General features: G+C 37.4%; 1 protein-coding gene and 1 long non-coding RNA gene across 2 annotated transcripts; both read right to left on the minus strand.

Moving 5' to 3' along the window:
* Window positions 1-17,813: 17,813 nt before the first annotated feature.
* On the minus strand, window positions 17,814-19,558 carry LOC127084921 (uncharacterized). The gene is made up of 2 exons (XR_007788840.1): window positions 19,102-19,558; window positions 17,814-18,127 (listed from the first exon to the last, which is right to left on the minus strand). It is a non-coding gene; the product is annotated as an uncharacterized LOC127084921 (long non-coding RNA).
* Window positions 19,559-25,836: 6,278 nt separating this feature from the next.
* LOC127084922 (calcium-dependent protein kinase 2) lies at window positions 25,837-30,044 on the minus strand. Its single transcript, XM_051025447.1, has 8 exons — window positions 28,997-30,044; window positions 27,873-28,016; window positions 27,622-27,774; window positions 27,425-27,537; window positions 27,181-27,348; window positions 26,965-27,092; window positions 26,250-26,370; window positions 25,837-26,169 (listed from the first exon to the last, which is right to left on the minus strand). The coding sequence occupies exons 1-8, from the start codon at window positions 29,742-29,744 to the stop codon at window positions 26,095-26,097; spliced, it is 1,650 nt and encodes a 549-aa protein (XP_050881404.1). The 5' UTR covers window positions 29,745-30,044; the 3' UTR covers window positions 25,837-26,094.
* Window positions 30,045-72,089: the final 42,045 nt, after the last annotated feature.

The following is a 72,089-nucleotide window of genomic DNA, read 5'->3' on the forward strand; positions in this document are numbered from 1 at the left end:
AAGCGATACAATTCTTCGGACCAAGCTCTTTCCTTCCCTTCCTATGGATCTTGCGCCAAACGCGAACCATCCTGCCCTTCAAGCCTTGGGGATCTTTACCCTCTTGAAAGAATACACCCTTTAATAGAATGTTTTTAGGTTTATCCTTTAAGGGGAACCGAAGCTGACGATGTGCCAAAATAGGGTTGTAGTTAATCCCACCACATGTACCAAGAAGAGGCACATTGGAGAATTCACCATAAGAGTCGATAATCTGCACACCATCATATACACGGTTGTACCAAAATATATCGTCATTAGTGAGAGACATAAGTCTCGTGGACCATCGTAGACATCCTTTGTTCTCCTTGAAGGCGACCATCTGTGGCAAGTGCGAAATAAACCACTTGTACAACATAGGCAAATAGCACACAATGGTACCACCACCCTTTGCATTCCTCATATGCAAAGAGAAATAAGTGTCACCCAACAGAGTCGGAACGGGATTAAGAGTAGAGAAAATCCTAATGGCGTTCACATCCACATACTTGTCGATGTTGGGGAATAACACTAGCCCATAGATGAGAAGTACAAATATGGCCTCAAAGGCGTCCTCACTCATGGCCTTCCCATACAAAGTAGCTAGAGCAATGAGGAACTCAGAAGGGAGACCTTGAATTCCACCTTTGGTAGTCATATGAGCACCAACCAGAGATTCATCTATATGCAACATATCAGCAATCTCTTGAGAAGTAGGAACCCTCTCTAAGCCACTGAACGACAACTGATCTAGGATAGGTATACCCACAAGATAGGCATACTCCTCAAGCGTAGGAAAAAGCTGGAAATCTGGGAATGTGAAGCAACGGTACAAGGGATCATAGAACTGCACCAATACACTCATCAGACCTTCGTCCACCTGAGTAGCCAGAATAGATAGAAGCTTCCCATAACGAGTCTTGAACTCCAAGGGATCTAATACATAGGATGTCAAACTCCTTAACTCTTTCAAGTCAGGTTGTCTGAAACTGTACTTCTTCGTATTCTTTCTTTGTCTTTCCATGTTTGAAAATTTGCAAATAGACCTCTTAAGTTCCTTTAAAATTTTCTCATTATTGATGACATGGATGCAAATGGGTGCATGAATGCATGGGTGCAACAATCACACTCAAGATCAAGCAAAGCACATCACACAAAGGTCATGGGATGGCTCAGGTCATCCTTAATATCAATCATCCATTTTGGTGGATTATGGTTTACACCTTATCAACACCCAAGTTCCATTGATATTAAGGATATACAAGAACGGATCAACCATGAATCAAGGGTTTGTGGCAAGGCACGAGCATGGAGTCTTGGTTAAGAACCACCCAAAGGGATTGTACTAGGGTTTAAACCTGCCAAACATGTTCTACAAGAGGTTTCCATAGTCATCATCCCATCTTTCGGATATTATCGGATAAACGACTACTCGTATTCCAAAAATATTCTCAAGAGAGACTCTTATGAGTGTAGTATCGCGTAACAATCGTATCAAATCTTACACTTGAATGACCTTCGCACTACGCCTTAAAAATAGGCCAAGATAGGCTTGGTAAACTAAGATCCTTGGTTTCTAAGGTCTATATTGGAAAGAGTAATGCCTAACCACGACTACTCGTGTGACATTATTGATCCCAACATGACCTCCACCAAGTGAATGGGCTTGCAAGTCAACTTGCTAAGGAATAACTCCACACAAGTTCACAAGACTATGCCATTCTCCTATCCTAAGTGCACTCGAGTTCGGGTATAGAACTCATCTCACAAAGATCACCAAGCATACAAGCAATTAATATATCAAGCAATTCAATCATTACATACAATACAGTAATCCCAAATTGCACAAAAATATGTCACAAAATAATATACAATACAATACAACAAAAATGTTAAAAGTAGGCAAAACCCACTAGGCAAATGTTCCCCAGCAGAGTCGCCACTTTTCTGTAGCGGGGTATTCGTTATCTTTAGATTTATTGACTAAATCAAAAGTAAATCATACAATTCGAGTCGCCACCGCACTTCTATTTATCCAAAGGAAATGTTAGAAAGCGAACAAAAACCGAGAAGTTTTATCGAATCAAAAACTAATAAAAATGTCAGAGATCGAGGTAAGGGGTTGGTTATGCAATGGGAAGGTTTTAAGCACCCAAAACATCCTAGGTACTCCTAGGGAGCCCTTTTCATAATTTGTTGTAAGGTAGGTTGATATTTATGAAAATTATTTGTGCAAACATGATTGGGGAGATGAGAGAAGAATGTATAAATTATTTATGATTTTGTGTTTGAATGGATAAACTCACTGCCTACGTACCATCTTAAAGAAGATTAGGATCAAAACCTCGTAGTTCGGGGTAAAAATCTCAAAATAAGTAGGTGAATTGATTGGTCCAAAAGCCTTAAGGTCTTTTGTTATCCAAGGGAGAAAACTCAACCTAAAACCACAAATCCACCATATGAGGATAGCTTCGACATGCTAGTGATGGGTTAACCCTATAATAAGCATGGAAGACTCATTGTCCATCACTAAGGATATATATGAGCATTATATCAACCTCAAGGATAACTCAAACCTAATAGCTAATGGTTATGAAAAGTTTTGATAAGAAAGTGGCCATTGAAACCACAAAACATTTGAATGAATTATATTTACCAATGAAAAGTATTTACAAAATATGGTCAAAGTTGACTTAAAGATTCAATTCAAAATAAGTGTTATGAAAAGAAGTTTGGAAAATCAAAAGCATAATGCTTAAGTTTTCTAATTTTGAAAACAATGTTAATGTTTGCACAAAAGTTTTGGCTTGGGTTAGAGTGGAGGGAAGAAGAAGAATGGCTAAGTCCTAATCATACAAAGATGAAGGAAGAGAAATAAAACCACAATGGAGTTCCCTTCTTGAGATCCTAGTGAGGATCCAAGTTGTTCCCTTTCCTTTGGATTAACAAGCAAATAAGTGTATACTCAAGCAATCAATCAATCAAATAAGCTCTTAGGAATCTTCCAATGGCTCTTGTGTCTCTCACTTTAGGTGCACATGACAATGATTCTTCAATTTGGCTCAAATGGGAATCCCTAGCACAAAAGGACACACATCAAAAAAAATTATAATGCAAACAAAGAATGGACAAGAGTGAGTTTAGAAATTTGCTTGATCTATGATCAAGATGAATTAGATTTGAATCAAGAAAGGTTAAACCTCCCATATATCAAGGCTAACCACCAATCTTTAACTCATTGATCAAAAAGAAAAAAGAGATGAAGAATGAGATGAATAAGAATGAACATGGAAATTCAAATGAAGTAATCAACATACATTGACCAAAGATAGATGGAATCAAGGTCAAACATTAGTAAACAGAAGCAAAATGAAACTTAGAAGTAAAGAAACAAATAAAATATTTTTGGTATTTTTCAAAATTAAAATAATACTTGAATTAAAATAAACAATTAAAGGTCAAACTTAAAATCCATTTCAAATCAACTTTGAAAAGTCCAAATGGATCATCTTGAGTTCAACAAGGTCAAACAAAGTTTGACAAAAAAATTCAGCATTTTTAGAAACCAAAAACTATTTTTAATCAATTAAAACTGCATAAAAATAACCTAATTGAATTAAAATCTCAAATAAATCGATGAGAATATTTTTCATAGATCCATCATCATTCAAAGAGGTTGAGAAAATATTTTTGTATTTTTTGAATATAAAAAACTATTTAAAATGAATTAAAAATAACCAGAAAAGAGAAAATTCATAAAAAATATCAAATGATAAAATAAAAACTATTAAAAATCATTTTTAGAAAGAAGAAATTAAAAGAGAAATAATGCAATTGGTCTCACATTTTTTGGAATTAAAATGAATGAGATATGATTTTTTTGAAATGAAATGGAATAAAAGAAATAAAATGAAAATTAAATCAGAAATAAAAAATGAGAAAAAACGTGAGGCGTTGGATTCAGGCTCATTAATTGAGCTGGCGCATCAAACGATTCTCAAGCGCGCGTCCACCAAACACGCTGGTCCATGAGAAACATGTGGACATTAAAAAAGTCATAACAAAGGAAGGTCCATATTAGATCTGGAAATTAAATCCAACGGCCATGGTTTGATCTGGCAAACAGACGGTGGTGTACACCACCGTCTTCTCCGGCGAGGCCAGAGATTCTGGCGAGAGTTGCAGAGGAAAAACCTTCACCAAATGAAGCGATCTATACAGCAATGGAAAGCTGGGGTGATGTACATCACCCCTGTGCCATCTATTTTCACTCTAGACTTCCATGGAGAGAGAAATCAGAGGTTGAAATGATGGTGTTCATCTTGAACTTAGTGGAATTTCAAAATTAAAAGCATAAATGAATTGCCTCTGATGAGAGGACTTCAGCCAACCCAATAAATGCAAGAAACAAGCTATAAACAATGAGTTTCGAAGAAGATAAGTTTGGATATCCACCTTAGAAAAGTGGATCTATGGAGTACAATTCCTCTTAGCTATTGCTTGCAGCGTGATCTAGAGATGATGAAGCAAGGTCAAGGAATTATGAGTTTGAAAATCAACCAATGTAGTTGAAATTCAGATCTGAAATTTTGAAAAACAAGTGAAAATTCCTTTAGGTATGGCTATGGAGGGAGTTGTGCAGTATAACAGACGCCTTCAGGTTGTTGAATTATGAAGCCTAGCACTCTTATTTATAGCAAATGGAAGCTGCAAGCATGAGCAAAGTGTGTGCATGAATGATAAGGGCCTCCATGCATGGGCATGTACAGGCGCATGGAGGGCCCAAATCTTTATGGAATAGCAAGCTTAACATCAGCAAATAGGTTTTGGGCATGCATATGAGGTGTATTTGGCTCATGCATAAAGTTTGAATCAAGTTTCCAAAAATGTACCAAAATGTCCTCTTCTTCGAAAATGCCTTCTCCAAAAATAGAACATGGCCTTATGGGTAATGGTTGGAAAGCTCTTGATATGAGTATCAATTGTTATGTTGAACAAAACTTCATTTGGAATTGGGAAATTGATGAAAATTGATCATAAAGTGCAAGGTGCAAAACATGTGTATGTGAAAATTTCCAAAATGGGCCAACTTCAAGCCCTTTTACATCATTTGGATTTTTTATGAGAAGGTTATGGGCACTTGAAGTTGGACTTTTTCACATTTCAATGCCTTTGTTCCAAAGTGACCTATAATGTTTTGCATTATCACATGTATTTCTTTTAGGATTATGAAAATTTGTTCAACATAACAAATGAAGTATACATCTTAAACTTTCCAATTCATTTGATCCCACCTCAAAATCAAGAAAAATGAATGAGTTATGTTCTTGGGAAGTTGACCCAAAATTAGGGTTTCAGTCAAAATGACCTATAATGTTTTGAAATGGATGACGACCTTCCAAGCTTCAAATGGATTTTTGATGAACAAGAAAGTTGTTCATATGGTTATTAAGAACATGTTTGATCTTGGGGTCATCTCCATTTGACAAATACATTAAAATTTTGGTCTCAGTGTATTTCAAAATAGTCAGATGAATTTGACTGATCAACTTCTCAAGTCCATGCCTCAAATCTTGATGAATCGATGATTGAGGACACTCAAATAAGCTCAAATATGCATGAAATGATGAATGGAATAACTTCCCTTGATTGTATTTTGATCATGGGTTGAGGTTGCTTCATGAGCAAGGCACAGTCAATGCACATTTGAATTAGGGTTTCCTTGGAATACAATCCTCAAGCCCTTTGGTTTGCTTTGATCAAAATGATGAATTGAGATACTTGGGAGGCATATGTGATGATTTAGAGAGTTGTGAACCATTGTCATGCTTGCTTTCACATTCACCTGGCCATTCTTTGAGCATAAGGGCCTCCTAGGAGCCTTAAATCACATGATTGCTCAAGCTACAAAACAAAAGATGTTAGTGACATATTTTTGTGCTTTTGGTTAGTAAACAAAATGAGAAAAGCAATAATATACAATTCAAGCATGCTTGGTGGTCTCAAACCAACTCACAAATGTTCCCACCCAAAGGTTAGGATCCAAGATGCTATGATCCTTGAGGCAAGATGCAAATGCAATGTTATGATGCCATGAAGGATCTTAAGGTCAAAATTGGGGTCTTAAAAGGGGCACATTAGAGAATTCACCACAACTATCAATGATATCCAAGCTACTCAATATAGAATCATACCAAACGATATCATCATTAGTGAGAGACATAAGTCTCCTAGACCACCATTGACATTGTTTGTTCTCCATAAAAGCAGGCGTCTGAGGCAAGTGCGAAATAAACCACTTGTAAAGAAGAGGAACACAGCATACAATAGTCCTACCACCTTTATAATTCCTCAAATGCAAAGAGAAATACACATCACCCAACAGAGTAGGAACATGATTCCCAATCAAGAAGATTCTAATGGCATTAACATCAACAAAACCGTCAATGTTAGGGAACAAAACCAAACCATAGATGAGCAATACATAGATGGCTTTAAAAGCATCCACACTACCGGCTTTAGCAAAGACAATAGCTTTCCCTATGAGAAACTCAGAAGTCAACCCAAACATTCCTCCTTTCTTCACCCAATGAGCCTCAATCTCATACTTCTTAAGATGAACAACTTCAGATGAAGAGCTTCAACTATGATATGAAATCTGGGAATCTCCTCCAATCCACTAAAACGCACCTTGTCAGATATAATTATTCCCAAGAGATGGGTATACTCCTCTAACGTAGGCGTAAGCTGATAATCGGGAAAAGTGAAGCAACGGTAGAGAGGGTCATAAAACTGAACCAACACATTCAAGAGTCCTTCAACCACATCAGTAGATAACATATATAGAAGCTTCCCATGACGTTGCTTGAAGTCCAAGGGATCTAATACAAAGGATGACAACTTCCTTAGCTCTTTCAATTTAGGACATCTGAAACTATACTTCTTAGTCTTCCTTCGTCCACAATCCTTGGTCTGAAATTTTTTGCAAGTAAGACCTTAGTTCCTTGAAATTATTTTTGTATGATGAATGTCATGATGCGCATGAATGCATAGATGCAACAATCACAAAAAAGGGATCACACACAAGGCAAACACAAACAAAGGTCAGGGGATGAATCAAGTCATTGTCAAGATCAATCATCCATTTTGGTGGATTATGGTTTTCACCTTATCAACACCCATGTTCCATTTATATTGACAAGACTTGATTGGATCAACCAAGAATCAAAGGGTTTGTTGTGAGTCACGAGCATGGAGTCAGGTTAAGAACCATCCTAAAGGAGTGTACTAAGGATAAAAACATATGGATCATGTTCTAAAAAGATCCCAGAGTCTTGATTCCATCTATCGGATATTATAGGTTAGGATGACTGACTCATCAACCCATAATATTCTCAAGAGAAACTCGTTTGAGTGTAGTATCGTGTAACAACTGTTATCAAGTCTACACCTGAACAGTCTCCGCACTATGTCCTAAATAAGCCAAGTTAGGTTAAATGTTCTACGACCCTCAGCTTCTCGGACCCCAAATCAAAGAAAGTAATGCCTAATCACAAATAACTTGTGTAACATTAGTAACTCCAAAAGGGTTTCCACTGAGTAGATGGGTATCAATCCAACTTGCTAAGGATTACTCCACACAAGTCGAACATGACTATACCATCTTCCTATCTTAATTGCACTCAAGTTCGGGTTAGAACTTATATCACCACTTAGAGATTACCAAGCACAATAAGCAGATCATATCACACAAATAAGTATACAAACATCAAATATACAATTATATACACATAAAAAAAGTAGGCTAAACCCACTGAGGACTACTTCCCAGCAGATTCGCCACTTAATTTCTGTAGCGGTATATTCATGACCATCAAGCTATGGATAAACTTAATGTCAATAAAACCAGATTCGCCACCGTGCTTTTATTGTTTCCAAAGGGAAAGGGAAAAGTACTAACAAAATCCAAAGATAAGAAGTTTTCAAATCAAAACTAATAAAATGCCAAAGATTACAGGTAAGGGGGTTGGTTACACAGAGGGAAGGTGTTAGCATCCAAAGTTTCCTAGGTACTCCTAGGGAGCCCTTTTTTATATGTGTATGTGTTTTTGGTATAAAAGATGTTTGAAACAAATAGAGTGTGTGTGTGTGGGGGGGGGGGGGGTGAGAAAAGAATTCATTGATTATATTTTTGTGTTTGACAAGACCTTCGGACTTGTGCCTAAGTACCAACATAAAAATGAGGGATCAAAACCTCGTAGTTCGTGGTATCAATTTCAAAATGAGTGGATTGCTTTTAATCAAAAATTTAAGTTAAAAGAGGCACAAAGGGCCCAAAAGTTTGAATGAGTGTTAGTTCTTTTTGTATTTTGAAATTTTAAGTCAATATTGTTAAGTTTATTTACAATTTTTGATTAAGAAAAGAGTTTAAAAATGCAATGGCATAAGGCCAAAGTTTCTAATTTGCAATAAATTCTAAGTTTTAAAATCACAAGCAAAGAAAGTTTTTGAAAAGGGGGAGAGATTTTGAAATTTAAGAAGTGGGAGGAGATGAAGAGACTAATCCTAAGCATAAAATTAAAAGTTAAGAGTTGAAAAGATCTGACCAATGGGATGCAATTCAACAGACAAGAATGTCATATAGAAAACCCACTTTCCCTTTGGACTTTGAATCAAGCAATAGTCAGCAAGAAATTAGCTATATCATACATCATGAAGATCAAGGCATCAAATAAAGATAGTCACATCCAAGCAAGAAATTCCTACAGCTAACAGTCTTCTTTGTCTTCTCATGTATCAGATGAAATACTCCTTGATTAACTCAGAATAAGGCATTAGACACAAGATCAAAATAATAGTTACATCAAGACCATGTGGCAGATGAACTCAAGTGGATCCAAATACTTGCATCAGATGAAAACCCAAATCACAATAACCTGGTATCAGAAATGTTGACATTGGCCAAATCCTTTTTGCATATGGAATGTTGCCTAATCTTAAGTCCAAAAGTTCAGATCAAACCCAACAGTCCACACAAATATTTTTTAGGGTTCTTTTGTTATTTATTAAGTATTTTAAGGTCCTAAGACCACAAACACAAACAAAATACACAAACAAATATATATAATCTCAATATATGGCTCAAATGAGCAAAGTGAAAATGACATAAACATAAACAAGTTAAATGATATGTAAATGACAATAAATGGTAAATGACTTGAAATTAAATTGCAAAATAAATGACTTGAAAGTAAAGCAATATTAATAAGAATTAGTCAAATGTTAGTCAAGGTTAATTATATGTTAGTGGTGTTTTGCTTTTCAATTGATTAAGTCATTCTTTGGAGAATACTCAACCATCTATTCACAAGCATGAATCCTTGAACCAATAAATCTTCCAAAGGAAGAAAAAAAGGCCAAGTTTCCACACAATACCATGAAAGATGGGAGACTTACAATCTCACTTACTAGAATGTTATGCCTTTAGGGTCAAATTTAACTCTATGTTAAACAATCGTAATTGAACTTATGTAGAAGTCACAACTATCAGAGGTCGGGCAATAAAAATTTAGGTGTTAATGCATGTTAGATATTTGGTATAATGAACCAAACTCCTAAAACATACCACACACTAAAAGAAAAAGATCAAAGGATGAACCTATCTCATCCATACTTATATTGGTTCATCTAACACAAGGTTATTGATGAACCAATTAGCCGTAGGATATGGAGATTTCATTGGTCAATGGAAGGGATGGGAAATAATGGGATTGAAGATGAAGAGGAAAGGGAGATGAGAGAAACACAAATTGGTCATGGGAGAAATTTTATCAAATTAAAATCATTCATTCATTTTGGGAGATGAATTGTACATTTCATCAATCCCCTAAATCCAATGATTTTAACTCAACAAAAGTCAAATCAACTTTGACCAAGGCCCAAACACATAGTCAAACATCACAAGTCAATGAAACTGGCTCAACATAATTTCTATACAATGAATCAATTAAAAATCAAATTAAAAATACATTTAAATTCAATTTAATTTGGTCAAAACCTAAAATTTCTTCAAAACACCAAATAAATGGCCAAGAGATTTATCCTAGGTCAAACAAGGTCAAATGACCTTAGACAAAAAATTTCAGATTTTTGAAAAGTCAGAAGTATTTTTATACAATTAAAAATATGCATAAAAATAATTAATTCATGAAAAATATCAAAAATAATCCAAAAAATGATTTTAATTCAGAAAATGAAAGAGGAAAATATTTAAAGATTTTTGGTGAAAGTTCCATATTTTTTGGATTAAAAATAAAATTAATATGAATTAAACAAAATAAAGGGATTAAATGAAAAATCAGAAAATAAAATAAAATTGGCCATCAGATCTCCCTCATTAATTGAGGTGGCAGATTTGATGGTCACACGCGTGCTATCCACGATAGACCAAGTCAAACGTGTCACACCAATGGTAATCAGAACCAAGGGCCAAGATAAAAACATTTTGAATGGATCTGATGGTTGAGAGACGTGACACCACACCACCAGAGCTAGGGCTCCAATCTTCTTCGGTGGACCTCACCGGACTGGTCCACCATCAACCATCACCAAAATGAAAAACAAGGACATGGATTTAAATAAAAATGCTTAGGAGCTCGAATCTGACCTCAATTTTCTCCAATTCCAAGTATATACAAAGATATAATGATTTGAATTTTGAGGATCATGAACTGAGTTGCTTCGATTTAACCTCAAAGAAACTCTATCTTCTTGCCTACATTGGTAGGACTTCAGCCAACCAAAAATCATAAAAAATAGTGAAGAATTGAGGGAGAATCGAAGAGATGAAAATTCTGGAAAATCACCTTCGAGGGAGCTTCAACCTTGCTTGATCTTGATTCCAATTGTGCTTGGCTTTGTTTTAAAAGTTTGTAGGAAGTGATTAAGATCAGAAAATGGCCTGGACTCTTGGAGTTTCAATCTCAAAACAGAATGGGATTTGAAGCTCGATTTTCAAATGAAAACCTTCAAGATTATCCTTTAATGGTGAGGGGTTAGATTGCAGGTTCTAATCTTGGGCATGAGGTCCTTAATTCTGAGCAATGGGGGTCTTATTTATAGGCCATGAGATTCATTTCCACACACTTCCAAAAATTGCCAATTTTAGCAATTCACCTTGCATGCTTCCATGGGCGTGTGATAGGCCTATTAAGTGATATATTCAGGTCCAAAAATGAGTGAGAGTCATGCTGAAATCATGTCATGTGACCATGCACTTGTGTTTGAAATGTGGAAGTGAAAATCATCCAAATGGTACCTTACATTGCACCCATGCGCAAGTCCTTCATTCTTTAGCCAAATGAGGTGATATTGGAATTTTTAGAAAGGTGTGATCAAGGGTAACAACTTTCATGTTGAACACCTTTTAATTTGAAGCTTGTATCATGATAAATTTTGAGGTGTAAGTTTGGGAAATCAACCATATTTGAAAATTTTCTAAGTACCAAGTCAAATGTTCACCTCTTCCACCTTGAATAACATTTTCTATGGACTTCAAATGAAAAAAGTTCCTTCATAAAAGTAGTATATATTTCAAACCTATTCAATTTGGTCACAAATTTTACCTCATTTGGATTTGTCATGAAGGAGTTATGCATTTTAGAAGTTGAGGAAAATCACTTGTTCAATGGTAATGGTCCAAAGTGACCTATAATGTTTCCTCTTAGCACGTGCATTTTCAAGTTGAATTTGAACTTCATACAGACATAAAAGTTGAATTAGAAATATTTAATTTGATCATGGAATTTAAATTGCTTTAATATCATAAAAATTGAGAAAGTTATGGTCTTGGGAAGTTGATCTCCAAACTAGGGTTCAAACAAAATGACATATAATCGTTTACCATATACAATGCCTTTCCAAGAAAAATTAGATCTTGACTTCAACATGAAAGTTGTTTGTAATGTCATTTTGAGTAAATTTTATCTTAGAATAATTTTCATATGAAAAACATTGTAGGAGACAAGGTCTAGGGAACCCCTGTTTGACTAGTTGACTTTCTCTGGTCAACCACCATGAACCATCTTGCTATTTTGATATTATCTTGACTTTTGGGACTCGTGGAGGATCATATATGTGTAATATGATGTAATATGAAGTACCCATTGAAATATTTGATCAAATGTTAAAGAAACTTGTTGAGGAAGTCACACAAGATACCCAGATGAATTAGGGTTTCAAAGGCAAACAAGCTTCAAACTCTTGATGATTTATTGATCAAAATGACATGTGAAGATCATGGGGATCCATTTATGATGCCTAGAGCCAATGTGAACCATTTCTTGATTGAACTCATTGCATTGAGGGTCTCAAACCCTATATGTGAGCTCAATATATCATGGGTGAGCACACACACTACCTACAAAGGTAATAAACTATACATTGACATGTTTTTGATATTTTGGTTAGTAAATGATGGAGAAAAAAAGTATGATACAATCAAAAGTTCTTGGGGATCTCTCCTAATGCAAACCCTATGAATGAGGGGTAAGGAAAATGCCAAGGTGTGATCCCAATGCTAATGCATATAATGAGATAACATGAGGGATCTTAGGGTCAAAATTGGGGTCTTACACATCCCAAGAAAATCTTGGCCTAAATCCTTGACTTATATTGAAGATTCTTGATGCCTGAATTTGATCATCCTTGGAAGGTGGTGGTCACAACTTCATTCATTTTTGCCCCCTTTTTAAACATTTGATAACATCTCTTTCTAGAATCGTCATGGTTCAGTGGCTTGGCTATGGATTTCATAGAAATTTGAAGTTTCTAACCCAGAACACTAGAGAAAACCTGAACGCCTACAGATTCTGCATGAAACCAAAAATCTGTTACCAGTGCAGGATACACCGGTCCTTTCAGCGTATTGAAGTAAACTTCCCATCCCTAAGATGCAACATGTCCTGTGAGATCAAATCCATTTTTCTTTAAGTTTTCAAAATCTATAATTGACTCATAGAGAACCTCTAACTCATCCACTGGATTGGATAGAGAAACACCAAGAATGTCTTCCATCATAACAACTTCATATTAAGATTGGTGTTGTTGACATTGTTGTTCTAGTAGATCTTGTTGATGAAGTGTTGATTAGCCATGGTTAGGTTTTTAGATTTTGAGAGAGAGAGAGAGAGAGAGAGAGAGAGAGAGAGAGAGGGTGTGAAAGATGAAAACTTTCAAGTATGGGTTGTGAAAAGAAGTTGTGAAGTGTATGAGAAGTGATTGCATCGTGGGTTTAAATAGAGAATGTAATAATTTAAAAAAAGTTGAAAACACACAATTTGATAAGGGAGGCAAAGTGAAATGATTTTTCTCTTTGATCAAGAAATATTATCCCAATAGGGCACCTCAACCGTTAATATGGCTAAATGTATGACAATTGTCTTACATTAGAGCAACGCATGTAACTTTTGATTTCCACTAAATTTTAAAATAGATACATTTAGAAAAAAGAAAGTCCAAGAGGGATTCTGAGTGAGACACTCTGACTTACGTATGCTTACCTTATCTTATTCCAGAAAAAAATTATTGGTGCTTCTGAGATTTGAAGAGCTTCAGAGGTTCTGACGAGTTGCTTTCTTATTGAATACATCAGAAGCTATGTCCTACGAGTCATAATAACTTTTATTCAGAACAATAGATTTTGAGCCAATGATGTTACTCTTTTGGCCTTCTTCAGAACCTAAAGAGCCATTGGGCTTACGTTCCAGATCTTGAAACATATGCCTTTTTTTCCTTAATATGTTGAGAGCATCCATATTTCAGGAACCATGATTGGTGTCTCAACTTTTCTTCTTAGAATATATGCAACATAAATTATTTTATCTTTTGGTACCCACATCTTTTTGGGTCCTAAGAAATTAGTTTTCCAAATTCTTTTTATCAACCCAGGGTTGATGAGCAGAATATAAATAATGAGAATGACCATAGGTTGAGTGGGAACGCATCTCCCTTGGCATTTTCACATTCTTTTTGGATTTAGGTTTCAACAAGGAGTTCTTTGGTGTATGATAACTAATACCTATTTTCCCTTTCCCACTAATACCATATATCTTAAAGAGGTATTGGTTAACATGCTTCTTTTGAAGGCTTCATCCTTCTGAATTGAATCCAAGATCTTAGTTTCCTTAACATGCTTATTTTTTTCATGAGTCATTTTTAAAGAATAAAATATAGATTTAACATACTATTTATTTGTAATCTTCTCATATTCGGAATAGGAAATAGTGTAAAGCAAAATATTTCTAGATTAATGATAATTTTTGTGATCCTTCTCTTGTTGTTCATTCATCTTACTTCTTTTGAGCCTTACACCATTAGCATCCAAAGGATGTGTGTAGCCATTTAAAATTATTTCCCATAAATTTGCATCTTTACCAAGAAGGAAACTTTTGATTCTGTCTTTCTAGTAATCAAATTTATCTCCGTAAAAATGTGGAGGTTTGATAAAGTAATGGCTTTCACCATTGTTTGAGTGAGTCATTTGTGTTTCTAGAAAATGGATCTTTATTTGGCATGGTTAAGTTATGAAATAAAGAGTCAATGCCAGAACTGGAGCCCTGATACCAATTGAAGGTGCAAGAAACACAAGAAATGGGGGGTTTGAATTGAGTTTCTTTATTTAAAAATGGTTACAACCCAAATTCTCAAACAACAAAGATAATGATAACGAAAAGAACATAGGTATTTTTGTCATGGTTCACTGATAATGAAGTTACTTCTAGTCCACCCTCCTAAGTGACTTTTCCTTCTCAATAAGGACTTAATTCAATATTCAAGCTGATTATACATCTCAAAGACGAATTTTCTAAGACTTCTTGATAGTTTTGATAATACCCTACTCTCTCAAGGCAATACAACTCAAAAACTATTCGTCAATGACTTCTTGAGAATTCTGACTAAACTTAGTCTCTCAAGGAAATTTACAACTATTAATCAAATTAAATATGTTTACAAAGATGCTCAGAATACACACAATGAAATCCAAGTTTACATCAAAAATATTTGAAATGAAGCTTGATGTGATTCTTCAATCTTTTCTTTCTTGAAGATGATTTACTTTAAAGAGTTTTCTTCATCATGAAGTTTATTCACTCTTATATGTGAAAGCCTTCTATATGTATATTTTCTTCCTTTTAGTTGACCATCCTCCTTTCATTTCAGAAATCCTTTGACATCTTTATAGATAAAAACTAAGACCGTTGGAGGATAGGACTGGAACAAACTTCAAGGTATACTACAAATGTATAGTAGGTAGGTTCAGCTGTAAATCTTGAGTAGTAGGTAAAAAATATTTTATAGCTGTTTGAAGTACAGTATTATTGATTTGATGCTTAATTTGTACTATACATAAGAACTATTCACCCATTTTAATACTTTAGAACATTGTCTTTGCATACGAGAGATTTAACACATGTTCAGAGTTCATAACCATGAGAATAAACATCAGAGTCTAATGAGATAAAGAAGCTTGAATGACTCAGAGTCCAACAAAGACGTCTACTTCAGAAGTGTTGACTAGTGACCACCAGAGTTGACTATAACTTCATAACTTCTTCAAGGATTGCTTTGTTTCAGATTCTAATGAAGTCCAATATTCAAAATCTCTTAAAATTATAGTCCAAAGTTTCAATATCCAGAGTCTTCTTAGGATTATAGTTCAAAGTATGATTTGATCAGCTTTGACCAACATCTTGATTTGTTTAGTTGCAAAATGTGATGCACATCTAGAGTAAGGAATTTCCTAGATAGAGTGTGGCTTAGAGAGAATTTTCATAGTCAAGGCCAAGATGAGGATCCAAATCCCATACATCGACTTCACATCCATCCATCTCGATGGTAATCCATCATGTAATGTGTGAATTAGGTAAATATCCATAACTCTATGAAAGATAGACTTATTAAATACCTCAAGGGCAATATAAATTTGTTTGCATGCTCCTCCAATAAGTTGTTACGCATCGACCCCATTGTAGCATGCCATCAGCTGAACATATATCATTTTTCAAGTACATCACATAGAGAAGACGACGCCAATCCCCATATAAATATGAATCCACCATGAGTATCATGGACAAGCTTCTGCAAGCAAACTTTTATCATAATTGTACTACACAAAATGGATATCCAATCAGTGTTGATCAAGAAGACGAGTGGTAAGTAGAGCATGTGCATCGATTATACATACCTAAATATAGCATTCCCTAAATTTCATATCCCCTAACCAACATATGCACATTGGTGGGAAATTCATTTTGATACATGCTCTTGTTCTTCATGGACACCTAATTATAGTATAAGTTGGTCCTAAATTATGAGAATGGTTATAATAAGACAATTTTTATGGCATAACATACTAAATAAATGTACAACGACATGCCATTTGGTTTAAACAATGCAAGTGCAACACATTGGAAGTCTACATGGATGGCATGATAGTAAATTTTGGGGAGGAGAAGTTACATGAAATCAACTTTACCACCAAGTACGTGTCATACACCAAAATTTCCCCACCCCTTTTCATTTTTTCATCCAACCTATGACTTGAGATTCATTCATGCTTCATCCATGTACACCATTCATTCACGTTGACACTTGTTAATCTATAAATTCAAAGCTCAGCGGTTTACAAGGCTAGGGTTTGTGCATGGATCAAACTCCTTGGATATGATTTGGTTATTCATCTGGTCATATTGGTTGTGAAACCCTAATTTGATTGATCTTTAAGATATGGATTCAAGGAGACCTTATCATGGCATTCCTCTGGGGAGCAAAACCCTAATCCTTGATGGTGTGGTTATGGGACCTTGTGGATACTCTTTGGCGCTTATCTTGGCTATCTAAACCCTAGTTGGGAGCTCATACATTGAGACTTTCTTGTGGAGTATCATGCTTGATTCAGAGCCCTTGATTAATGGACATACCTCATGGAACCCTAATCAGGGGAGATTTGGTTCTAATGCACCTATTGGCTTGACTTTTTACCTTGTGCTTGGTGAAAACCCTAATTCATGGGGGAGAAGTATTTGACTATCATATCATGTATCTTCCCATCAAATCTACATGCCTACATGGTTGATATTTCACTTGATCCAGATCTTGGTTCAAGCATCCATATATGCATCATATTTAACTTTGCCTAAGGTCTATTGGCATGTGCAAGTGCATAGGCCCATGTTTCCAGATTCACCTCAATCATATGGTGCAGATGATCAAGGATGATTGGTCCATTCAAGTATTGGTTTCATAGATTCGTGCATTATTTCTTAGACATTAATCATTATTTCATTTGGATCATGTCTCGTTTACATTACATGTGAAAAGCCTAATTCATGCCTCACAATTGACTTTGGTCAGTTGTTGACTTTTTGGTCAACCAGTTGGCCAAACTCAACCATCCATTTCATTAGCTCATTTCATTAGTCCATTTGACATTAATCGATCACATTTGGTTTGATCTTACATTAAGATTCATTAAACATTGATCTTTATCTTTCTTTCCATTTATCTGAAAATTCGATCAACTTTCAAATGTTAATTTAATCATTTAAATTAATATTTAAAATTCCAAATCATTCATCAATATTCAAGTCCATTTCAAATAATTTTCCATAGTAATTTTCAAATCACTTTAATCAACAATTTTCAACAATTTATTAAAACTTCCATAATTTTCAAACCACTCATTACAACCATTCAATGCATTCAAAGTCCGTGTTTTCCTCATTAAAACCTTTCCATAACAAATCAAAATCCAATTCACTTTTACAACTTTTAATTCATTTTTATCATAATACTCAACCTTTACAAACCAAACCATATTCACATTATTAATTTACAACATTTCCATCCAAGTTACAAAATTCAATCCAAAATCATAAAATTTCAAGGTTACAAACTAATTTCCTGTTACAAGGCTACATGAAGCAAGATTAAACAATTTCGTGCCAATTCCATCCACTTTTATAGCCTATCTTCAAGAAGTCCAAGCTTCCGTATGCAATCCATTCCAAGTTCAATTTTCTCCAAGCCAAGCATGGCATGCATATCGTTCCTACAAATGAATTCACACATATACATTAGCATTCCCAATTTCCAATTCATTACTAACTTCAAATTCAGTTCTAATCAAGTCACATCCAATTCTATCAAACAAGTAAGCATTAAGGCAATTCAATAAACAAGCATGTGCATTCTAACATTCATAATAACTTATCCTAACACAGTTTTGTTTAGCCTAAATCACAACCTAATTCCAATAACATACAAATGCATTCATGCATAATATCCCTGCATCAATAAGTCAACATTGCACGACATGTCATAGTTTCAAGTGATATTCACTTCAAACTAGCATAACACGTCAAGCATCTAGAAAACCAACAACATTTAACCATTAGCAGTCCATAACATAAATGAATTGTGTCCATAACATACATGACATTCATTAACCAACTTCACACTAACCATAATCATATCTGCCCTATGATTTGACCAAGTCTTCACCACTGCAATTACCTTCAATTAGCATTTTAATCTGACTCTTTTAACAGTAATTAATGTTGAAAACATCAGTTAACAGGTTTTAACCGCAAGTGGTCCTAGCAGGGTATTTTACCAGAAGTAGTTCAGATTTGGTTGACAGTTTCGATTTCTAGTCTAAAAGGGTATCCAAGTTAACTAATTGTAACATATTAATAACTGACTCAACTAACTCTAACATTATAAGTTAACAACTAAACGAATCGTGTACAAATGATCTAACATAGTTCTAACTCTATTAAGACTCAAATCCTATAAAAGCCTCCTTCAAGCTGCAAGCTAGAAAAACTTTCATTTTTTTGCATCAGAGAAATCAAAACCTCACATTCTGCAGTTCTTTCATCCACTCATCACAATCACTCACATCTCTTCACAATTTCTCTCAGAATCTCAGAACAATCGCAATGCAACAACACGCACGTGGAAGTCGCTCGAAGAGTAGGGGAAGAAGAACGAAGAGGAGGAAGAAGAGAAGCGGAAAATTACCTGATTCGATCTGAGGTGCGATTCGATACGTGAGCAGACGATTGGAAACGTGGTGTAGTCGACTATGAAGTGTAAGCCGGAGATTGAAGATGTAACAATGTTGATGACGAACGCAAGCGGGATTTATGAAGCGATCGCGATTCTCTGAGGACGTTTTGAGGAGCGTGTTATTTTCGGCCAAGGCAGAGTGTGGCATTTCAATTTTTCCGCTTATGAAGAATTGGTGGCTTGAGGCCGCAAATCTTTCACGTGTTGTTGATGAATCTGGAAAACTTTATCCAGTACTCCTACAATTACCCTTGTATAAATATATATTTGTCAGAAATAAATTTTTTTTTCATTTGCACTTGAACACTTTCGAAAGAGAATTTTTTGGCATTTTTTGGCATCTTCTGATTCACAAAATATATATCGGAACACTTCTTCAAAGATTTCCGGTCCGCTGCATTTTTAGGCATTGAACTGGAACTCTTTAAGAAAGTCTTCCGATTTGTTTTGTAAGTGTATATACCGGAACTCTTTCTTAAAGACTTCCGGTTTGAATGAACTAAGCCGGAACTCTTTTAATAAGTGTTTCGGTAGTCAACCTTATTTTTTTTTCACACTGGAACTCTTTTAAGAAGTGTTCCGGTGCGTTTTTATTTTTTTATTTTTTTTATTTTTTATTTTTTATTTTTTATTTTTATTTTTAATTATTTTGTTATAATATATTTTTTGCAGTGGTTCGAAAACGAGGTGCAGATGGTAGGATTCCAAACCGCAGTTTAGACCGGGGCGCATCTTCATCTGCAGTAGAGCCGGCTGGATATCCGGGAGGGTCGTACGATACGTCTCTTTTGGTAAAGTACGAGCATCATGTTGCTCGCCATTTATGGTTTGGTGAGGTAAATGAACGGGATATATTTGAAAATGAATAATATTTGAATATTTTATATTTTGTTTTCTAATATGTGTTCTAATTGTTTTTAGGAAAGAGGTCTGAAGAAAGAGTTAAAGGTTGCTGGACACAGACTAAAGATGACATTGAGAGTTCCACTAGCTCTTCCACAACAGGTGGAGAGTTGAGTATCTAGATCTGAGTTATCTTCACTTCAGAGAACTAGTCTGAATAAGATAGACACAAATCTGGTATCTGCATTTGTGGAAAGATGGTATCTAGAGACATCTTCATTTCACATGCCGTTTGGTGAAATGAGTATTACTTTGGATGACGTCTCATGTCTGCTACACTTGCCCATCAGGGGTGTCTTCTGGAGTCCTTAGAATGTCACGGAAGAGGTTGTTGTTGAACTTGTTGTTGACTACATAGGAGTGCCACAAGGTGATGCACAATCACATGTTCGTAGCTGCAGGAGTTCGCATTATAAATTGAAGTGGTTATACGATTTATTCGTACAACACAGAGCTGCTTCTAGCTGAGTATATGCGACCAGATCATATTTGTTGATGTTGGTGGGTTCCACCATTTTTGGCCGACAGGACCTTTACACTTGTCGAGACACGATACCTTCTACTGTTTACGGACTTAGATAGATATTCGGGATATAATTGGGGAGCAGCTGTCTGGTTACCCTATACAGATACCTTGGAGATGCGTCCATGTTCAGTTGCAAATAGCTCGGTGGATATCCTACTCTCCTACAGGTATATAATTTAATTTTGTTTATTAAAAGTTGGATTCATTTTATAAAGTATGTTAACTTAATTTATTTTGTTTATTATGTTTTTATTTTATAACAATGCTGGATTCACGAGTACTTTCCAATTGTTGGAAAAAGAGGAGAGAATTGGAAACCAGTTGATAATTGTGGTCTTCCTCGAGCGATGAGATGATCCTATAGGCAAGAAGTCCTGAAGGTTGATGATTTACGGCCTATTTTGGACGAGCTGACACCTGTCGACGGCATATGGCGTCCATTTGAGGATCATAGAGCATGTCGTCAGTTTGATGAGTTATGTCTTTACATTTGAGGATCAGAGCATTATTGTTGTGATCCGTCCAACTACCCTGGCCACCACTCCATCTGATATAGAAGATGGTTATCTGGAGTGGTATTATTGTGTTTCGCATCCACGTTTGGTCCCTCCCCATCGTGACGAACCAAGAGAGGTATCAGTACCTGTTTATGACGCAGGACCATCTGATCCTAATTGGACTCGTGTATCTACATTGATTCATCGTTATCTGAGACAGGTTAATGTCGAAGAGGAAGATCCACAGTTTACTGATTTATTTGAAGTTTTGCATATTTCTCGTTCACATTGATTTATGTATTAAGTTTTAGAACTGAATATAATAAACGTAATATAATATTCATGTTTTGATTACATATTCATGTTTTGAGTACATATTCATGCAAATATAGGCATAAGTAATTGTCAATGTTGTAGACATACCAATTATAACACGTACCGATTAGTCATTGTGTTACCCAAATGTAGCACTCGATTAATCCACGCTTCAACAAATCTATGTCTATGTGGAGTCAACCATGTGTCTTTCACATAATTAATAAATCCACTATAATCAACACATGCTTGCTCAAGTTGATGCAACCGTTGACCATACTCAACCTCATCACTAGCCCAAACAACTTTCATCCATAATGTGTCTATCGTCTTTTGCAGGTCATTCACCACATGTTGTTTGCATTTTGCACCAACGTTTTTGTTAATGTGAAATCTACATAGCAAATTAATCGACCTGGGAAACACAATTTCAATTGCTTTCAACAAAGAAAGATTTCTATCTGTCAAAATCACTTGTGGACACAAATATTTCTTCACAAACAATTCTTTTAGTTTCTCCAATACCCAGCAAAAATTATCTGTCTGCTCAGACTCCATATACGCAAATGCAACATCAAAAGTCAACTCATTTGATGTCATGCCAACAATTTCAAACAAAGGTTGTCTATATTTGTTTGTCTTGTAGGTGTTATCCATAACTAACACAATAGGAAAATTATCAACAACTTAACTGAATTAGGATGGGCCCAAATATCTCTCTCACAACTTCCGAGTCATCCTTTTTTCTACTCCAATACACATAGCCTGCATCCTCAATAAGCTTAAACAAATGTTGTATCTCACTTTTAGGACCTCTTATATCTTTTTGTATCACACTCTTATGCTTGTATACTTGCGTAATCCGAGTGACATTCTCAGGATCTCGGTCTTGCAAGGAAAGCAATATGTGTCTAGGTGGTACATGTCTCTTTGTCAAATCAGCAACATGTTGCTTCTCCTTTGTGCTCAACCTACCAATAAAGGAATGACCTTCTAATCTATCAGGTAAACCATGATTATGTAACCCACATTTTACATCAACTTTCCAACCAGACCCATCTTTCACCGGAGTCGACCTGATTTTAAATGGGCATCCACATTTCTTAGACGCACTTTGGGTTCCACTGTCAGTATTCTTGTGTTTCCCACCTTTATCATAACCAAATATTAATTTGTTACTTCTTCCTCTCTTGCATGTTTCAGTATCTGAACGAGTGATAATAATAGTTACTTTATTATCGATTCCAACCTCTTTAATCCATCTGATCACCTCTTCTCGTGTACCAAATCTTTTAGTCGTTAAAAACACATCAGAAGTATCTACACATATTTGGGGAAGATTTTCCATTCCCACACAATTAAAAAAATTCAAAAAAAATCCAAAAAAAAAGTTTAAAAAAAAATTATAAACCGGAAGTCTTCAAAAAAGAGTTCCGGAATACATAAAAACAATACCGGAAGTCTTCAACAAAGAGTTCCGGTATGTGTCACTTTGTTTATCGGAACTCTTTCAATAAGTGTTCTGGAACGTTTCTTTTTTATTAAAGAACCGGAACTCTTTGTTGAAGTCTTCCGATTTACTGATTGCAGTGTACCAGATGTCTTTCGTTTAGTCTTCCGGTTTGAAAAAATGCATATCGGAAGTCTTTTTCCAGGAGTTCCGGTGCGGGGGTGGAATGTGTAATTTTCGGAACTATCAACTGAATGGTAAATTGGTTAAAACCAGTTAAGGCTAAAATTGGTATTTTTTAAAAAATTATTGGGGTATGAGGCTAAACGTAGGGGTATGAAGTAAAAAATTTTGAATCTGGATTCAGCATCAGATGTGGGTTTGGGCTTAGGGCCCAAACGCATTTTTCCTCATAAGTTGTATTCTCTCTTTTTTGTTTTATTCAACCAATCAGTTGTCGCTACGCGAATAATACATAGTCGCCATCGATTTTTATTTATTCCAGAGGAAAGGGAAAGAAAACCCAAAAAAATGGTCATCGCAACCACGAAAAGGTTCGGAAGTCGGTTCTTAATCAATTGTCTCATGCATTGCCTATACGATTCAGACTATGGCATATTTTATTCCTTTTCCATAAGGTACAGACATTGGCATCATGCCTATAGTTCAGATTGTGGCACACTTTGTTTCTTGCCCATAAAGTTCAAATTTTGGAAACTTCTTTCAGCATATGGAGTACAAGCTTTTGCTTTGTTCTTTTCTTATAAGGTAGAAACCTTGGCATCTTGCATATACAGTTCAGGTTATGGCATACTTTGTTCTTTGCCTATAAGATACAGACCTTTGCATTCTTTCCCCATTGAGTTCAGACTCTGGCAATCCTTGATTGTGCCTACAGTTCAAACTTTGGCATTCTTTATTATTTTCCCATAAGGTGCACACCTTGGCATTCTGCCCATAGAGTACAAATTATGGCTTTCTTCTTTTCCCTTAAGGTACAGACCTTAGCATCTTGCCTATATAGTTTAGACTGTGGCATGTTTTGTTCTTTGCCTATAAGGTACAAACCTTGGCATTCTTGCCCCATTGAATCTAGACTCTGGAAATCCTTGATTGTGCCTACAGTTCAGACTTTTACTTTCTTTATTCTTTGTCCATAATGTGTAGACCTTGGCATTCAGCCCATGGAGTACATACTATGGCTTTGTTCTTTTCCCATAAGGTACATACCTTGGTATCTTGCCTATACAGATCAGACTTTGGAATTAGCCCATGGAGTACATACTATGGCTACCTCTTTCATTGCCTTACAGTTCAGACTTTGGCATCATACTCTTTTGCTTTTATTGAGTTCAGACTCTGGCATTCAGATCATTTCCTTTGCCATGTACAGTTCAAACTATGGCACACTTCACATCTTGCCCGTGGAGTACAGACTCTGGCAACCTTTGATATTATTTTGAAGTTCAGACTTTGGCATCATATTCCTTTGTCCTTGTTGAGTACAGACTCTGAAAATCTGTTTCTTGCCCTTGTATTTAGTTCAGACTATGGCACATTTTTATGCTCATGCCCCATGGCATTCATCTATCTTGCCCTAGGGAGTTCAGACTCTAGCTATATCTCATTTTTCCTTTGAGGGGTTCAAACCTTAGAAAATAATTGTTCTTACCCCAGGGAGTCTCAGGCTCTGGTAGCATCTTTAGTTCAGACCATGCCTTCATAAATATTATGTGGTTGATTACCATCATTGGTTAGTGTCACACTCTTACTTGTTAAGCAATTTGCTTTGCCTCTGGGAAATCTTATCAATCTTTTCCTTGTGCCGCATTAGTTCCACGAACTATGGAGCTCTGACTTTTGCATTGCACGATGAGAATATGTAGGCACGAGGGTTCGAATCCTCCGCGACCACCCTAATTGTCATTTCGTATTTATTCATTCTTTCTCTACCATTCCATTCATCTCCATGATGCATTCATAATCTTCTATCTTCATTCACCTCATGTGATATACTATTTCGTTGAGCCAAATACATTATCTCTTTGAGCTCCATTCAGTGTGTGCTTGTGAACCAAGAGTTGTTTGGCTACGATACCAAATACTTAATTCTCTTTGTTTTCGGCTATATCGTATATAGTGGCACACGCTTCCGACTACCCACATATGGTTCACGTCAGTTTTACTCTTGGGTTCAGATTTCATCCCTTTTTGGAGTTCAAATCATACAAACCTTTGGTTCAGACCATACCTTTATCACAACTTCTTTTCATCTCCCACCACTAGTTCTATGAACTACGGAGCTCTGAACTCCTTATTGTACTATAAAGATACGTAGACATGAGGACCTCAATCCTCACTGAGCACTTTATTTATTCCATTCTTTTTCCCTTGTTCTTTCACTTATGTTTTTTACAGGGTTGGATTTTAGGTTAATCTCATATGGCATAGGTAACTTGGACATTAAACCTTAAAAATTTAACTCCTTTTACATTTTTTATTTTGAAATTGTCTCTAATGTCTGGCACACGTCAATGTCCGACACTAACACGTGTAACTAAACTTAATTATACATTTTTTTTAAAATTATTATCAATATTGATGTATCGATATCGTGTAAAATGTATCTGGAAAAGCTTCATAGTTTCCGGCTTTGCAACCATTTGAGTTTAAATAATTCATTTACATCCATCTATATATTGGTTTTCAATTAAAAGAGTTAAAGATGAAAAAAACAAAGCATCAAAATTGACTTGGGTGGACTTGCAAGCATAATTTTGTTTTTTTATGAATCACCATGAATTGGATAGATATTGAACTTATCATTCAAACTAATAGGTCCTATTTGCAAACACAAATCTCACTTTCAATGTTCCTACAATGTCAGTCATTTTCAGAATCCAACCCATTTAACTCCTAGCATTTTGGTGTGGCATAGTCACACAATCAAACTCCAATCTTTTTACATCATACTCTCAATAAACAACAGAAGCTGATGATTTCAAGTGCAAAAACTTGTCTAATCTTATTGAGGTATCAACTTTGCTATATGGGTTTATAATTGATGTCCAAGAGAAATTTGAAGAGGACTCAGAAATATAATATCCATGGAGAAACAAAAATAAAACTAAACAAGAGAGTTAACCACAAAGATTGATGTGGAACACAATAACTCAAAAAAACAATTCCAAAATCAAAAACTTTACATGCCTATCATATTATATGATATTTCAGAAGCACTTCTCAGAAGTATTTTAGAATATCTTAACTTGTTGCTGGTTTCCACTTCTCATCATTGCACAGAATTCTTCATAGTTGATTCTACCATCCTGTGGAACCACAAAACTGAGGATTAAACTATTGAAAGTTGAAGAGAAACATGTAATGACCCAAAAGATAATAGGCTTACATGATCTGTGTCCACTTCAGATATGATTGTATCAACTTCAGATATGATTTCCTTGATTGTGGCATCATCTCCCATTCCATATTCTTTCATGGCTGTTTCAAGTTCATCTCTTGTAATAAACCTACATTGAGATCAATTAGACTCTTCATCAATATGAATGACACTTTGGTGACAGACACATAGACACGACACTGACACGTCGATACCGGTAATAATTTGTAATCACAAGTTTCGGTGTCGGTATCTGACATGGACACTGACACCCCTTTTTACAAAGATGTCGGTGCTACAGAGTATTTGAATCGATCGGGAATTTGGCTAAGGAAAAATGGTACATCGGACTTGAGGTTGGAACATTAACATAGGCCGTGAGTCTAGCACGAGATCTTAGGTAGGATCGATCGGCTTGTGAAAGATCATAAAACTCAGATCGTTAGCACGGCATGTAAGATCCTACCGAAAGGAAAAATGCTAATTTCATATATATTTCAGGCCCAACACGTTTTTTTACAATCTTGCTTCAGAAAGCTCGATCTTGACCACACCACAACGAAAACAATCTTTCTCTGATCATAGCACTCTCCGGCATCCTTGGCACATAAGATCTTACGATCTTACGATTCAACACTCGATCTTGACTACACTGGACATAGGTAAAAAAAAACTAATCGAGGAAGTAATTAGGATGTAGAAGAATGAAAAATGAAGAACTTACCCGCTGCTGTCTTTATCAAAATATTGGAAGGCCTTGTAAAGATGATCATCTCTTTCTAACTTGTGTCTGTGCATTGTAGCAGTGATGAACTCAATGCAATCAATTGTGCCATTTCCATCTACATCAGCCTGCATTTTATGCCACGGAATGTATGTTACGAAAATTTCCGAAAAGAACGGACGAAAATATAGTGGACAAAACTTAAGAATTGCTTACAGCTTCCATAAGTTGCTTAACTTCAGCTTCTGATAGCTTTGAGCCAAGTCTTTGCAAACCTGCTTTAAGTTCTTCATAGGTGATTGTTCCACTGTTGTCTGTGTCCATATTCGTAAACATCGACTTCAAACCTCGGATCTCGTCTTCCGACATATTCTCAGCAATGACCTTAAAGAATATTATAAACTTTATGTTAAAAGTGCTTAATTAGTATGTTTATCGAAACAGTGCCTAAGAAGATTACCTTCAATGCAAGTTTCTTTAGTTTATTCATAGCTCGGAATTGCTTCATCCTAGAAAGAACTGCACTGTCTATTGGCTTATCAGAAGCATTTCCATCTTTAATCCATGGATGCTCTAATCATTCATGCAACATATGAATCAGTTAGCGAAGAAAATAAAATCAACTAACCAAGAAAGTTCATATGAGTATTTACACACCTAGAACCTGCGCGGAAGTGATGCGTTTCTTCGGATCCTGTATAAGCATTTTACGAACAAGATCCTTGGCGCTGTTCGATATTTTAGGCCACGGTTCACTTTCAAAATCGATATGACCTTCTAATATCGCATCGAATATTCCCTTTTCGGTTTCTGCAGAAAAATATGTGATCAAAATATTAGACAAGCCTGAAAAACAAGATTTAAATTTTAAGTTGTTCTATTGTATGAAATTCATAATCATAGTTTACCAGCCCAAAATGGAGGAACACCACTAAGTAAGATATATAGTATTACTCCTGCACTCCATATATCTATTTCCTTTCCGCATCTGCGTCGAAGAACTTCTGGAGCAACGTAATAAGCACTTCCAACTATATCGCGATATACCTTTCCTGTAAAGCATTAATTTCGGGAAATTTAGTCACATGGAGTTGCAAAACTAAGTTGGATTGCCCGCAAATCCTATTTCAACCGAAGAAAACCGATATTGTTAGGTTGGATACAATATCATGTTCGAACCCTGGACCTCACAGTTGTGTGTGTGAATTTCTAGCGGTTATAATCACTTCGTCTACTTATTAACAAAAAAAAAGTCGATTAATCATTCATAAATGCAAGATGGCCCATCACATCAAAGAGAGTAAATTTCCATATCCACACTAGTATTAATATAGTTCGTTGGTGTTCATGGTTGAAATTTGATATAAAAGATGTCATAACTGCATACACATGGAAAGAACAAAAAAATGATACGAAGCTTCTGTTAAATTAACTGGAAGAAGTTAATTCCAACTTAAATCCAAACCAGCTTCTGACAAAACAAAGCTACAAATAACAAATATAGCCAACAAATCTACCAGAACTAAAATATCTCGTGCAACTGCATAGGCTAATCCGTTTTACGTATCGATGAGGGATTCCAAACCAGCTTCATACAAAAACAAAGTTACCAATAACAAATATAGCAAACAAATCTACCGGAACTAAAGTATCTCGTGCAACTGCATAGGCTAATCCCTCTTACGTATCGGTCTGGAATTCCAAGCCAAGCTCATACAAAACAAAGCTACCAATAACAAATATGGCAACAAATCTACCAGAACTAAAATATCCCGTGCAACTGCATAGGCTAATCCGTCATACATATCGATCATGGATTCCAAGCCAGGTTCATACAAAACAAAGCTACCAATAACAAATATGGCCAACAAATCTACCAGAACTAAGGTATCTGTGCAACTGCAAAGACTAATCCATCATACGTATCGGTGAGGGATCGATAGAATCCCTGACCAAATCTTAAGAAACATAAGTAACTGCAAGAGGATAATCCAAAACCCAAAAAGACAAATGAATGGATGGAAAACTTTACCTTCTTCAATAAAAACAGACAAACCAAAATCAGTTGCCTTAAGAAGAGCACCTTCATCTTTACTAGACAACAAGAAATTCTCTGGCTTCAGATCCCTATGCATAACCCCCATAAAATGACAAATATGAACAACATTAACAATCTGTCTACATATAATAGCAGCAGCTTTTTCACTATAATGTCCTTTAGCAATAATCCTATCAAAAAGTTCACCACCAGCACAAAGTTCCATAACAACATGAACTGAATTCTTATCCTCATAAGCTCCTTTAAACTCAACAATATTCGGTTGACCACTCAAATGCTGCATAATCTGAATCTCTCTCTTTATATCTTCTCTATCAGATTTGCTCACAAGTTTTCTCTTCGAAATCGACTTACACGCGTAAAGCAACCTAGTTGAATTCTCGGTACATAGATATGTTACTCCAAATTGCCCTCTACCCAATTCTTTCCCAAGTGTGTAAAACTCTTTCACATCTTCAAAACCTTTTCCTAGAATTGTGTTTGTTTCTTGCTTGATAACAGGTTTTGGACTTGGAGCAGAAACTGATGAAGGCTTCAATGGTATATGAGGAATCATATGAGATGATGCAGATGGTTTTTCAGGTTGATGTGGTGTTCTTGAATGGTTGACTTGTTCATGGTTGTTCCTATGATTGTGTAGACCTGAAGATTCAGCATATCTATAACCATTGTTGTGTTCTGGTTCTTCTGAATCTTTATCTTTACTTAGTAAACAACCCATTTTTTCAGAATCTCAAATTCAACTCTTGTAACTAAGAAACAACAAAAAAAAAGTGATTTTTTTTAATCACTGTTTGAGATTGATTAAGCCAAAAACATAAGCTTTTGATCATAAATCTATGGAAAAGTTGAAAAATGAAATGACCCTGATGAGGATTTTGAAGAAAAATGTGCAGAGAATGTGGAAAATGAAAAGAGAAAAGACAAAGTTTGATAGTTTGATGAAGAAATGTAAAAGCTATTAATATTATTATTATTGCTATTGTAAAGTTAAAGACTTGAATGAAAGAGTGTGAAAGAGTTAAATGATGATTTAGAAAATGGTAAGTGTAGTTGTAAATGAGATAGAATAATAATTCTGATTAACCCAAAAAAAGAATAATAATCATGGAGCATAAATATTAATTCAAATATTAATACAATACTAGAAAAAGATTCAAAAATAAAAAAGAAGGTTTTTGATGGAAGTTTTCTATTTTTTTTAAGAAACTTTGTGATTAAGTAATATATTATTTTTCTAATTCTACCACAAGTTAATATTGTTTGGATCACTTTAAAATTACAAAGATCGCAATAAAAACAAAAATAATTTTATAAACTCAAACACTCTTTTATTAATTGATAGTTTTTTATCTATATAAAGAAAATAAAAAACTATAATTATCTTGAACAAAAGAGAGAAAAAAACAAAAAAGGGGTTAGTAATGAAGAACAAGTCAACAAAATCCGTGTATTTTATTTATGAATTTATTTAAAGTTGAAAGTCATTGGTTTAATGGTTTTCACAAGAAAAGGAACAAGAGGGACAGTGAAGAGAAGCTTCCTTGACAAAGGAAGGGACAACTTACTCATCAAGTTATGACTAAATGGAGTTGAAAATGTCTATCAAATAGAAATTCGACACGTCATTCTTCCTTTTTGACTAATGAAGTTACATCCATAAAAAAAAATACATATAATTTTTTTTTTAAGAAAATGTTGAAAAAAATTAGCTTTTTACCATTTCTTTTAATATTAAAAAAAACTATTTGTCCAAAATTTTGGTGGATCCAATTGACTCAAAAATGTTTGTTTGGAGTTAAAACTTTAAACTTCAGTTATAAAAAAAATATTTGCAAGAGGTTATTCTCAATATAATTTGAGATTTGAAAATTGATATTTGTTGAAGAATTTAATGTCTATTTTATAAATATTTTAATCACAAGTTGTTTCTGAAAGCAAGGTGTCTATTTTGAACTAGATTTTATGAAATATAGTTGATTAGTTAATGAGTTGTTTGTAAAAAGTATTTAACCAATATTAGAAAAAAATATTTTATTTTATTAATTTCTGTTAATTAAGAAAATGTAATTGATTTTAAATATATTTCAATATTGTACTTAATTTACTCATATTACTTTAATAAAAAAGTGTACTAAATAAATCTAAGCAACAATATTTATGAAATATATAGTTAATTCGTTAGTAAGTAGTTAACAGATAATAGAAATGATTTCGAAATTTATTTAGTTAACTTTTATTAGTTAGGAAAATGTAACTAATAAAAGATATACTAGTAAAATTAGTTATATTTAAATATCCTTTTAGTTAATTCGTTAGTAAGTAGTATACTAGTAAAAGATGGTACTTAATTTAGTCATAATATTTTTAGTAAGCAATGTATTTATTTTGGACTATGTTACGAACAATTTTGATGAAATATATTTAATTAATAAATAAGTAGTTTTTAAATAAGTAAATAACAAAAATTAGAAAAAAATTAATAATTAATTTAATTTATATTTATTAGTTAGAAAAATATAACTAATTTTAAATATACTTTAGTAAAAAAAAACTTAACTTTGTTATATGACATTATCCATTGAATCTTTCGGTAGATTCTTTTTTTTTTCGAGATTTTATAATTAGGGATGGCAATTGACAGAATCTGGGTAGGGTACTATAGTATTCGTTCTCATATTTACAGTTGGAAAAAATCTTCGTACTCGAGTCCATATACGCTTGGGTACCAATATTGGTACACGTACCCATACCCTATGATAGGAACAAGTCTTAGGGGTCAAAGGTGGGTTAGTTGACTTTGGTCAACTGGTTAACCAAAAGTCAGCTGTAACAAATTTGGCCAAAATGCAATTTTTTGTATGGATATTGACACTTGTATCGAAATGGACAATTATGAATGAAGATGACATATGTATTAACTTTGAATGAAAATGAAATGAACTGATATAAACTAAAATGATTGTGGACTTGATGGAATGATGACTTGATAGAATGAACTAAACCAGATGAAATATGTCATGCTCCAAGACTTGAAACCCAATCAAGCAAAACCATCCAAATGGAACTTAGTCAAGCAAAAGATGCAACAACTTGAAAGAATGCCCCTTGACCAAGGCATTAGGATCATGAACAAGTAGACCTCTGATGAATTGTTGAACAAACCAGTGAAACCTCCATGAATGATCAGATGAACCAGATGAACCCCAATCTTGAATGCACACAAAAATGAAATGATAGGGCCACAACTGGAAATTAGGGTTTTAGGGATTGAATGACTTTGATGATGCATACAATCCAAAACCAATGAACTAGGGTTTCCCCTATGCTCCATGATGAATACAAACAAGATGAAGGGTTTCAATACAAGCAAGGCCATCAAAATGAATCCATATCTTGGGGATTCAGCCTCTCTTCCATACTTTGTATGATCAAGGCCCTTGAATCTATGATCTTAAGTCTCTCAATGCAAATGGGTGTACTATGATGTCATGGATATGCAGATGGAACCTTAAACCAAAATTTAGGTAGAAATGAAAATGGGAGGGTAAATTTTGGGTATGACAGCAGCCCCTATTTAATATTCTCAGACCTGAATGCATGGATATCAATGGTTTTCAAACATTCGTGGTAGGAGAGGATTAAATATTAGAATAACCAAGAAATTTACCCGCATAGAATGTGAGGTAGGGGTATTAATGGGAAATTATTTAATGGACGGTGTGTAGGCTTCTGTATATGGTCATCTGTTATGGATTAGCTGAGATGTCCGTGGGGAGAATGGGTCAACTGTAAAGAGAGGTTAGACATGCATGACGTATGCAATATGCTATGTATGCAGTGTATGATTGATTTTTTCTGTTTTTGTCTCTACTAACAAATTTTAGCAGATATCGGTAAGAAATGAAAAAGGTTTTTCATTGGGGGATATATCGTGTAAGAGGTTTGAAGATTATTTGTCAGGTAAAACCCGAGCTTTTGAGTGATATATGACTTCGTTGGGGAAGACAATGTGGGAATGAAAACAAAAGTATGACATTAACTCTAAGGTTGGAGATAGAAACATGACCAACTTTGACTGTTGGGGATAGAAATGTATTTTACCTCAATACTGTTACTGGGATAAAATTGGACATTCTCAACTTTGCGGTTGGAATCAAAATATGGTCAACATCAGTACTGGGATCGAAGATGATGATATGATCAAGATCAATTTAGTGACTGAAAGTATGAATGGTAAACATTAGTTTTGTGACTGGAGATACAAATGATCGCCAAAAACCCTAAGATTGGGGTAAGATGATTGACATCAACTCTACGATCGGGAGTAATGGTTTGCAACAACTCTAAGGCTAGGCATAACAGATAGGCAACAACTTTGGGGTTGGAAATAAAATTGATCATCAACAACTCTGAAGTTGGGGATTAAAGAGAGATAGTCACTAACTTTGAGGTCAGGGGATAAAAAAGGTAGACATCAACTCTGAGGTTGAACATAAATGATCTGATTCAACTCTGAGGTCGGGACTACAAATTGATATCAACTCTTAGGTTAGATATAACAAGATAGTCAGGACATCAACTCTGAGGTTGAGGATAAAATAATAGACATCAACTCTGAGGTTGGAGCTAAGAAAGACCGACATCAACTCTGAGGCTGAGATTGACATTGATAGACAACAACTCTGAGGTTGGGGTAAAAAGTAGATATCAACTCTGAGGTTGGGGACACAAAGATGTGTATATCAACTCTGAGGTTGGAGATAGAAAAAGGATAAATGACAACTTTGAGTCTAGAGATAAAAAAAAGGATAAACGACAACTCTGAGGCTGAAGGTATAAAAAAGATATACTACAACTCTAAGGCTGGAGATAGAAAAATGATAGACGAGAACTCTGAGGTTGGAGATAGAAAAAGGATAAACAATAACTTTGAGGCTAGAGATAGAAAAAAGATAGACGACAACTCTGAGGCTGGAGATAGAAAAAAAGATAAACGATAACTCTGAGGCCAGAGATAGAAAAAAAGATAGACTACAACTCTGAGGGTGGAAATAAGAGAGAGACAACAATTCTGAGGCTGGTAATAAGAGAGAGACAACAACTTTGAGGCTAGAAATAAGAAAAGGGGCAACAACTTTGAGGCTGGAAATAAGAAAGGGGCAACAACTTTGAGGATGGAAATAAGAAATGGTCAACAACTTTGAGGTTGGAAATAAGAAAATGGGCGATAACCCTGCGGCTGGAAATAAGAAAAGGGGAGAAAACTCTTAGACTGAAAATAAGAAAAAGGGCGACAACTATGAGGCTGGAAATAAGAAAGAGATAACAACTCTGAGGCTGGGAATAATAAAAGAGACAACAACTCTGAGGCTGAAAATAAGAAGGATTGACGTCAACTCTGAGGTTGGGGTAGAGAAAGCAAACATCAACTATGAGGTTGGTGATCAATACGAACGAGTATCGAAAAAAGATAAACACGAATGAGTTATTAATACAGATGAGTATTGGAAAAAAGGAATGAACACAGACGAGTGTTGGAGAAAAGGGATATCAATATAGTCGAGTATTAAAATAAAGTGATGGACACTGACGAGCAAAGGGATATCAATACAGGCGAGTATTCAAATTAGTGATAGACATTGACGAGCGAAAGGAATATCAATATAGACGAGTATTAAAAAAGGTGATAGACACTGACGAGTGAAGGGATATCAATATATACGAGTATTGAAAAAAAAGTGATAAACAATGACGAGTGCCTAACTTAGGCTTCTTGAATTTGAGGGATGCCAAGCGAGATGAGCTTTAGAAAGGGGCGCCAACTGAATTGGACTTTGGAGAGGTTTTCCATATAGGAACTGGACTTTAAAGGACGTTTTCCAAACGGGGTCTGGGCTTTGGCATGCTATGTCAACTGGGCACTTTGTTGTAGGCACGAAAACCTCATGGTGTCCCACAGGTACAACAACGGGGATGAAGTTTTCGAAACATGGCTACCCTTCCCGGGACTCACCAAACCTACATTGGGTATTTCGAAACAACTCAAAAGGAAAAGTCTTGACAGAGACATCCCTTCTCACACAAAAGGAAACAAGGACTTACGAAAGGTAAGCAAAAAGAAATAACTTGGGAAACCCTGTCGGGGATGCCAACTAGGAGTTTTACAAGGATCCAAACAAATTCGATTTATCTTTATGATGCCAACGGAAATGGGCTCTGAAAGATGCCAGCGAAATTGGGATTGCTTCTTTTTGTTAGATTGTTGTGTTATGATATGCGTGAGTGAAGTGATATGAACAAATGCATGACGGTTTATGCAAATGGTATGAGGTTCTATAGATGCCCCAAGTTTAGGTCTGGTGTGGTGAACACTGAGAGAGATTTGCTTGGTTGCCAAGCCTTCTGTTGAAAGGTTATGGGATGTGTCTAACTTGACTTCCCGACATCCTGGTTCCTTGATACTGCTGAAATGGTGAGCCTGAGCTGGATCTTCTGATGCCTCATGCTTGATATGAGAAGCTTTAAAAGTATGGAGAGGAATTTCCCCTATATGGACATATTTGCCCCAATCTGTTGGGTATCTGCATGGATTACCCCAGTCACAAGCTATGAATTAACTTTGTCATAGAATGATCTCGATCTGACCTACCCTAGTGTTTTGGAACTATTTACCTCTGATTAACCATTTAGGAAAGATTGACCTCTTGTGCTCTTGGGGTGACCTGCCTTAGTACGGGTCTTGAAGTAACTTTTCCCATGGCTAGTTAATATTCGAGGGAATGCCCTTGACTAACTGATCCTTGAAGAGATCAGATATCGATGTGATTACCTCAGATTGACTGAATCTTGTAGAGATTTCTTGACGTGATTTCCCCAGATTGACTGAATCTTGAAGCGGCTTGTCTTTCTACTCAGCGGAGTCTGCAGACGTTCTGCCCCTGGTGGAATCAGTCAAAAGCGACTTTCCTCTGCTCAACGGAGTCCTGAGACGTTCTATCATCAAGCTCCTCAATTCACACTCAGTGCAAAAACTTTCTTGATGTCAAATGCTTACTCATGAGTAAGACAAGTTCATTTTGGAAATGATAATGATAACGCTACGTTTATGCTAGTTTTGAAATCCAAGTCAGTTAAGTGGAATTATGACATATAGTGAATGAATCACTAGCTAGAATTCTATATCGATACCAACACAAATGATAAGAAAATTGTTCAGGAGTTAGTTTTAATATGATCTTATCGCCTATCATATGCTTTTGAAATAAACCATGCTTCAATTAGGTCTTTTAAGGGTTGTATTATGGCCTAGTTCACGGTTTTAGAGAAAAAGGATTTATGGCTCAAGACTTAATTTAACCTGCTCATTCTCCTTGATGTTCTCTAGACCTACATTTATCTAGTTCGACACAAGCTCTCATTGTCCAAAAGGGACTTGAAAGTGATGATTAATGAACCAATGACATTTTCAGAGTGGCAGTCACCCACCTTTGGTTTGGTTTGTGGCCACACGAACTTGTTCTTGCTGAGGATTTTTCTTTTGATTCCTCTTTCACGTTCGTTGTTGTTTTTTTATTTCGATAAGTTTTGCTGGATTGATTTAGACTTGCAATCCACAAGGATTCCCTAATTTTTGCCTAAGTTACTTTTTTTTCGAGTTTTCGACTTAGCGGGATTTCTTTCTCTTTTATTTCGATTTCGAATTTCTCGTTTATTTTTCTTTTGTTGGAATAAATTATGTGACATTCATTCGTTTGATTTGAAGCAGTTGTGACTGCCTCGCTCCCGTTGGTGAGGGACAACTGTTACGGATTTGTGGTTTTCGACCTCTCGTGAGGGATAAGATGTGATTGATCCTCATACATGACACTCTCTTTTTGAAGTTTGAACACATGGTCAAATTAACTGACGACTACCCTGCGCTGGGTTAAGATTGAGGATTTTATGTACAGAAAAAAAACTCCTACTCCTTGGCTCGAAGGGGTTTACTAGGGATTATCTTCCTTATAACTCCGATGTTTGGGGATTTGAAACAATGTCTTACATCATCAACAAGGTTTTATTCAAAAGCATACGTGCAGTGATTTCGTGTATTTCACTTTCATCATTCTCCTTTTGATTTTTCTTAAACAAAAGTTTGATATCAATGAATAAAATATGAGTGGGCATGAATGGATTTATTCAAAACATGCATATGCATTTCATTATTAAAATCAATAAAAAAAACGAGTTTTTACAAATGATAAATAAGAAATCTACATATGAACATGATTTGAACAGACTAACGATTGTTGGCGTGATCGGCCTTATTCCTCTCACAGGTTGGGGTCTTGGTGCTTGTGGAGATGGATGGGACAATCCTATAGATGCAACTTCTTTAGATCTACCACTAATCTCGCTATGGCACTGCAGATGTGCTTGTTTATGAAGGCATAGGATTGTTCCACACGTTCGGGTCGTTCGGTGTGAACGAGATAGCGTTTAAGTCGATCAAGTCTTGTACTTTATGCTTGAAGAGATTACAATTCTCGATCGAGTGTCTTGACGTTCTAGAGTGGTACTCACAACTAACGTGCATAGCATACCCTGAAGGAAGAGGTGTTGGAGGAGCCTTAGTTTCCCTTAACTAAACCAACAAAACCTTGAGCAAGTGAGCAAGAAAATGGCCATACAGCATGAGAACCGGGTCAAACTTTCTTGGAGGCCTTCTTGGTCCCTATCTACTCTGCTGATGGTAATTCTGTTGTTGTGGAGCATATGGTTGTTGAGGAGCGTATGGATGTTGATACTGCATTGGTGGAGGACTGTAGCGGGGTATTCGTTACCTTTGGATTTATTGACTAAATCAAAAGTAAATCATACAATCCGAGTCACCACCACACTTCTATTTATCCAAAGGAAAGGTTAGAAAGCGAACAAAAGCCGAGAAGTTTTATCAAATCAAAAACTAATAAAAATGTCAGAGATCTGGGTAAGGGGGATGGTTAGGCAATGGGAAGGTTTTAAGCACCCAAAACATCCTTAGTACTCTAAGGGAGCCCTTTTTGCAAATGTTGTATTGTAGGTTGGTATTTGTGAAAAAAATATTTGTGCAAACATGATTGGAGAGATGAGAAAAGAGTATACAAATTATTTACAATTTTGTTGTTTGAATGGATAAACCTATTGCCTACGTACCATCACAAAGGTAGGATCAAAACCTCGTAGTTCGGGGTAAACATCTCAAAATAAGTTGGTGAATTGATTTTTCAAAAGCCTTAAGGTCTTTTGTTATCAAAGGGAGAAAACTCAACCTAAACCACAATCCACCTGTGAGGAGAGCTTCAACATACTAGTGAGGGATCCACCCTATAATAAGTATGGAATACTTATAGTCCAATCACTAAGGATAAGGTGGGGTTTACATCAACCACTATGATAACTCAAACCTAATAGCTAATGTTTATGAAAAGTTTGGCAAAGATGGTCATTGGAACCACAAAAACAATTTGAGTGAGTTGTATTTACAAATTAGAAGTATTCACAAAATGAAGTCAAAGTTGACTTAAGGTTCAATTCAAAATAAGTATTATGAAAAGAGTTTGAAAAAATCAAAGGCATAATGCCTAGGTTTCTAATTTTGAAAACAAATGTCAATGTTTGCACAAAATGAATTTGGCTTGGGTTAGAGTGGAGAGAAGAAGAGAAGGGCTAGGTCCTAAACATGCAAAGATGAGGGAAGAGAAATAAAACCCTTGAAGTTCCTTTCTTGAGATCATAAAGATGATCCAAGTTGCTCCTTTCCTTTGGACTTAGCAAGCAATAAGCAATTAACTCAAGCAGTCAAGCAAATATTCAATCAAGCTCCTAGGAATCTTCCAATTGGCTTTGTCTCTCTTATCTTGGATGCTCATGACAATGGTCCTTCTAAATAGCTCAAGTTTAGGATCCCTACCATACAAGAACAAACAAATCAAAAAGTTCCACAATGCAATAAAAGAATGGACAAGAGTGAGTTTAGAATAAGGGTCCTTTTAATTCAACTTCAAGATTAAGCATTCTAAAGGCATGAGGCCTAGTTGCTCTTCAACATATTTAGCATTCTAAAGACATGATGCATAGTTGCTCTTGAAACTCCATTAAGCATAGGTAAGGTCCTAATTCTAAGTCATTTCTCCTTCTTGCATTGGGTTCACACAAACAAAACAAAACAAGCACAAGGCAATAGTATATACACAATAATGTGCTCAAGTGAGCAAAAGGCAAACGACATAAACATAAACATGCGCTCAAATGAGCAAAGGGCAAAGACAATATGAGTAAATGAGCAAGAAATTAAATTGCATTAAAGTATATTGCAAGAATTAAATGCTTGAAGTAAAAGTTAGTAATTAGTAGTTAGTGTTAGTGTGCCATAAGGCAATTTAGCGCTATGTTAAGCAATCGTAAGTGGACTAATGTAGTAGTCACACCTATCTGAGGCCGGTCAATAAAACTATAGGCAAATAAACACAAGTTAGAGACCATGACTAGTAAGCCAAGCTCCTACAACTTGCCATGCCAAAAGAAAAGAAGAATGACCTTGTATGGATTTAGGTTTTTTTCTTGACCAAGAAGCAACCTATCTTGGACACAAAGCAATTCACTTGATCTTTGATCAAGATGAATTTGATTTGGATCAAAGAAGGTTAAGCCTCTCATATGTCAAGGCTAACCAACAATCATTAACTCATTGGTCAAAAGAAAAAGAAGAGGATGAAGATGGAAATGGAATGAACCAAAATGAGAAATCAAAAGACATAACCAAAACACATTGGTCAAACATGAATGAAATCAATCATCAATTAATGGTAAACAGAAGTGAAATAAAGATGAGAAGTCAAGAAAGGTCAAACATATTTTTTGTATTTTTGGAATTAAAATAAAGCATAAAATAAAATGAACAAATAAAGGTCAAACTTCAAATCCAATTCAAATCAACTTGGATAAGTCTAATTGGATCATCATAAGTCTAGCATGGTCAAACAAAGTTTGACAAATTTTCTCAACATTTTTTGAAAACAGAAACTATTTTTAAACAATTAAAAAATGAAGAAAAATAACATAATTGGACTAAAATCTCAAATAAATCTCAAATTAGTTAAGAAATTGATGAGAATATTTTTCATAGATTCATCATCATCCAAAGATGTTAAGAAAATATTTTTGGCATTTTTGAATATCAAAAAGTATTTTAAATGAATTATAAACAATCAGAAATAAAATAATTCACAAAAAATATTAAATGGAATCACAAATATAATTAAAAATCATTTTGATGAAACTAGAATTTAAGAGAAAAAATTTGCAATTGGTCTCATATTTTTGTGATTCCAAATAAAGAAGTTATGAATTTTTAAAATAAAATGGAATAAAAGAAAATAAAATGGAAATTCAGAAAATTAGAAAAATCCACAGCGCTTGGATCAGCGCTCATTAATTGACGTGGCTGATCCAAGGAACAAGAAGTGCGCGCGTATGGTACACCTTGGTCAACAGCGTGGCATTCAGCATTAAAATAAGTCATAACAATCAACAACCAAGATTAGATCTGAGACTCATCATCCAATGGCCAGGGTTTGGACGCGTGGGGACGGTGGTGGAAACCACCGTCTTCTCCGATGAGAATGCCTCTTTCGGCCACCAATTGCAGGTTTTGAAACCTCAACTATAACACGCGATCCATATACCAATCGAAAGTTGGGGTGATGTACATCACCCCTGTGACCTTCGTTTTTGCTCAGGACTCTTATAGAAGAAGAAATCTGAGGTTGAAAAATAAGGTACTCAATCTGAAGTTAACCAAATCACAAAATTAAAACCACCAATCGATTGCCTCTCACACGAGGACTTCAGAAATGCAAACCAACACAAGCAATGTTCAATGATCAATGAGATTCGAAGGAAAAAAGTTGAGGTGTAAACCTTTGTAGAGCAGCTTTTGTGAGCTTGATCCAATCCAACTATTGATTGCAGCTTGATCTTGAGGTCACAATGAAGCAAGGCTAAGGAATTATAAGCTGAAGATCAACCAGGGAAGTTGAAATTCGAGCTTGAAAAGTGAAGTGAAATTTCAAAATTCCTTTGGTGAGATGGGTGGGGAATCAGTTCAGCAGAGTTTCAGGCGCCTTCAAGTTGCCATTTGAAGTGAGCAATGCTTTCTATTTATAGCCACAGCTGATGCAAGATGTGGGAAACTCGTGTGTGCATGAACTTAGGTCCTCCATGCATGGACCTGTACAGGCGCATGTGAGGCCCAAAATCCATTGCAAATGAATGTTGAACACTAATGAATGAAGTTTGGACGTGCAGATGGCAAGGCAATGGAGTGTGCAAGAAGATTTAACATGTTATGCATAATTGGTCACAAAACTTCATCTCTTCGAAAATGCCAATTGGAAAATTGAAACATAAGCATGTGGGTAATGGTTGGAAAGGTCTTGACATAAGGAACAAATTTTATGTTGAACAAAAATCCATTTGGAGTTTGGAAATTATTGAAAACTGGCCATGAAGTTCAAGGTACAAAACATGTATTTGAAATTTTTTGCCAAAATGGACCAACTTCAAGCCCTTCTGTTTCAATGATGCAAGCCTCAAATGACAAAACCTTCAACATCAAAGTTGTCTATATTTTCAAGAAATTCAATTTAGACTCAAATTTTACATCATTTAGATTTTTAATGAGAACTTTATGGGCACTTGAAGTTGGACTTTTTCACATTTCAATGGCTTTGGTCCAAAGTGACCTATAATGTTTTGTATTATCACATTTGTTTCTTTTAGGATTATGAAATTTTGTCCAACATAACAATTGAAGTAGACATCTTAAAATTTACAATTCACTTGGTCTCACCTAAAAATCATAAAAAATTAAGGAGTTAGGTCCTTGGGAAGTTGACCTAAAATTAGGGTTTCAGTCAAAATGACCTATAATGTTTTGAAATGAATGATGACCTTAAAAGTTTCAAATGAATTTTTGATGAACATGAAAGTTGTTCATATGGTTCTTAAGAACATTCTTTATTTTGGAGTCCTCATCATTTGACAAACACATTAAAAGTTAGGTCTCAGTGGATTTCAAAATAGTAAGATGAATTAACTGATCAACTTCTCAAGGCCAAACTTCAAATCTTGATGAACGAATGATTGAGAGGCCTTAAATAGGCTCATATATGCATAAAAGGATGAATTAAAGAACTTCCTTTGGTTGAATTTGATCATAGGTTGAGGTTGCTTCATGAGCAAGGCACAATCAATGCACAGTTGAATTAGGGTTTCCTTGGGAAACAATCCTCAAGCCCTTTGGTTTATCTTGATCAAATTAACAAAATGGGATACTTGGGAGGCATATATGATGATTGAGAGCTTTTTGAACCATTGTCATGCTTGCTTTCATCTTCATCTGGCCACTTCAATGGGCATAGTGTTGGTGTAAGCCCTAGAGGCCAATACTTTTGGTACTTGTATCGAATTATTTAAAGGCATTTTCTTTATTATGGTTGATTAATAAAGTCCCTAGAATAGATAGTCCGTTTAATGTATTAAGTGTGACTTAATCATGAGAACACATTAAACATAAGGGCACTATTCTTAAAGTATCCGTAGTCGAGCTTTAATGTGAAGTGGGATAACATTAAAGCATTAAGACTATCATGTTTGTAGACTGATGATCACATCTCATGGATCATGGATAAAGAGTTATCAAGTCTTAAACATAGGTATGAATATTAGGAGTAATATTTATACCGGATTGACCCGCTATGAGAATACTATATAGAAAGTTATGCAAAGTGTCATAAGTTATTCTCATGGTGATAATAGTGTATACCACTCTTCGACCTGAAACCACTATGGATCCTAGATGTAGAGTTGAGTGCTTTGTTGCTGATCCAACGTTGTCCGTAACTGGATAACCATAAAGACAGTTAATGGGTACTCCACGAAGCATGATGAGGGACATGAGTGTCCTAGATGGAATTTGCCAATCCTGCGTAACAGGATAAATGTCTATGGGTCCAATATTTAACTGGACAAGGGTGACACGGTCTATACCTTGTGTTCAATATAGACATAAGGGCAAAGGGGTAATTATACACATAATTATTATCACAGGAGGTTTTGTCAGATCACATGACATTTTCGTGACTTGGGTAACAGTGATGTGTTGCTAGATACCGCTCACTGTTTATTATGTTAAATACGTGATTTAATATAATTGCCAACGCCGCGAAAACATATAGGGTCACACACAAAGGACGGATTGATGAGAGATAGAGTAACTAAGGAACACTGTAAGGTACGATGCACTTAAGTGGGAGACGAAATATAGTAAGGTACCAAATACTTAAGTGATTTTTGACATATTATAAGATATGGGCCAAAATACACTTAAGTGGGCTTTTTAGCTTGAAGTCCACACAAGTGGTTCTATAAATAGAACCCCTTGGGTAGAAGCATTGTCACTCCAATCCACTCAGACAGAAATTCAAGTAGAGACTTGGAATTTTGTTTCCCTCTTTCTCTCACTCAAAGCCTTCATTCATAACAGCTAGCACTGCGATTGAAGGAATCCGTTCGTGTGGACTGAGTAGAGACGTTGTCATCGTTCAACGTTCGTGATCGCCCCGTGGATCTGTATCAAAGGTTTGATCATTATCAGAGATCTGCACCAAAGGTTTGAATCGCCACAAGAGGTAACGATTCTATCACTGATCATGCCCATTCGTAAGGATCACTAAATGGAGAAATTTTTAAATTCCGCTGCGCTTTGGATGGCAATTCTCTTACACATAGGGCCTCCTAGGAGCCTTGGATCACATGACTGCTTGAGCTTCAAAACAAATAATGTTAGTGACATATTTTTGTGCTTTTGGTTAGTAAACAAAATAGGAAAAGCAATAATAAACAATTCAAGCATGATTGGTGGTCTCAAACCAACTCACACAAGTCCCACTCTAGGGTAAGGAGCCAAGATGCTATGATCCTTGAGGAAAATGCAAATGAGCAATGTTATGATGCCATGAGGGATCTTAGGGTCAAAATTAGGGTCTTACAGATGCCCCTATTTAAGGTCATTCTAGCCGGAGATATGAAGGTTAAAATCTTCGTCTCGACGAGGTAGAATGGGCTTAAATAATAATAAAGAGACGAATTTTGGTCCCTAAGAGACCTCATGATGCAAATGTATGCATGCAAAAGTTAATACTCTGTGGGGATATGTGTCCACAAAGAAGAAAAGAAATCAAGAGAAACTGAAAATCCATAAGAGTAATATACTCATAAATGGGATAGAGACTCTGGGGGAAATAAGGGTAGAAGTGCGTGAGCAGGTCACGAATTGAAACTTGCTAGGAGACATGAGAGGATTCCATGAAAATAAATCAATGGAAAGACTCGAGCTGACGCAAAGATGCATGTATTGGGGAATATGCCAATACAGCAAAACTATCCACAAAGGATACTTCGGATAAAAATCCGGACTCAGGCGGGGAAGTCCATTAAGGACTCAGCTGAGGAAGATGCATGTATTGGGGAATATGCCAATACAGCGAAACCATCCACAAAGGATACTTCGGATAAAAATCCGGACTCAATGGGGAATATCCAATAAGGGATTCGGCCGAGGAAAAAAAACGAGGTATTACCGGTTACAGGGTAATAAACTCAAAACGAGACATGTTATCAGAACACCGGTATAAGGGTGAGAGAACAACACGCTCAGGGAGAAAGAATATCTAAGACCGGTATAAGGGTGAGAGATATCAATCACCAAAAACATCTGAGGAAGACCTAAAAGGTATATTTCAACTCAGGGAAATCTGACTCCACAGGGGATAAAAGTCATAATAGGGAGCAGAAGGAAGGAACACCAGGGATACCGGTTACTGGGCATATAATAGGTGACCAACCAGGTGTGAATTGGGGAATATTCCCAAGACACTCATCATCCGAAAGGAGGGATGAAAAAGCAAACTCGATTACATGATAGACATTGGATTCCATAAGGAGATACGAATCTTACTCAATTGGGGAAGACAAGACCTCGACTGAAGAGCGCATGAGATATGTTATCTATTACCGTCAGAACGTAGATAACATACTCGCATGGACGATTATCCACAACCGGTTACTGGGTTAATAAAGGATAAATCGACCGAAAAGAAAGGACACCGGGATACCGGTTACTGGGTATAAAATGATGACCAATCAAGGGGAGAAACAATCATTACCAAACAAGGGTAAATGAGAGATGACTCGCTGGGGATAAATTGCTTGATCAGAGCAATTATCCAAGAGATATATCACCGGCTATTGGGTGGTATACTAAAAAATGAAGGAATATTAATACCAAATATTGGATAAAGATAACCAACAAAGAGGGGATTACATCTACCGATTACTGGGTAGAAAACCAAGGGCGAGAGTAACCGTCATCGGTTAGGATGAACAAAATCAGGGATTAACTCTGCAAGGGGATAAAATGGGATTTACAACTACCGGTTATTGGATAGAAAACCACAAAAATAGGACTTATAACTACCGGTTACTGGGTAGAAGGCCACAACATCCGTTGGGAAGAGAACGCACAATTATGGTTTACTAAGCAAATGGGTCACCTGAACCACAGGGAACGGTAGGGGAAATAACAAGAAAGGAGTCAATCTAGGAGAGACACAATGAAACAAGACTCAACCCAATGAGGATATAACTCATGGGAGTAATTCCTTCCCAATACATATTTTGGGAGGAAACCGAAACAACCATCATCCACGAGGACATAACTCATTGGGGAATAATGAAGGAAAGATAGACACTTTCTGCCTATAGGGCTGACTCTATATGCAGAGATCAGTCACAGACATATGCTTGGGGAAGAACATTTCACCACTAGCAGGAGATAACAAGCAAAGATATATGGCAAATAATGCAACATGAATATCTGAATGCTAAAAATTACGCATGTATATGCGTGGTTTATGTATGATTAATGCTGACAAACAGACATATCTAACACAAATAGGTCCAAGGATCAATGGACAGACATCCAGTACAACATCTCAAAAGAGAAATCCAGGCCCACGGGATAAATCCAATCTGGTGGGGAACTAGGAAACACCAAACACCGCCGAGAACCAAGCAGAATCGCTGTCGGGGATCAAGACTACTTCTAAGGGAACAAACAGAAACGTCGGGGATCAGAGATTGCTGTTGGGGATCAACCAAAGAGCACAAATACTAAAGTTGGGGATCCTCCAACAGTTCTCGGGAACTCACAGAGATAACAATAAAATCCATCATGGATGAACTCTCCTGGGGATTTTATCGGGAGGATAAGATCAGGCAAAGAAAAACTCTTCCGTGGATCTTCTCAGGCAATAATATGAAATTATGTGGGAACAACCACCAAACAGAAGCATATTACTTAAACATTCACTTCTCATCACTGAAGGAAAATCTCTACTGCCGGAAGGAGAATAAGTCAATCACTCCGCTGGGGAAGGGAATGAGCATCTCCTCCTCGAAGTTCCAACGTCAAACTAAGATCAGAGTAAAGTCTTAGCTGGGGGAAGATACAGAGCCACAGCCAGGGATTTGCTGCTAAACAGACAAAGGATTCGGTGTAGAGGAAACTCTACTGGGGAACACAACACAGATAAGATACATCGTAGAAGAAACTCTACTGGGGACCTTATCAAGGAAAGATATGAAACTCTGTGGGGAACAACCACCAAATAGCAGTTCCACAAATCAACAAATTTCCTCACATCTGCTGGAGAAGAATCTCTGTCGAGGAGAAGAGAAACAACTGCTCCGCTGGGGGAAGGAAATAAACATCTTCAACACCAGTCCTACTAGGAGGAGACTATCCAATAAGGAGGAAGAATAGATATATCCTGCTCTGATCAGGCAACTCCACTGGGGAAGACTGAAGGCGATCATACTGGGGATAATCTGTAGGCGACCCAACTGGGGAAAGTCCAATGTGAGCAACCCTACTGAGGATGAGTGGTAAGCAAACTTGCTGGGGAAAAACTGTAAGCTAACCTGCTGAGAATTTCCACTCATGCTGGGAATTCTTGCTCACTCCATGGGAGATTTCCATTCACAATGAGGGAATATCAACTTCCTCGGAAAGATAGCATAACAACTTTTATCAATCTATACGGGATTTTAGATCAGTCCACACAAGGGACGACAACCATATAATTGATAAAACACAGATGCTAGACCCAGACTCACTGGGGAGTTAGAAGACCGAGACCAAAACTCCAGGCTCCCTGGGGATTTTGGTGGTGTACCATCCTTCTCTGCGCTCACTGAGGAAACGACCTGAAAGATGATGAAGAGGATACAAACATGCTAGGAATGAACAAATGCCTTACCCTTTTGGAGATCATACTATCCTTGGGAGAGCACTGAAGACGTTTCAATCATCATTTCAGTCATTTTGAATGTTCACTTTGTTTAAAAACACTTTATAAAAACTTTATTTATTTAAAACAATGATATTTATCAATTAAAACATGCAAACATTTTTTGAGAATAAATAAATAAGAGTTCCAAGAACTGGATAAAGGCTCAAATTTATTTGATGGAATGGTAGTCCGCAAATGGCGAGACTCCATGGATCTTTACAAATTTGAAATTGGTGATATATATTGGAAAAAGGGCTACATTGAACATAATGACCATTTCTCCACCAACTTTGAATCCAATGTATTTGAAGCTTCAGTTGACGATGACTGAGCGAGAATCTTTGATAGATGACGATGGTAGAACAAGTCTTGTCAGGATGCAGTTACTTGCCAAATCCTTAATTTTTGCCTAGATTGCCCCAGGGTGAAGTACTCAATCTAGCGGGATATATATATTCATTTTTTCATGTCTCTAACTTTTGCCTGGACCGCCCTTTCGGGTTTTCAATCCACCGAGACGCTCATTTTTGCCTAAGTCGCCCTTTCGGGTTTTCAACTTAGCGAGCTATTCTGTTTTTATTTTAGGCGAAGTATTTCTTGACTGTATCTGAATTCACAGGACGAGTGAAATCCTCCCCATCCATAGTTGTAAGTATCAAAGCACCGCCTGAAAAGGCTCTCTTAACAACATATGGACCTTCATAGTTTGGAGTCCACTTGCCCCTGGAATCGGGCGCGAAAGACAAAACTTTCTTGAGCACGAGGTCACCTTCTCGGAACATACGAGGCTTGACCTTCTTATCAAAGGCTTTCTTCATCCTTTGCTGATATAACTGACCATGGCACATGCAGTCAATCTCTTCTCTTCAATTAAGTTCAACTGGTCATAACGACTCTGAACCCATTCAACCTCAATCAACTTGGCTTCCATCAAGACTCTCATTGATGGGATCTCAACCTCCACGGGGAGCACAACCTCCATGTTGTATACAAGAGAGAAATGGGTTGCCCCTGTTGAAGTGCGAACAGATGTACGATAGCCATGCAAAGCAAGTGGCAGCATCTCATGCCAATCCTTGTACGTAACAGCCATCTTCTGAATAATCTTCTTGATGTTCTTGTTAGCAGCTTCAACAACCCCATTCATCTTGGGTCTATAAGGAGAAGAATTATGATGTGCAATATTGAACTCGCTACACAACTCTTTCATCATCTTGTTGTTCAAGTTAGATCCATTATCAGTAATGATCTTGTCTGGCACACCATAACGGCATATGAGTTAATTCTTGATAAACTTCACAACCACGTTCCTGGTTACGTTTGCATACGATGCCGCTTCAACCCACTTGGTGAAGTAATCAATGGCTACGAGAATAAAACGATGATCGTTCGACGCCTTTGGCTCTATCATGCCAATCATGTCAATTCCCCACATAGAGAAAGGCCATGGTGAGGAAATAACATTCAGAAGTATCGGGGGAATATGAATCTTATCCGCATAAATCTGACACTTATGGCATTTCTTCACATATTTGCAGCAGTCAGATTCCATTGTAAGCCAATAGTAGCCTGCTCTCAACATCTTCTTTGCCATGGCATGTCCATTGGAATGAGTACCAAATAAACCCTCATGGACTTCAGTCATTAACAGGTTTGCTTCGTGTCTATCCATGCATCTGAGCAGAACCATGTCAAAAATCCTCTTATAAAGCACATCGCCATTGAGGCAGAAACTGCCAGATAATCTCCTCAAAGTCTTCTTATCTTTAACAGATGCCTCCGGCGGGTAAATCTGACTTTGGAGGAAGCACTTGATATCATAATACCATGGCTTATCATCTTTCACTTCTTCGACTGCAAATACATGAGCTGGTCTATCCAAGCGCATCATAGTGATATTGGGGACTTCATTCTAGAATTACACCACAATCATCGAAGCAAGCGTAGCAAGAGCATCTGCCATCCGATTCTCATCTCGAGGAATATGATGAAAGTCAACCTCAGTAAAGAACGTTGAAATCCTCCTCGCATAATCTTTGTATGGGATGATGCCAGGCTGATTCGTCTCCCATTCACCCTTAATTTGGTGAACAACAAGGGCCGAATCACCATAAATATCAAGATGTTTGATCCTAAGATCAATACATTCTTCTAAACCCATAATATAGGCCTCATACTCTGCCATATTATTCGTGCATTTGAAAGTTAGCCTTGCTGTAAAAGGAATTTGTGTGCCCTGAGGAGTAATAATCACCGCCCTAATACCATTTCCATATTGATTAACATCGCCATCAAACACCATGCCCCATCGGGAACCAGGCTCTGGCCCTTCATCGAGCGTAGGCTCATCGCAATCTTTCATTTTCAAATACAGAATCTCCTCATCCGGGAAGTCGTACTGAACAGACTGATAATCCTCAATTGGTTTATGTGCCAAGTGGTCAGCCAAGATACTACCTTTAATAGATTTTTGAGCTCGATACTCAATATCATACTCAGACAACAGCATCTACCAACGGGCAATCCTCCCAGTTAAAGCAGGCTTCTCAAAGATATACTTGATTGGATCCATTCTAGATATCAACCAAGTCGTATGATTTAACATATACTAGCGTAAACGCTTAGCGGCCCAGGCCAAAGCACATCATATCTTCTCAAGCATTGAGTATCGAAACTCACAATCAGTGAACTTCTTACTCAGATAGTATATAGCATACTCTCTCTTCCCTGATTCATCTTGCTGACCCAATACACAACCCATAGAGTCTTCAAGAACAGTCAAGTACATAATCAATGGTCTCCCTTCCACAGGCGGAGACAGAATCGGAGGCTCGGACAGATACTCTTTGATACTATCAAAGGCCTTCTGGCAATCCTCGGTCCAATCATGACGCTGATCTTTCCGGAGGAGCTTGAATATTGGCGCACATGTGGCAGTCATGTGAGATATAAATCTGGAAATATAATTCAAGCGGCCAAGAAAACCTCGGACTTGCTTCTCAGTCTTGGGCGTAGGCATTTCCTGTATTGCTTTGACCTTGGTAGGATCAACTTCAATACCTCTTTCACTGACAATGAAGCCCAATAACTTTCCGGAACGGACTCCAAATGTACACTTGTTTGGATTCAAGCGGAGCTTATACTTCCTCAAACGCTGAAAAAGCTTTAACAAGTGCTCTACATGTTCAACTTCCGTTCTCGGCTTTGCAATCATATCATCAACATACACCTCGATCTCCTTGTGCATCATATCGTGAAACAAGGTAGTCATAGCACATTGATACATGGCTCCGGCGTTCTTCAAACTGAAGGGTATCACTCGATAACAGAATGTTCCCCAAGGTGTGATGAATGTTGTCTTCTCCATATCCTCGGGTGCCATTTTAATCTGATTATAACCGGAAAATCCGTCCATAAATGAGAAGACATTGAATTTAGCTGTATTATCTACCAACATATCAATATGTGGTAGAGGGAAATCATCTTTCGGACTAGCTTTATTCAAGTCTTTATAGTCCACACACATTCGGACTTTTCCATCTTTCTTAGGCACGGGCACAATATTAGCCACCCATTGAGGATATGTAGAAGTCACCAGAAACCTCGCATCAATTTGCTTCTGAACTTCTTCTTTAATCTTCACTGCCATATCAGGATGAGTCCTTATGAGTTTCTACTTCACAGGCACACACTCAGGCTTCAAAGGCAGGAAATGTTGCACGATATCAGTATCCAGACCAGGCATGTCTTCATATGACCAGGCAAAGACGTCGACATATTCTCGTAGCAACTCAATCAACCCATTCTTAATAGATTCTTCCAGGAGTGCCCCAATCTTTACTTCGCGAACACAATCTTCAGAACCCAAGTTGACTGTTTCCAGATTCTCAAGATGCGACTGAATGATCTTCTCTTCGTGCTCAAGCAGGTGAGTAATCTCATCAGGAATCTCTTCAACATCATCTTCTTCGGCCTCAAATACAGGGAACTCAAAGTTGGGAAATGGTGTTGGATCATTATGTTCAATGGGTTTAATCAACCTGCATAATGATTTTGGATATAAAAAGATTTTAGAATTCAAGCAAAGCAAATCATTATGCAGATGAAAAGATTGATTTTATTCTCTTTTTAGGGTTTTATGTGATCACCAATTTCATGCAAGAAGCAAAAAGTGAAAATAATTTGGAAAAACAAACATTTGACATGTAATTATTGAATGAATATCATTGTATTAATGTGCCAACAATGTCATCACTTCTCCTTTTGGCATGGGAGAAGGGTTTTTAAACAAAAAGTGAACACATTACGTGAACTTATGAATAATTGTTGGAACATCAACATCGACCCAATTATTGCAGACTCCTCAAGGGATGACAAAGTTGCCAGAATCTTCCTCTGCATCATCTTCCACTATAGCAACAGCCTCTTGGTCTTCGACCGTGTGGATGAAACCTCCACTCTGAAACAACCCATGCTCATTGAAAGTGCCCGAATAGTACCCTATGCTAGCCCGGGATTTATTGTCTTCTAGCTTAATCATTTGTCCTAAACCAGTAGTTGCGCCATGCTCAATGGCCAACTTCGCATCGTTGTAGGACGCAAATGAAGAAGTTCCTTTCTTAGAAGGCTCAGCAATAGACAAGGCTTGGAACGACATCCCAACCTCATCCTCAGCATCAATGTAAGAAAAGGAAGACAAATGGCTTACCAAGAGAGCTTTCTCTTCCCCTACCACCACCAACTTCTTGTTCTTGACGAACTTTAACTTATGGTGTAGGGTGGATGTCATGGCACCTGCCTCGTGAATCCATGGTCTGCCTAGCAAGAAGCTATATGATGGGTGGATATCCATGACCTGGAAAGTGATCTGGAAATCACTAGGTCCAATCTTGATTAGGAGCTCAACCTCGCCAATCACAGTTTTCCTAGATCCATCAAAAGCTTTGACTACCACTCCACTCTGTCTCATGGGAGGCCCCTGGTAAGAAAGTTTCGCCAGAGTGGATTTTGGCAACATATTTAGCGATGATCTTGTGTCTACCAGCACATTAGACAAGGTATCATCCTTGCAATTCATGGATATGTGTAGAGCTAAATTGTGGTATTTTCCCTCCTCGGGGAGATCAGCATCGCAAAAGCTCAAATTGTTATAAGCAGTTATGTTTGCAACAATGCTATCAAATTGTTCTATTGTGACATCGTGATCCACGTATGCCACGTCCAACACCCTCTACAAAGATTCACGGTGTGGCTCTGAATTCATCAACAAAGACAACACATATATCTTTGATGGAGTTTGTAGTAGTTGATCTACAACATTATATTCACTCCTCTTGATGAGCCTCGGCATCTCATCGCAATCCTCTTTCAATATGCCATTCTGGCCAACAGGGACATGAGCTCTAGCAACAGCGGCAGGTTTGTCAACAACAAGTGCAGGATTCGGAGAAGTAGAAGAAGTCCCCACAGGGGTGGCAGAATTATCAACAGCATCAATTCTTCTCATGTCAACCTGGGGTTTCGGCGGCGCCGAGAAAACACGACCATTGCGGGTCATACCACTGACATCAGAAATACTTGTAACAGAAGTGGAGGGCAACGACACCTCTTTCCCATCTTCAAATGCAACCTCATTATATCTGTAGGGAACAACCTTATCTGAAGAGTGTGGAACAAGGCCAGTTGGCTTGATAACGAGAGTAGGGGAAACCTTCTTCTTGCTGCCATCATATCTGACGACAACAGGTTCGGGTATTCTGAATACAGGCGATATAACATTAACTTCATCCTCATCACGATTCTGAAGTATCTCAATCACACCCTGATCCAGCATCTCTTGGATATCTTTCCTGACTTGGCGACATCCCCTCTCGTTGACAGTGCATACACGGCAGTTGTCATGGTCATGCTCGTAATAACTATACCCACATAACAGTATGTGCATCTCGACCAATGATTGTCTGATATGGCTGACATATCGGACCTTGTACTTGCCATGGCAACCCTGAACCATATTAACTGCAACCTTCCCATGCTCGGGCAATGTGTTCTTCTTAACGTTAGGACCTACATCCTCAAAAAACAAGATACCGCTTCTGACAAGGTCCTGAACCTTGATCTTCAGAGGATAACAATTCTCCACATCATGTCCGGGAGCACCAGAATGATAAACACAGTGAAGCTCGGGCTTGTACCACCACTTAGGGTTGGTTGGTACAGCAGGTGGGTCACGTGGAGTGATCAGCTTCCTTTCGATCAATGAAGGATATAGTTCTGCATAAGTCATTGGAATAGGATCAAAGGTGACCCTCTTCCTATCATAGCTAGTGTTGGTATTGTTGTTGTTTCGAGGCTGGTAGGTCTGCTGTTGCGGACGATACTGTTGTTGTTGATACTATTGATGTTGTTGTTGCTGGTTCTGATGCTGATAATGTTTATTTTCCCTGAAGGCAGGTGCTATATGAGCCACTTGGTGCTGATCACTGGCAGGGCGCACAGTCTTCCTCTTCACAGAGGGTCTTCTTTGTTTAATATGGGAAGACACAGCATATGCTTCTCCATCTTTCTTCTTGGCAAACGCTCCATAACGTTTGGCAGAAGAGGCTTCATCTCTGGTCAGGCGTCCTTCCCTGACTCCTTCTTCTAGTCGCATCCCCATGTTCACCATCTCGGTGAAGTCAGAGGGAGCGCTAGCGATCATCCTCTCATAGTAAAATGAACTCAAGGTCTTCAGAAAGATCTTGGTCATTTCCTTCTCTTCAAGTGGAGGTACAATCTGTGCGGCCAATTCGCGCCACCTCTGGGCGTACTCTTTAAATGTTTCCTTCTCCTTCTGGGACATAACCCTCAGTTGGTCCCTATCGAGAGCCATATCAACGTTATACTTGTACTACTTGACGAAAGCTTCGCCAAGGTCGTTGAAGGAGCGGATGTTCGCACTATCCAGACCCATATACCATCTTAATGCGGCACTGGACAGGCTGTCCTAGAAATAGTGGATGAGGAGTTGATCATTGTCAGTCTGAGTTGACATCTTGCGTGCATACATCACAAGATGGCTGAGCGGGCAAGTGTTTCCTTTGTACTTTTCAAAGTCATGTACTTTGAATTTGATAGGAATCTTAACATTTGGCACGAGGCGCAACTCAGCAGCAGATTTACCGAAGAGGTCTTTCCCTCTCAGAGTTTTCAGTTCCTTGCGCAGCTCAAGGAATTGATCATTCATAGCATCCATTTTCTCGTACACATTTGGGCCCTCAGACGTCTCAGAGTGATAAATGGTGTCATCCACTCTCGGTAACATGTGCACAACTAGAGGTGGCACAGCAAGGACCGGGCTAGATGCCGAAAGAGAAGCAAAGGTAGGGGCGAGACCCTCTAGAACAAAATTAGCGGGCATCCCCAGGGAAACCCGGCTAGCATAGCAGACTGAGCAAAATGAGCACTGATAGCAGGCACGGTAGAGGAAGCAACCTCTGAGATGACTGTCCTCTGGGGAGGAGTTGCAGGCGTTGGAGAAGACTGGCTTTAGGCGACCAAGAAAGACTCCATCAAGGCAGTCAATCTTGCCACTTCCTCCTTAAGTTCCCTGCTCTCTTGCTCGAGGTGATCCATTAGCTTTGAAGAGTTGGCTCTGGTGTTGTACCGGTGCGTCAGCTTGTCTTCAAAATAAATGAAGAACACAGAGTTAGACCACTGATCAAGAAGCCCTGAACAAAACCTACTTATGCATATGATGCATGCAATGCTTGTGAATATGATTTATTTTTATTGTCAGAGGAACTTTTTAGAGATCTATTTGCAAATATTTGGAAAATATCAATCTTTTAGACATATAATGGAATATTCATATCAATAATATTTGGAAAAAAAAATTTTACACCAAAGAAGTACAGTCTTGGTAACCAAATACAATACAAGAGAGAAGGAAAATGAACATTCTATGGAACCCTAGAAACAATCGTCCAAAGCTCTCGAGACCGGAAGATAAGCTGCACGAAGCCTCTTCACCTCTCTCTCATAGGCTGCCTCCATATCTTCCTTCTTCTTGGCGACTCGATCATACTTCCTTTTCCAAAACTTGGACGACTGAGGAAGAAGAGAAGTAACCACATCCTCAGGCTCATCAATAATCTGATGCTCCAGAAATTCTATCACATCATCTTTATCTCTGAGTTGCTGAAGTAGCTCCTCTCGCTCATGGACCCAAGCACGCGAACAGTCTTCATCTCTCACCTCCTCTACTCCTTGGTTAGGGAGGATTGAAGGCCCAACCATAACCATAGGTGTAGGTCTTGGATAATCATAGGGCATGCGGTACTCAGAAGCTCTCTTCCTCACCCACGAGGTGTAGGGTTCCAAAGCAATACAATTCTTCGGACCAAGCTCTTTCCTTCCCTTCCTATGAATCTTGCGCCAAGCGCGGGCCATCATGTCCTTCATGTTTTGGGGATCTTTACCCTCTTGAAAGAACACACCTTCCAACAGAATGTTGTTAAGTTTATCCTTTAAGGGGAACCCAAGCTGACGACGTGCCAAAATAGGGTTGTAGTTAATTCCACCACATGTACCAAGAAGAGGCACATTGGAGAATTCACCACAAGAGTCAATAATCTGGACACCATCATATACACAGTTATACCAAAAGATATCAACATTAGTGAGAGACATAAGCCTCGTGGACCACCGTAGACATCCTTTGTTCTCCTTGAAGGCGAGCGTCTGTGGCAAGTGCGAAATAAACCACTTGTACAACAGAGGCAAACAACACACAACGGTACCACCATCCTTTGCATTCCTCATATGCAAAGAGAAATAAGTGTCACCCAACAGAGTAGGAACGAGATTAAGAGTAGAGAAAATCCTAATAGCGTTCACATCCACAAAATTGTCGATGTTGAGAAATAACATTAGACCATAGATGAGAAGTACAAATATGGCTTCAAAGGCGTCCTCACTCATGGCCTTCCCAAACATAGTATCTTGAGCAATGAGGAAATCAGATGGGAGACCTTGAATTCCACCTTTGGTAGTCATATGAGCACCAATAATAGATTCATCTATATGCAACAGATCAATAATCTCTTGAGAAGAAGGAACTCTCTCCAAGCCACTGAACGGTAACTGTTCTAGGATAGGTATACCCATAAGATAGGCATACTCCTCAAGCGTAGGCAAAAGCTGGAAATCCAGAAAAGTGAAGCAACGGTACAGAGGATCATAGAACTGCACCAACATACTCATCAGACCTTCATCCACCTGAGTAGCAAGAACAGACAGAAGCTTCCCATGACGAGCCTTGAACTCCAAGGGATCTAATATATAGGATGTCAAACTCCTTAACTCTTTCAAGTCGGGTTGTCTGAAACTGTACTTCTTCGTATTCCTTCTTTGCTTATCCATGTCTGAAAATTTGCAAATAGACCTCTTAAGTTCCTTGAAGAATTTCTCATTGTTGATGATATGGGTGTGTATGAATGCATGAATGCATGGATGCAACAATCACACTCAAGGATCAAGCAAATCACACCACACAAAGGTCATGGAATGGATCAAGTTATCCTCAATATCAATCATCCATTTTGGTGGATTATGATTTACACCCTATCAACACCTAAGTTCCATTGATATTAAGGATATACGAGAACGGATCAACCGCGAATCAAGGGTTTATTGCAAGTCACGAGCATGGAGTCTTGGTTAAGAACCACCCAAAGGGAGTGTACTATGGTTAAACTTGACAATCATGTTCTATAAGAGGTTCACATAGTTATCATCCCATCTTTCGGATATTATCGGATAAACGACTACTCGTATTCCAAAAATATTCTCAAGAGAGACTCTTATGAATAGTATCGCGTAACAATCGTATCAAATATTACACTTGAACAACCTTCGCACTACGTCCTAAAATAGGCCAAGATGGGCTAGGTAATCTAAGGTCCTTGGCTTCTAAGGTTTATATTGGAAAGAGTAATGCCTAACCACGACTACTCGTGTGACATTATTGATCCCAACAAAACCTCCACCAAGTGAATGGGCTTGCAAGTTAACTTGCTAAGGAATAACTCCACACAGGTCAACAAGGCTATGCCATTCTCCTATCATAAGTGCACTCGAGTTTGGGTATAGAACTCATCTCACAAGAGACGACCAAGCACACAAGCAATTGATATATCAAGCAATTCATACATTACAAACAATACAGTAATCCCAAATTTGCACAAAAAATTTGTCACAAGTAAATATAAACATACAATACAACAACGGTAAAAAGGAGGCTACACCCACTAGGAAGCTACGTAGCTTCCCCAAAAGAGTCGCCACTTTTCTGTAGCGGGGTATTCGTTACCTTTGGATTTATTGACTAAATCAAAAGTAAATCATACAATTCGAGTCGCCACCGCACTTCTATTTATCCAAAGGAAAGGTTAGAAAGCGAACAAAAACCGAGAAGTTTTATCAAATCAAAAACTAATAAAAATGTCAGAGATCTGGGTAAGGGGGTTGGTTATGCAATGGGAAGGTTTTAAGCACCCGAAATATCCTTAGTACTCTAAGGGAGCCCTTTTTGCAAATGTTGTATTGTAGGTTGGTATTTGTGAAAAAAATATTTGTGCAAACATGATTGGGGAGATGAGAAAAGAGTATGCAAATTATTTACAATTTTGTTGTTTGAATGGATAAACCCATTGCCTACGTACCATCACAAAGGTAGGATCAAAACCTCGTAGTTCGAGGTAAAAATCTCAAAATAAGTTGGTGAATTGATTTGTCAAAAGCCTTAAGGTCTTTTGTTATCAAAGGGAGAAAACTCAACCTAAACCACAATCCACCATGTGAGGAGAGATTCAACATACTAGTGAGGGATCCACCCTATAATAAGTATGGAAGACTTATAGTCCAATCACTAAGGATAAGGTGAGGTTTACATCAACCACTATGATAACTCAAACCTAATAGCTAATGTTTATGAAAAGCTTTGGTAAAGATGGTCATTGGAACCACAAAAACAATTTGAGTGAGTTGTATTTACAAATTAGAAGTATTCACAAAATGAAGTCAAAGTTGACTTAAGGTTCAATTCAAAATAAGTATTATGAAAAGAGTTTGAAAAAATCAAAGGCATAATGCCTAGGTTTCTAATTTTGAAAACAAATGTCAATGTTTGCACAAAATGAATTTGGCTTGGGTTAGAGTGGAGAGAAGAAGAGAAGAGCTAGGTCCTAAACATGCAAAGATGAGGGAAGAGAAATAAAACCCTTGGAGTTCCTTTCTTGAGATCATAAAGATGATCCAAGTTGCTCCTTTCCTTTGGACTTAACAAGCAATAAGCAATTAACTCAAGCAATCAAGCAAATATTCAATCAAGCTCCTAGGAATCTTCCAATTGGCTTTGTCTCTCTTATCTTGGATGCTCATGACAATGGTCCTTCTAAATAGCTCAAGTTTAGGATCCCTACCACACAAGAACAAACAAATTAAAAAGTTCCGCAATGCAATAAAATAATGGACAAAAGTGAGTTTAGAATAGGGGTCCTTTTAATTCAACTTCAAGATTAAGCATTCTAAAGGCATGAAGCCTGGTTTCTCTTCAACATATTTAGCATTCTAAAGGCATGAGGACTAGTTGCTCTTGAAACTCCATTAAGCATAGGTAAGGTCCTAATTCTAAGTCCTTTCTCCTTCTTGCATTGGGTTCACACAAACAAAACAAAACAAGCACAAGGCAATAGTATATACACAATAATGTGCTCAAGTGAGCAAAAGGCAAATGACATAAACATAAACATGAGCTCAAATGAGCAAAGGGCAAAGACAATATGAGTAAATGAGAAAGAAATTAAATTGCATTAAAGTAAATTGCAATAATTAAATGCTTGAAGTAAAAGTTAGTAATTAGTAGTTAGTGTTAGTGTGCCATGAGGCAATTTAGCGCTATGTTAAGCAATCGTAAGTGGACTAATGTAGTAGTCACACCTATCTGAAGTCGGTCAATAAAACTATAGGCAAATAAACACAAGTTAGAGACCATGACTAGTAAGCCATGCTCCTACAACTTGCCATGCCAAAAGAAAAGAAGAATGACTTTGTATGGATTTAGGTTTTTTGCTTGACCAAGAAGCAACCTATCTTGGACACAAAGCAATTCACTTGATCTTTGATCAAGATAAATTTGATTTGGATCAAAGAAGGTTAAGCCTCTCATATGTCAAGGCTAACCACCAATCATTAACTCATTGGTCAAAAGAAAAAGAAGAAGATGAAGATGGAAATGGAATGAACCAAAATGAGAAATCAAAAGACATAATCAAAACACATTGATCAAACATGAATGGAATCAATCATCAATTAATGGTAAACAGAAGTGAAATGAAGATGAGAAGTCAAGAAAGGTCAAACATATTTTTGGTATTTTTGGAATTAAAATAAGGCATAAAATAAAATGAACAAATAAAGGTCAAACTTCAAATCCAATTCAAATCAACTTGGATAAGTCTAATTAGACCATCATAAGTGTAACATGGTCAAACAAAGTTTGACAAATTTTCTCAACATTTTTTGAAAACAGAAACTATTTTTAAACAATTAAAAAATGAAGAAAAATAACATAATTGGACTAAAATCTCAAATAAATCTCAAATCAATTAAGAAATTGATGAGAATATTTTTCATAGATTCATCATCAACCAAAGATGTTAAGAAAATATTTTTGGCATTTTTGAATATCAAAAAGTATTTTAAATGAATTATAAACAATCAGAAATGAAATAATTCACAAAAAATATTAAATGGAATCACAAAAATAATTAAAAATCATTTTATGAAACTAGAATTTAAGAGAATTTTTTTGCAATTGGTCTCATATTTTTGTGATTCCAAATAAAGAAGTTATGAATTTTTAAAATAAAATGGAATAAAAGAAAATAAAATGGAAATTCAGAAAATTAGAAAAATCCACAGCGCTTGGATCAGCGCTCATTAATTGACGTGGCTGATCCAAGGAACAAGAAGCGCGCGCGTATGGTACACCTTGGTCAACAACGTGGCATTCAGCATTAAAATAAGTCATAATAATCAACAACCAAGATTAGATCTGAGACTCATCATCCAATGGCCAGGGTTTGGACGCGTTCCACCACCGTCTTCTCCGGTGAGAAGGCCTCTTCCGGCCACCAGTTGCAGGTTTTGAAACCTCAACTATAACACGCGATCCGTATACCAATCGAAAGCTGGGGTGATGTACATTGTAACACCCTTCTAAAATACCCCAAATATTTAATTAAAATAGCAATATATCAATCAGAGTAATTATGCAATTAAGGGTGTCACACAATCATTTCACACCATTCACCAAATAACTGTCATGCTCTTTTATTAATTCAAAACAATAAAGCATTTGCACAATACGCAGCGGATAGAAATCAAATCAATCATGCAAAACATGTAACACATTACATGTAAAATTATTCAACAAGGTAAAACATCCCGTCCCGATGTTACATCTATCAGAGCATGACCCACTAAGGAACTACACTAGACTCCAAGCACTAGCTCCTACTCAATCACTGCTTGTTACCTGAAAATAGTTGTAAGGGTGAGTTCCTCAATCGATATAATAAGCATTATAAAATATCATGTAATGCTAAGTAAATAACACATTAATCACCCTAATCATATCACACATTCGGTAACGGCAACCTCCACTCAAACATCATAATCATGCTCAACATAAACATCAAAACACACGTATAATATTGGAACACATCCATTCATATTATACACAATACATACATTATGCAATGAGACTCCATGCATGCGGTACCGACTATTCGTGAACATATAGTTCACCTCACCGATCAAATCCAGATACGGCTACCAAGCCCACTAGTCCCACTCATTTGAGACCTAGTGACTCACTCACTAATTCCTCACCATGGGAATTAGCTACCACCCCAAGGGCTATGCTATGCACGCTAATCACCTAGCATGCAAACATCAACAACAATCTACAATGATTTACTCACTAATTCCTCACCATGGGAATTAGCTACCACCATAAAGGCCACAATATGCATGCTAATTCACCTAGCAATGCAACATCATCAACAACAATCCACAATGGACATATGCTCACACTCTAAGCCATAAAACAGTCCATTCACCAACACATGCATAATATATACATTCACAACATTATGCATATTTTCACACATCATCAGCATATTTATCACATAATCATATCATGTCATGTCAAATAAGTCAATCACAGTATTAGCACCCTCTACTAATACCTATACTACTCAAAACAACGGGAAATGATCCCTACTATATCACATACCGATATAGGCCAACCATCAAATATGTACACAACATTTAAATACCAATTTTCCCACTTTTCAACAGTGTTAACCGGTTAACGCCCTGGGTTAACCGGTTAACGCAGACCAAAACACGCTTCCTGGCAAAACTTAACAGTGTTAACCGGTTAACGCCCTGGGTTAACCGGTTAACGCAGACAGAACAGCAATTTCTCAGAAATCACAACAGTGTTAACCGGTTAACGCCCTGGGTTAACCGGTTAACGCAAGCAAAACAGCAATACTCACAATTCCTAACAGTGTTAACCGGTTAACACCCTGGGTTAACCGGTTAACGCAAGACAGAAAGCTGTTCCTGCGCTAACACGAAGCAGAATGCAGAATTCTCCGCATTTTCCGCCGTTGGAGGACTTCCGGACCTCCGATTCCGATTCCGTAAAAAGCTATACGTTCGGGAAATCACAACTCAAACAAATACAGATTCAATTACAGCTTTAACACAACTTATCCATCATAATTTTTCAGCATTCGACATCCCAATTAGGGTCAATTCAACGGTTTATCACTACCCATTACATGTTAACCCATAATACCCATTAAACGGCGATAAACCCCCCTTACCTGAGTTAATCCGGCAATCCTTTAGCCTCAAGCTCTTCTCTTCTCCAACCTTCTTCCTCTTGCTCTGCCTCTTTGCCCTTTTCCTCTTTTTGAGCCGCTTCTCTGTTTTCACGTGAAAACTCTTTTTACCAAAATGGAACTCTTTTTCCTTATTTCCAACTTATATATTTTCCAATAATTATTATTCCGATAATAATAATAATAATAATCCAATAATTCCAATTATTTAATTAAATTAATAAATATAATATTAACTTAAATTAAATAATTATCTTATTTTTATCGGGGTGTTACAACTCTCCCCCACTAAAAGAGTTTTCGTCCTCGAAAACATACCTCAAGCGAATAACTCCGGATAAGACTCCTTCATCTGACTCTCCAGTTCCCAAGTCACATTGCCACCTGCTGGTCCTCCCCAAGCTACCTTCACCAAGGCAATCTCTTTACCCCGCAACTGCTTCAACTCTCGATCCTCGATCCTCATAGGTGATGTTTCAACAGTCAGGTTATCTCTCACCTGTACATCATCTACTTGGACCACATGCGACGGATCAGAAATGTATCTCCTCAACTGAGACACATGAAAAACCTCATGCAAATTCGCAAGCGACGGCGGTAAAGCGATACGATAGGCTACCTCCCATATCCTCTCCAAAATCTGATAAGGACCAATAAATCGAGGTGTCAACTTCTTCGACTTCAAAGCTCGACCAACCCCAGTTATCGGAGTAACACGGAGAAACACATGATCTCCCTCTTGGAACTCAAGTGACTTCCTCCTCTTGTCATGATAACTCTTCTGACGACTGTGAGCAATTCTCATCTTCTCCTGAATCATCTTAATCTTTTCCGTAGTTTGTTGAACAATCTCCGGTCCAACCACAACACTCTCACCGGACTCATACCAACATAAAGGTGTCCGACATCTCCTACCATACAAAGCTTCAAACGGTGCCATACCAATGCTCGAATGAAAACTATTGTTGTAGGTAAACTCAATCAAAGATAAATAACAATCCCAAGCACCTCCCTTTTCCAAAACACAAGCCCTCAAAAGATCCTCTAGTGACTGAATCGTCCTCTCGGTCTGACCATCAGTCTGCGGATGATATGCAGAACTCCATCTCAGCTTAGTTCCCAAAGCCCTCTGCAAACCTTCCCAGAACTTCGATGTAAATCTAGGATCTCTGTCCGAAACAATACTCGACGGAATACCATGCAAACTTACAATCTTCTCAATATACAACTCGGCTAATCTTTCTAACGGATAATCCATTCTGATCGGAATGAAATGAGCCGATTTTGTCAATCTGTCAACAATCACCCAAATAGCTTCGAAATTCTTACTTGTCCTCGGTAAACCAGAAACAAAATCCATACTGATACTATCCCACTTCCACTCTGGAATAGCCAACGGTTGCATTAGCCCAGACGGCTTCTGATGCTCAATCTTTGACTTCTGACAAGTCAAACAAGAATAAACAAAACTCGCAATTTCTCTTTTCATTCCCGGCCACCAAAATAACCTTTTCAAATCATGATACATCTTCGTAGCCCCAGGATGAATACTCAGGCCACTACGATGTCCTTCCTCAAGAATACTCTTCTTAAGTTCGGTAACATCCGGAATACACACCCGATCACCAAATTTCAAAACACCATTCTCATCAACTCTGAATTCACCACTTTGACCTTGATTCACTAGAGTCAACTTATCAACCAAAAGCACATCGGATCTCTGACCCTCTCTAATATCATCCAGAATACCACTCGTCAACTTCAACATTCCCAATTTAACACTATTGTGAGTACTCTCACACACCAAACTCAAGTCTCTAAACTGCTCAATTAAATCCAATTCCTTAACCATTAACATAGACATATGCAATGATTTCCGGCTCAATGCATCAGCCACTACGTTTGCTTTACCCGGATGGTAATTCAAACCAAAGTCATAATCCTTCAGAAACTCTAACCATCTCCTCTGTCTCATATTCAGCTCTTTCTGATCAAACAAATACGTTAAACTTTTATGGTCACTGAAAACCTCAAATCTTGACCCGTACAAGTAATGCCTCCATAACTTCAGAACAAATACCACGACTGCCAACTCTAAATCGTGTGTCGGATAGTTCCTCTCATGAACCCTCAGTTGTCTCGAAGCATAAGCTATAACCTGCTTATTCTGCATCAACACACCACCCAAACCCAACAATGAAGCATCACAGTAAACCTTAAATGATTCCGACGAACTCGGTAATATCAGAATAGGAGCAGTAGTCAACCTTCTCTTTAACTCTTGGAAACCTTCTTCACATTTTGAGTCCCAAACAAACGCTTGCCCCTTTCTAGTCAACATCGTCAACGGTAACGCCAACTTAGAAAATCCCTCGATGAACTTCCTATAATAACCAGCCAAACTAAGAAAACTCCTTATCTCAGAAACTGACTTCGGAGCTTCCCACTTAGATACCGCTTCTATCTTAGAAGGATCAACAACAACAGCATCTCTTGAAATCACATGACCAAGAAAACTAACCTCTTCTAACCAAAATTCACACTTGGACAGTTTAGCAAATAACTTCTTTTCTCGTAGAACTTCTAAAACCACTCTCAAATGTTCAACATGCTCTTCTTCAGATTTCGAATACACCAAAATATCGTCAATAAACACCACAACAAACTGATCTAGGTATGGATGGAAAATCCTATTCATATACTCCATAAATACTCCAGGCGCATTAGTCACACCAAAAGGCATTACAGAATACTCATAATGTCCATACCTTGTTCTGAAAGCAGTTTTCTGAATATCCTTAGTCTTCACACGTATCTGATGATACCCAGATCTCAAATCTATTTTGCTGAACACACTCGCACCAACCAACTGATCCATCAAATCATCAATCCTCGGCAAAGGATACCGATTCTTGATCGTCACTTTATTCAGTTGCCTGTAGTCCACACACAACCTCATAGTACCTTCTTTCTTCTTAACCAATAACACTGGTGCACCCCACGGTGACACACTCAGACGAATAAATTTCTTATCCAACAGATCTTCCAACTGACTCTTCAATTCAGTTAACTCAACAGCAGACATACAGTACGGAGCCATCGACACCGGCCTAGTACCAGGTACCAAATCAATCGAGAACTCAACTTCACGCTCTGGCGGTAATTCATTCACTTCTTCCGGAAACACATCAGGAAAATCACACACCACAGCTAGATCGCAAATCACCAGTTTATCTTTAGCCTCCAAGGTCGCTAACAGCATAAACAACTCTGCCCCATCTGCTACTGCCTCATTCACCTGCCTCGCTGATAGAAACAAATCCTTTCCTTCCTCAATCTCAGGAAAGATCACAGTCTTATCAAAACAGTTGATATAAACTCGGTTACACACCAACCAGTTCATACCCAAAATAACATCAATCTGCACTAGTGGAAGACACACTAGGTCCATCCCAAAGTCTCTACCAAAAATACTCAAAGGACAATTTAAACAAACTGAAGTAGTAGTCACTGAACCCTTCGCAGGAGTATCAATCACCATACTTCCATGCATCTCAGATATCTCTAACTTAAGTTTCACAGCACAATCCAAAGATATAAAGGAATGAGTTGCACCTGTGTCAATAATAGCTACAAGAGGAAAGCCATTAATATAACATGTACCTCGGATCAAACGATCATCTGCAAAAGTCTTAGAACCCGATAAAGCAAAGACCTTGCCTCCCGACTGATTCTCCTTCTTCGGCTTAGGACACTGTGGACTGATATGACCCACCTCTCCACAGTTGAAACAAGTCACAGTCTTCAACCGGCACTCTGCAGCCAAGTGACCACCTTTTCCACACTTGAAACACTTCTTCTCATTACTGGTACACTCATGGATACGATGTCCAGCCTGACCACATCTGAAACACTTAGCAGGGGCACTGGAGTCTCCCCCACTAGGCCTCTTCATCCCACTCTGTCACTGGAAACCTTTGCCAGCTGCATACGGTTTCCCACGATCATTCTGATTCTTGCCTTTCCTATCAACCCTCTGCTGATAGCTTTCCGCTCTGGCCTTGGTATCCTGTTCAAAAATCCTACAACAGTCAACCAAATCAGAAAACACTCTAATCCGCTGATACCCAATAGCCTGCTTGATCTCGGGACGTAACCCGTTCTCAAACTTCACACATTTTGAAAATTCCCCAGTAGCCTCATCATAGGGAGTGTAATACTTCGACAGCTCTGTGAACTTAGCAGCATACTCAATAACAGACCGATTGCCCTGCTTCAATTCTAAGAACTCTATCTCTTTCTTTCCTCTAACATCCTCTGGAAAATACTTCCTCAGGAATCTCTCTCTGAACACAGCCCAAGTGATCTCAGCATTCCCAGCAGATTCCAACTCAGTGCGGGTAGCAACCCACCAATCATCTGCTTCTTCTGACAGCATATGCGTACCGAACCTGACCTTCTGGTTATCGGCACACTCAGTCACTCGGAAGATCCTCTCGATCTCCTTCAACCACTTCTGAGCACCATCTGGATCGTATGCTCCCTTGAACATTGGAGGATTGTTCTTCTGGAACTCACTCAGTTGACGAGCAGCTCCCATTCCCACAACATTCGGATTTCCTCCAAGTACTCCAGCTAGCATACCCAGAGCCTCAGCAATCGCAGCATCATCTCTACCTCTTCCAGCCATCTCTATTCTGAGTTAATCCAACAAGATAAAACAATAAGTACTGATAGGGTTACACAACACCTATCCCGTACAGGGAAACAGAATAATTACGACTCGACTCGACCGACTATGCTCTGATACCACTAATGTAACACCCTTCTAAAATACCCCAAATATTTAATTAAAATAGCAATATATCAATCAGAGTAATTATGCAATTAAGGGTGTCACACAATCATTTCACACCATTCACCAAATAACTGTCATGCTCTTTTATTAATTCAAAACAATAAAGCATTTGCACAATACGCAGCGGATAGAAATCAAATCAATCATGCAAAACATGTAACACATTACATGTAAAATTATTCAACAAGGTAAAACATCCCGTCCCGATGTTACATCTATCAGAGCATGACCCACTAAGGAACTACACTAGACTCCAAGCACTAGCTCCTACTCAATCACTGCTTGTTACCTGAAAAATAGTTGTAAGGGTGAGTTCCTCAATCGATATAATAAGCATTATAAAATATCATGTAATGCTAAGTAAATAACACATTAATCACCCTAATCATATCACACATTCGGTAACGGCAACCTCCACTCAAACATCATAATCATGCTCAACATAAACATCAAAACACACGTATAATATTGGAACACATCCATTCATATTATACACAATACATACATTATGCAATGAGACTCCATGCATGCGGTACCGACTATTCGTGAACATATAGTTCACCTCACCGATCAAATCCAGATACGGCTACCAAGCCCACTAGTCCCACTCATTTGAGACCTAGTGACTCACTCACTAATTCCTCACCATGGGAATTAGCTACCACCCCAAGGGCTATGCTATGCACGCTAATCACCTAGCATGCAAACATCAACAACAATCTACAATGATTTACTCACTAATTCCTCACCATGGGAATTAGCTACCACCATAAAGGCCACAATATGCATGCTAATTCACCTAGCAATGCAACATCATCAACAACAATCCACAATGGACATATGCTCACACTCTAAGCCATAAAATAGTCCATTCACCAACACATGCATAATATATACATTCACAACATTATGCATATTTTCACACATCATCAGCATATTTATCACATAATCATATCATGTCATGTCAAATAAGTCAATCACAGTATTAGCACCCTCTACTAATACCTATACTACTCAAAACAACGGGAAATGATCCCTACTATATCACATACCGATATAGGCCAACCATCAAATATGTACACAACATTTAAATACCAATTTTCCCACTTTTCAACAGTGTTAACCGGTTAACGCCCTGGGTTAACCGGTTAACGCAGACCAAAACACGCTTCCTGGCAAAACTTAACAGTGTTAACCGGTTAACGCCCTGGGTTAACCGGTTAACGCAGACAGAACAGCAATTTCTCAGAAATCACAACAGTGTTAACCGGTTAACGCCCTGGGTTAACCGGTTAACGCAAGCAAAATAGCAATACTCACAATTCCTAACAGTGTTAACCGGTTAACACCCTGGGTTAACCGGTTAACGCAAGACAGAAAGCTGTTCCTGCGCTAACACGAAGCAGAATGCAGAATTCTCCGCATTTTCCGCCGTTGGAGGACTTCCGGACCTCCGATTCCGATTCCGTAAAAAGCTATACGTTCGGGAAATCACAACTCACACAAATACAGATTCAATTACAGCTTTAACACAACTTATCCATCATAATTTTTCAGCATTCGACATCCCAATTAGGGTCAATTCAACGGTTTATCACTACCCATTACATGTTAACCCATAATACCCATTAAACGGCGATAAACCCCCCTTACCTGAGTTAATCCGGCAATCCTTTAGCCTCAAGCTCTTCTCTTCTCCAACCTTCTTCCTCTTGCTCTGCCTCTTTGCCCTTTTCCTCTTTTTGAGCCGCTTCTCTGTTTTCACGTGAAAACTCTTTTTACCAAAATGGAACTCTTTTTCCTTATTTCCAACTTATATATTTTCCAATAATTATTATTCCGATAATAATAATAATAATAATCCAATAATTCCAATTATTTAATTAAATTAATAAATATAATATTAACTTAAATTAAATAATTATCTTATTTTTATCGGGGTGTTACATACATCACCCTTGTGACCTTAGTTTTTGCTCAAGACTATTATAGAAGAAGAAATCTGAGGTTGAAAAATAAGGTACTCAATTTGAAGTTAACCAAATCACAAAATTAAAACCACCAATCGATTGCCTCTCACATGAGGACTTCAGAAATGCAAACCAACACAAGCAATGTTCAATGATCAAAGAGATTCGAAGGAAAAAAGTTGAGGTGTAAACCTTTGTAGAGCAGCTTTTGTGAGCTTGATCCAATCCAACTATTGATTGCAGCTTGATCTTGAGGTCACAATGAAGCAAGGCTAAGGAATTATAAGCTGAAGATCAACTAGGGAAGTTGAAATTCGAGCTTGAAAAGTGAAGTGAAATTTCAAAATTCCTTTGGTGAGATGGGTGAGGAATCAGTTCAGCAGATTTTTAGGCACCTTCAGGTTGCCATTTGAAGTGAGCAATGCTTTCTATTTATAGCCACAGTTGATGCAAGGTGTGGGAAACTCGTGTGTGCATGAACTTGGGTCCTCCATGCATGGGCTTGTACAGGCGCATGTGAGGCCCAAAATCCATTGCAAATGAATGTTGAACACTAATGAATGAAGTTTGGACGTGCAGATGGCAAGGCAATGGTGTGTGCAAGAAGATTTAACATGTTATGCATAATTGGTAACAAAACTTCACCTCTTCGAAAATGCCAATTGGAAAATTGAAACATAAGCATGTGGGTAATGGTTGGAAATGTCTTGACATAAGGACAAAATGTTATGTTGAACAAAAATCCAATTGGAGTTTGGAAATTATTGAAAACTGGCCATGAAGTTCAAGGTACAAAACATGTATTTGAAATTTTTTACCAAAATGGACCAACTTCAAGCCCTTCTGTTTCATTGATGAAAGCCTCAAATGACAAAACCTTAAACATCAAAGTTGTGTATCTTTTCAAGAAAATAAATTTGGACTTAAAGTTTGCATCATTTGGATTTTTAATGAGAAATTTATGGGCACTTGAAGTTGGACTTTTTCACATTTCAATGGCTTTGGTCCAAAGTGAGCTATAATGTTTTGTAGTATCACATGTGTTTATTTTAGGATTATGAAATTTTGTCCAACATAACAATTTAATTAGACATCTTAAAATTTCCAATTCACTTGGTCTCACCTCAAAATCATAAAAAATGAAGGAGTTAGGTCCTTGGGAAGTTGACCCAAAATTAGGGTTTCAGTCAAAATGACCTATAATGTTTTGAAATGAATGATGACCTTACAAGTTTCAAATGAATTTTTCATGAAAATTAAATTTGTTCATACGGTTGTTAAGAACATTTTTTATTTCGGAGTCATCATCATTTGACAAACACATTAAAAGTTAGGTCTCAGTGGATTTCAAAATAGTCAGATGAATTGACTGATCAACTTCTCAAGGCCAAACTTCAAATCTTGATGAATGAATGATTGAGGGGCCTCACATAGGCTCATATATGCATAAAAGGATGAATGAAATAACTTAACTTGGTTGAATTTGATCATAGGTTGAGGTTGCTTCATGAGCAAGGCACAGTTAATGCACAGTTGAATTAGGGTTTCCTTGGGAAACAATCCTCAAGCCCTTTGGTTTATCTTGATCAAGTTGACAAATTGGGATACTTGGGAGGCATATATGATGATTGAGAGCTTTGTGAACCATTGTCATGCTTGCTTTCATCTTCATCTGGCCACTTCAATGGGCATAGGGCCTCCTAGGAGCGTTGGATCACATGACTGCTTGAGCTTCAAAACAAATAATGTTAGTGACATATTTTTGTGCTTTTGGTTAGTAAACAAAGTAGGAAAAGCAATAATATACAATTCAAGCATGCTTGGTGGTCTCAAACCAACTCACACAAGTCCCACTATAGGGTAAGGAGCCAAGATGTTATGATCCTTGAGGCAAATGCAAATGAGCAATGTTATGATGCCATGAGGGATCTTAGGGTCAAAATTAGGGTCTTACAAGGACCAGTAGAAATAAATTATGTTTGCTGCTGATATGGGTTAGGTGCTACTACTACCACCTGATAGTATGACATTTGGTAGGCTTTATCTTCCCCATTGTCTGTTGTTGTAGAATTACTCTCCCCTTCCTTCTTTTTCAGGAATCCAGAATGAGATTTCTTTGCTCCACTAGCCACAATTGTTCTATCTTGGATTTTGCCAATGTTCATGTAGTTCTCGATTCTCTCACCAGCAATGACCAGGTCTGAGAAACCTGAGGAGGCGTTTCCAACCATCCTGTCAAGATAAGGGCCTTCAAGGGTGACCATGAGCATGTCTATCAGTTCTCTTTCTATAAGAGGGGGTTGAACCCTAGCAGCCAAGTCTCTCCAACGTTAGGTGTATTCTTTGAATGATTCATTCGATTTACGAGTGAGGCTTTGGAGCTGAGTCCGTTTGGGAGCCATATCTGAATTATACTGATAATGCTTTAGGAAAGCTTCATCTAGTTCCCTCCAAGTTCGTATATGTGTGTGTTCTAGCTGCATATACCATTCAAGCAAGGCCTCACTGAGGCTATCTTGGAAAAAATGCATTAAAAGTTTTTCATCATCGGAATGAACAACCATCTTTCTGCAGAAAACTCGAATGTGGGTCTTTGGACAAGTAACCCATTTGTATTTTTCAAAGTCTAAGACCTTGAACTTAGATGGAATTTTCACGTCGGGCACTAGGCACATGTCTGCAGAATCAAACCCAAAGGCACCAGGTCCTTGGAGAGCTTTCAATTTGTCTTCTAGAATATAGAACCTTGTGTCCATCCCATTAGTTGATGGACCAAAAGCGTGATAAACCAAATCATCCCTTGTAGTCAAGAAAGCATATTGATGATCGTTGATCTCAGGT

The sequence above is a fragment of the Lathyrus oleraceus genome, chromosome 5 (assembly GCF_024323335.1).
Source record: "Lathyrus oleraceus cultivar Zhongwan6 chromosome 5, CAAS_Psat_ZW6_1.0, whole genome shotgun sequence".
NCBI classification, from domain to species: domain Eukaryota; kingdom Viridiplantae; phylum Streptophyta; class Magnoliopsida; order Fabales; family Fabaceae; genus Lathyrus; species Lathyrus oleraceus.

Excerpts from the sequence above, each read along its gene's own strand:
- LOC127084922 (XM_051025447.1), bottom strand. The coding sequence starts at position 29,744 with ATGGGTTGTTTACTAAGTAAAGATAAAGATTCAGAAGAACCAGAACAC. Across the intron at positions 27,775-27,872 it reads TGTTCCTCCATTTTGGGCTG|AAACCGAAAAGGGAATATTC; the intron begins GTAAACTATGAT and ends ATTTTTCTGCAG. Across the intron at positions 26,371-26,964 it reads TTTGATAAAGACAGCAGCGG|GTTTATTACAAGAGATGAAC; the intron begins GTAAGTTCTTCA and ends ATCTCAATGTAG.